General features: G+C 48.6%; 1 protein-coding gene across 1 annotated transcript; it reads right to left on the bottom strand.

The window, feature by feature from the left end:
* Positions 1 to 26,983: 26,983 nt before the first annotated feature.
* CDH5 (cadherin 5) lies at positions 26,984 to 66,175 on the bottom strand. The gene is made up of 12 exons (XM_068992243.1): positions 66,051 to 66,175; positions 53,801 to 54,027; positions 46,520 to 46,808; positions 44,633 to 44,749; positions 43,603 to 43,767; positions 42,613 to 42,800; positions 41,106 to 41,356; positions 37,024 to 37,166; positions 35,371 to 35,495; positions 34,904 to 35,012; positions 32,537 to 32,782; positions 26,984 to 30,459 (listed from the first exon to the last, which is right to left on the bottom strand). The coding sequence occupies exons 2-12, from the start codon at positions 54,002 to 54,004 to the stop codon at positions 29,945 to 29,947; spliced, it is 2,352 nt and encodes a 783-aa protein (XP_068848344.1). The 5' UTR covers positions 54,005 to 54,027; positions 66,051 to 66,175; the 3' UTR covers positions 26,984 to 29,944.
* Positions 66,176 to 70,922: the final 4,747 nt, after the last annotated feature.

Below are 70,922 nucleotides of genomic sequence, written 5' to 3'. Positions count from 1 at the left end.
TCCCACTTTGCTGATGAGGAGACTGAGACCCTCTGAAATGAAGTGGTTTTCCAGAGATGCACACCTGGTTAAGCCATGCCAGGTAAGATGATGAGACACTTTGAAATAGGCAGAAAAGATTACCAGATGTCCTTCTCATTGACTGTTGGGTGTTAACCTGTCACATGTTTATCTGTTTCTGTAGGAGTTTGTAGCTTTCATGGTCTCTGAGCTGTTTTGTTATTTTGGAAATCGTAGAAAACTGATTGTGATGAAAACTATTGTGGTCCCTGTGATGCAAGTGAATTTCTTTAGGTGAGGCCAGTTGGTATCTTGTTGGGAGTGGGTGGGCCAAAAGCTGTAGTTGTGGCTGCACTTTGGATTTGACTTTAAATTGTGTATAATGTCTTACTGGTTCCCTCATTAGTTAATGAGTTAAATCATTGACGTGTATTCATGAGTTAAACAAAATCTTTGACATCTGTCCATCCATCTAAGCTTCCTGTCATTGATCCACCTCCCACACATGCACTTATTTTTCCTCAAGTCCATTTATCCATCCCTTTGTTCTTACAGACTCCATTTATTTACCCATCTGTTCATCTGTTTACCCCATTTGCACCCATCCATCCATACTTACTGTTGCCTCCTCCAGGCCCAACATGTTGAAACAAAATAATATAGGAAACCAGTTCCCTGCTCTTAAGGAGCCTACAGTCCATCAGGAGAGGCAGGGCAGTGGTCGCAGAACAATATATTTTCTGTGCCAAATGTGCCCAGAGAAAGGGCATTTAACCCAATGTGAGGAAGTTAGAAATGCCTGCACTGTGCTCTTTGAATTGAGCTTAAAGTTTAATTAAGATTTTGCAAGATGGACAGGATTGGTTGATGTTCCAGGAGAGAGAGTAGCTTGCGTGTACAATGGTGGTATAGCTGTCAAGAGACCAAGGTAATTTCAGAAACACAGGTAATTTGGAATATTGGGAGCGCAGTTGAGTGTGAATGACTCATGTACTGTTTGAGAAGATTGGAATGCAGGTCTGGAGTGTTTCCCACACCAAGAATTGTTTCTCCAACTCTCCGCACATCAAGTGGTTATCCAACAACTTGGTTCAGTTCTTCAACTCCCCAGAGTTAGCACAGATCCCACAGCTTAAAGGCACAGGACAGCAAGACTGCTCCCCACATTAGTTATCAGTTGCAAAACTACCCTTTGATTATAAAGAGAAAGTTCCCATGATCCTTTCCTTGGGTTCAGTAGTTTGCTAGAATGGCTTGAAGAACTCAGGGAAACACTTTACTTAGGTTTATCAGTTTCTTACAGAATATACAACTCAGGAACAGCCAGAGGGGAGAGATGTATAGGGAAAGGTGTGAAGGTGTGCAGTGGTGTGTGAAACCTCTGTAACCTCTCTGGGGGCACCACCTCCCTGCACCTCTATGTGTTTGCCCACCAGGAAGTTCATTAAGTCTCATTGTTATTCAGCTGAATCTCCAACCCCCATCCACTCCATCCCCTTCCTATAGGACAGTGAGTAGGGCTGGAAGTTCCATCCCTGTAATCACTTGGTATTTCTGGTGACCCTAACCATCCTGAGCTGTGTTAGGGCCCTACTCGAAGTCACCCTACTATCAAAAACTCAGGTGTGATCGAAGGGCTTGGTATGATTAATAAAAGACACTCCTATCACTTAGGAAATTTCAAGAGTCTTAGGGGTTCTATATAAAAACCAAGTATTATAACAAAAGATGCTCATATCACCCTTCACATTCAAGAAATTATGTGGTTTTCACTTGCTCTGTGCCAGGAAGCCAGGATAGAGACCAAATATATTTCTCATTATACTGCAGCAGGTCGTAAAGGCCTTGGATGACAGACTAATGCCTTGAATAACAGGCTGAGGTCCTTGGGGGGCATGTAAGAGCTATATGGAGGGAGTGACATTGTCAGGTATGTGTTTTAAAAAGATCTCTCTGGCTGCCTTGTAGAAGATGGGGTTGGGTATGTGTGTGCTTAGGAGATCAGATGGTCCAGTCTGTGTAGAATGAGGACTTTGCCCATGATGGGCTCTTGATCCAGCCCTAGAGGTTGGCCTAACCACCATGTTTGGCCTGGCCCCAAACCTGATTCTCATTCCACTTACTCTGCCAAGGCTGAAGTCAAGGTAGCCAGGATGAGGCTTGTGGCATGAGGAAGATTTAGATGTTCTGCATTTTCGAGGGTGGCATGCAGAACCCCCCACCAGGGTCTTCAGTCTTATTGTGGTCCATCTCCAGCTTTAGAGGTGCCATGGACTTTTGTGAATTGCTCACTGGCTGATCTGTCAAGGTTACTAGGATCTCAGTTCCATGCCTCACTTTTTTGCCTCTACAATTTACATCCACAAAACCTATTAACTTCCCATCAGTCACACCATGATGTTTCCTCTGGTCCCATGAAATCTCCATCCCACCAGGCTTGCTAGTGACACCTGACAGTGTTTAGCCCAAGTAGAGCTACTACTGGGAGTCAGACATGGCCCTAGCCCTCAAAAACTTGCCAGTGGGATGAAAGACTGATCTGGGGGTCCCGTTGATTTGGGCCGAGAAACACCGGCATATGGAATGGGAAACAGCTCAGGCTGCAGAATTGGGTGGACTTGCGTTTGTATCTTTACCATTCACTGGATTGTGCCCTTAGGGAAGTCACTTCATTTCCTCTGAGCTTCCATTTCTTCATATGTAGTAAGGGAAAAATAATATTTACTTTATCTTAGTCTGGATTTTTTTAGGTAGCAACTAATACAACTGATGAGAACCAACTTGAGTCTTTTTAAGCCAGAAAGGAAATTTGCTAGAACCCAAGTCTGGGCTTTTTGAGTGGAGTGGAGTGGAGACCAGAGAAGCCGATGGGAACCTTGGTGAGACTTTGCCTCTTTGTGTCTGCATCTGTCTGCTCACTGCCCTAATTTTTCTCACCTTGCAGACCCTCTTTCTCCATTATTCCATATAAAAAATCCACACCACAGCTTAGGAGTGAGTTCACAGCAGCTCATTTTAACTGCAAGCAGATCTGACTGACCCTCTTTCAGACATAAGTCCAAACACCCAAGAGATAATCTGATTGGCTGAGTTGTATTAGGTGTTCACATCTGATCCAGTCAGCTGTGATGGGGTTGGGGAGGGAGCATGTGGCACAGATGTGGCAGCTGGTGGCCATATGCATAAGCAGGGGGGAGTTCTTTGTTTATTGAGGGACAGTTGATTTACAATGTTATTAATGTATTAGTTCCAGGTGTACAGCATAGTGATTCAAAATTTTTAGTTTATACTTCTTTTGAAGTTATTACAAAAATCGACTATATTGCCTTTGCTGTATAAGATATCCTCATAGTTTACTTATTTTATACATAGTAGTTTGTTCCTGTTAATCTTCTACCTGAATATTGTTCCTTCTCCCTTCGCCTGTCCTCACTAGTCACCATTAGTTTGTCCTCAATTACCTGTGAGTCTGTTTAAGTTTTATTACATGCTTCTATTTCTTTTTATTTTTAAGATTTCACAAATGAATGATAACATGCAGTATTTTTCTTTCTCTGACTTACTTTACTAAACACAAGATCATCCAGGTTGAGCCATGCTGTTACAAATGGCAGAATTTTCTTCTTTTTATGGTCGAGTAATATTCCATTGTGTATATGAAGCACGTCTTCTCCATCCATTCAACTGTTGATGGACACTGAGGTTGCTTCTGTATCTTGACTATAGTAAATAGTGCTTCTGTGAACATTGGGATGCATGTACCTTTTGGAGTTAATGTTTTTGTTTGCTTCAGATATATATCCAGGAGTGGAATTGCTGGATCATATAGGAGTTTTATTTTTAGTTCTTAAAGTACCCTCCATACTGTTTTCAGTAGTGGCTTCATCAGTTTACAGTCCCACCAAGAGTGAACTAAGATTCCCTTTTCTCCACATCCTCACCAACGTTTGTTATTCGTGGTCTTTTTGGTGATGGCCATTCTGACAGGTGTGAGGGAATATCTCCTTGTGGTTTTGATTTGCGTTTCTCTGATAACTAACAATGTTGAGCATCCAAAAATGGTGACTGTTAGCACATCTATCCCACTCCAGTATTCTTGCCTGGAGAATCCCAGGGACAGAGGAGCCTGGTGGGCTGCCGTCTATGGGATCGCACAGAGTCGCACACGACTGATGTGGCATAGCAGCAGCAGCAGCACATATGGATGTCTTCTTTGGAAAAGTGTCTACTCAAGTCTTCTGTGCATTTTTAATTGTTTTTTATATTGAATTGTATGAGTTGCATATATATTCTGAATATTAAGCCTGTATTGGTCATATCATTTGACCAGTGTTTTCTCCCATCAAATATTTCCTTCCTTTCCATTGGTTGACTTTTTATTTTGTTGAGGTTTCCTGTGTTATGCAAAAGCTTTTAAGTTTAATTAGATTCCATTTGTTTATTTTTTTTCTTTTATTTCTTTTGCCTTAGGACTCAGCTCCAAAGATTTTTGCTGTAATTTATGTCAAAGAGTGTTCTGCCTATGATTTCTTCTATGAGTCTTATGGTTGCCGGCCTTACATTTAGGCCTTTAATATATTTTGGATTTATTTTTGTAGACAGTATGAGACAATATTTTCGTTCTCTCACATGTAGCTTTCCAGTGTCCCCAGCACAGGTACTGAAGACACTGTGTTTTCTCCATTGTGTATTTTTGCCTCCTTTGTTGTAGATTAATTGACCATAAGTGTGGGGGTTTATTTCTGGGGTCTCTATTTTGATCCATTACTCTATGTGTCTGTTTCTTAGGTCTGTACCATACTGTTTTGATTATCATATAGTCTGAAGTCAGGAAATGTGATACCTCCAGCTCTGTTCTTCATTCTCAAGATGATTTTGGCTATTCTGTATCTTTTGTGTTTCTATATAAATTTTAAGATTATTTGTTCTACTTCTGTGAAAAATGCCTTTGATATTTTGGTAGAGATTGCACTGAGTCTGTAAATTGCCTTGGGTAATATGGCCATTTTAACTATGTTCTTCCAGTCCCTGAAGATGGATTCCCATCCTTCCGTCTGTATAGTCTTCAGTTTCTATCCTCAGTGTCTTTTGGTTTCTGAGTATATATCCTTTGGGACTTCCCAGGTGGTTCAGTGGTAGAGAATCCACCTACCAAGTAGGAGACACAGGTTCAATCTCTGGGTTGGGAAGATCCCCTGGAGGAGAAAACGGCAATTCACTCCAGCATTATTGCCTGGGGAATCCCATGGACAAGAGGGGTCCGGCAGGCTACAGTCTGCGGGGTCTCGGGAGTTGGATGTGATGGAGCACACGTGAGACATGAGTCGTTTACCTTTTTAGTTGTATTTATTCCTAGGAATTTTATTTTTTCTCATGAGCTCCTGTGTTGGATGCGTATGTATTTACAATTGTTATATCTTTTTCTCAGATTGATCCTCGGATCACTATGTAATGTCCTTCTTTATCTCTTGTTACAGTCTTTGTTTTAAAGTCTATTTTGTCTGATTCAAGTATTGCTACCCTGGCTTTCTTTTGACTTCCATGTGCATAGAATACCTTTTCCATTCCCTCACTTTTAGTCTGTGTCTTAAGATCTGAAGTGATTCTCTTATAAGCACATATATATGGGTCTTGTTTTTGTATTCATTCAGCCAATCTGTGTCTTTTGATTACAGCATTTAGCCCATTTACATTTAAAGAAGTCGTTGATAGGTAATCTTCTTAAATTGCCATTTTGTTCACTGTTTTGGGCTTGTTTCTGTAGGTTCTTTTTTGTTCCTTTTGTCTTCTCTTGTTCTCTCCCTTGTGAATTGCTGACTATCTTTAGTGTTATGTTTGGATTCCTTTGGCTTCCTTAGTGGCTCAGTTGATAAAGAATCTGCCTGCAATGCAGGAGACCCAGGGTAGGGAAGATCCCCTGGAGAAGGAAATGACAACCCCCTCCAGTGCTCTTGCCTGGAGAATTCATGGACAGAGTAGTGGGGCAGGCTACAATATATGGGATCCCAATGAGTCGGATACAACTGAGCGAGACTTTCTTTTCTTTCTTTGGATTCCTTTCTCTCTCTCTCTCTCTCTTTTTTTGGTGTGTGTATTTCTTTTTTTTTTTTTTTCCCCCTCCCACCTCCCTCCCCATAACATCTCCCTGGGTCATTTCTTATAGATTTTTGGTTTGTGGTTACCATGAGTTCTATCTATCTATCTACCTACAATTGTTTTAAGATGCTGATCTTAAATGCAATTTCAAATGCATTTTAACATGCCTGAATTTTTAAACTCTCCTCCCCTCATGACTGTTTTTGACATTGTATTTTGCATCTTTTTGTGTTGTGTATCCCTTAACTGGTTATTGTAGGAACAGATGATTTTGCTGTTTTTGCCTTTTAACCTCACTAGCTTTGTACATGATTGATTTACTACCTTTACTGTATATTTGCCTTTACTGATGAGCTTTTTCCTTTTATAATTTTCATGTTTCTGGTTGTGGCCTTTTCTTTTTCAGTTAGAAATCCCTTTAACATTTCTTGTAAAGCTGGTTTGGTGGTGGTAAACTCCTTCAGCTTTTGCCTGTATGTAAAACTTTATATCTCTCCATCAAATCTGAATGAAAGCCTTGCTGGGTCCCGTATTCTAGGTAGTATGTTTCTCCCTTTTATCACTCTAAATATATCATGCCACTCCCTTGTGACCTTTTAATATTTTCTCTTTTAAAAAAATTGTTACCACTTTAATTACAGTGTGTCTTGGTGTGGTCTTCTTTGGGCTGATTCTGTTTGGGACACTGTGCTTCCTAAATCTGGATGTCTGTTTCCTTTCCTTGGTTAGGGAAGTTTTCAGGTATTATGTCTTCAGATATGTTCTCTTCCCCGTTCTTTCTCTCTTCTTTTTCAGGCTCTTATAATATGAGTGTTAGTGTGCTTGATGTTGTCCCAGAGGTCTCTTAAACTGTCCTCATCTTTTTTGTTTTTTTCTCCTGTTCAGCTTCAGTGATTTCCATTTTCGTCCAGCTCACTGATTCATTCCTCTGTATAATTTAATCTACTGTTGATACCATCTAGTGTATTTTTCATTTCAATTATTATATTCTTCATCTCTCTTTAGTTCTTCTTTATATGTTTTCTAACTCTTTGTTAAAAACTTCTAGCTTCTCACTCTGTTTGTTGTTCATTCTTTTCCTGAGTTCTCTGATCATCTTAATGATCATTACCTTGAACTCTTTATTGGATAGATGGCCTGTCTCTACCTCACTTGATTCTTCTCCTGAGGTTTTATTGTTCCTTCATTTGGAACTTGTTCCTCTGTCACCTCACATTGCCTAAGTTGATGTTTTTATTTCTTTGTGTCTGGTAGTTGGCTATGCTTCCTGACGTTGGTGAAGTGGCCTTTTGTACAAGACATCCTGTGCGTCCCAGTAGCACACTGCCCTCTGGTCACAGAGCTGATACTCTAGGTGTGGGGCCTGCTGTTGTGGCAGGTTGATAGCTGTGGGTGGTCTGGTTGGCGCGGTTGGTCCCCAGTCTAGTTGTCGACCAAGAGCCTGCCTGAAGCAGGGGGTGATTTTCAGAGAGAGTGGGGACTTGTGAGGTGGGCAGCACCCCCAAAGTTGTCTCCTAGATTATCTTAGGTATGTTGAGGAGACTAAATATGATAATGAATGTAGGCAGTTGGCACAGTTCCTGGCATATACTTTGGGCTCTATGAATGGTATCTGCTATTATTCATTCATTGCCTTATTTAATAAGGACTCTTTAAGGGTGTGGTTTCTTAGATCTATGCTAGGTGCTTAGGACAAAGCTGTAAGGTCCTGTTGAGGTTTTTGTCAGGATTGAAAGAAATGATACATGCAAAATATTTAGTGTAGTTCCTAACTCACAATAATGTTTCAGTAAATGTTGTCTATAAGTATTGAGTCTAATTGAAAAGGAGTGAGAAAAATTCTTACATTTTTTTCTATATGTCTTTTGATCACTTGGCTACAGGACTGAGCCATGTTTGGTTACAAAAAATAGATTTTATTGATCAAAGTAATGTCAGCTGCCAGACTGATAGTTTTCAGATGTTGTTTTTAAGTCAGAATTAAAAGTTTAGGAATAACTGGCAAATGAAATAACACTGGCATCTTCTGAACGCAGGCACTTAAATCATTAAGAGTTAGCTAAGTTAAAAATACCCATGTGCAATGTGTGATTGTCTTTATTTTCCTGACCAAGAATGGACAGATCTGCCCATCTGCAGGAGACTTAAGTTGTGGTATAGCCACACGACAGAATTCTGCAATGAAGATGAACATACTTCAACCGCAAGCTATGTATGGGCAACTCACAAACACGGGGTTGAGTGAAGGAAGCCAGACACTGAATGATTCTATTTATATGAGTTCCAAAACAGGAAAAGCACATCTATGGTATTATAAGTCTGGGCAGTGTTTGCTTTCAAAAAGGCATTGGCTGGGAGGGGGCTCCAGGCATGTTGGTAATGTTTCTCGAGCTGAGTGCTGGGAACACAGGTATATTTTGTAAAATTTTACCAGACAGCACACTTGTGTGCATTGTAATGTATGCTTGATATAGTTTGATAAAAAAGTTTTGAAAACTGATTGAGTGCCCCTTCGTTCTGTACCTGCACAGCCCAGGCAGGAGAGGCAGGCTCCCTACTTGGTGACTGAGAAGGAGCTAGATTTCCAGGCAGGGGGATAAAGGGAAAGGAAGTCATATTTATTCTGTCTGTGGAGAACATTGTTTTGAGGCTCAGTAACAAAAATAGTTTCACATCTTCTGAACAATAATTTTCTCTTTTTGTTTATTTTAAAATATCTCTTGAATATTATAAATGTTGCAACAGGGGGCGCTTTCCTCTGCAGTGGCTGCTCATGAAAGTTTTGGGGTCAGCCTCTGGCAAGGGCAGGAATTGTATCTTTAGATGTCATCCTGAGTTTTTTATTTCCTGTCTTTATTTTTCCCTTCCTAGTTCACTCATTTGTTTAAAAAAATTGTAATGCGTGTGTTTCCTTTGTCCAGATTCACTCACTTATTTTTTAGAAGTTGAAGTGTGTGTTTCCTTTACCCCTAGTCACTCATTTGTTAGAGAAAACATGATAGTATGTGTGTGTCTTTTTCTTTTTTTTTAATTCAGTTGTGCTGTGTATCATGTGGGTTCTTAGTTCCACAACCAGGGATTGAACCTGAGGTCCCTGCATTTAAAGTGTAGAGTCTTAACCACTGGATCACCAGGGAAGTCCCAGTATATGTGTGCCTTTTAGTAGCTTTGATGCTTTTTGGAGAAAAATGGTGTACAAATAAACAAACCAGTGCAGAAAACATGGATAGCAACCTTATGTGTGTTGAGCATCTCCACCACTTATTTCAGAGGATGTTACAGGGGAAAAGTGTGGTTTGGAGGGGCTGACTTGGCACATAGGAGGTGCCCAGTACACTGGTGAGGCATTGGCCAGCGGGGCAAGGATGAAACACAGAGGACCACATGGGGCCTCTGCTTTCTCCAACTGCCAGAAAGCAGAGAGAAGTTCACTCTGGTCTGGTTCAGGAGCTCTGGACTTGGAGCCAGAAAATCTGGGTTCCATTCACCCTCTTTTTCATGGGCTGTGAGTCCTGTGACAAATCCCTTGTCCTTTAAGAAACTTTGTCCAGCAGAAGGTCTCCATCAGGCACTGCCTGGGCCCTGGGTCTCCTGTCCAGACTGTGGTCCCTCCCCTGGGACAGCAACCAAATATGAAGGGGACTCTTCTTTTTTTTAAAGTTAAAATATAGTTGACTTTATGGGCTTCCCTAGTTGGTATGTGGTAAAGAATCTATTGCCAATCAGAGAGACCTGGGTTCAATCCCTGGGTCAGGAAGAACCCCTGGAGAAGGAAATGGCAACCCACTCCAGTATTCTTACCTGGGAAATCCTATGGACAGGGGGCATGGCGGGCTACAGTCTATGGTGTTGTAAAGAGTTGAACACAACTTAGTGACTGAAAAAACAACATTGTTGATTTACAGTGTTGTGTTAATTACTGCTGTGCAGAAGAGTGATTCAATTATACCTATATATATACATTTTTTAAATATTCTTTTCCATTATGGTTTATCATAGGCTATTGAGTATAGTTCTCAGTGCCATACAGTAGGACCATGTTGTTTATCCATTCTGTATATAAAAGCTTACATCTGCTAACCCCAACCCCCCTCCCCACCCCTCCCCCAAGCCCACTCCCCCTTGGCAACCAGCAGTCTGTTCTCTGTGTCTCACAAATAGCTTCATTTGTGTCATATTTTGGATTTCACATGCAAGTGATCATATGGTATTTGTCTTTCTTGAGTTACTTCACTTAGTATGATAATCTCTGCATCCATGTTGCTGCAAAGGGCATTGTTTCATTCTTTTATATCAGTCAGTTCAGTCATTCAGTTGTGTCTGACTCTTTGTGACCCCATGGACTGCAGCACACCAGGCTTCCCTGTCCATCACCAACCCCTGGAGCTTTCTCAAATTCATGTCCGTTGAGTCAGTGATGCCATCCAACCATCTCATCTTCTGTCGTCCCCTTTACCTCTCACCTTCAATCCTTCCCAGCATCAGAGCCTTTTCCAGTGAGTCAGCTCTTCACATCAGGGTGGCCAAAGTATTGGAGCTTCAGCTTCAGCGTCAGTCCTTCCAATGAATATTCAGGACTGATCTCCTTTAGGGTGCACTGGTTGGATCTCCTTGGAGTCCAAGGGACTGAGTAGTATTCCACTGGAGGTATATGCACCACATCTTCTTTATTCATCTGTTGATGGACATTTCTGTTGTTCCCATGTCTTGGCTGTTGTGAATAGTGCTGCTGTGAACATAGGGGTGCGTGCATTTTTTTGAATTAGAGTTTTGTCCGGATATATGCCCAGGAGTGGGATTGCTGGCTCATATGGTAATTCTATATTTAGTTTTCAGAGGAGCCTCCATAGTGTTTTCCACAGTGGTTGCACCAGCTTACATCCCCACCAACAGTGTATGAGGGTTCCGAAGAGGACTCTTAACCCTGCCTCCTCTTTCTGTCTTGGCTCTCTCCACCAGAGTTCCTGCGGACGCTTGGTAACTTGGGAACGTTCAGTGCCACCTCTTCACATTCATAGGACTCAGAAGAACAGGCAGTCATGGAACCCAGCAAGACGGCTGGGGGTGCTTCAGTGCGCCTGCGCCTGTGCCTGCGCCTACTCCCCTTAAGCAGGCTCAGCAGCTCAGGAGCCAAGGGAGCTGGCAACCCAGGCAGGCAGACAGACTGGCCCCCTCTCTTGCCCTTTCATTTGAGGAGTCTGTCTGCTCTTTGTTTTGAGCCGACCAGGGTGGACTTGAAATGCTGCTAGGAGAACTCATCTCCCAGGAGTATGCTAAGCATGTCCCCCAGATGCAGTACAGAAAGATTTACACCCCCAGCCTGGAGTAGCTGAGCCTTTGCCCTTGGGGGAGGCAGGGCAGAGGTCCTGGAGAGTCTTGTGAGTTTGACCCTCTGGGGAATAAGCTGTTTCTTAGCTTCTCTGTTTGGACTATATTGCCTTGTTCCTTTTAACAACATCATGAGAAATGCTGGGCTGGATGAAGCACAAACTGGAATCAAGATTGCTGGGAGAAATATCAGTAACCTCAGATATGCAGATGTTACCACCCTTATGGCTGAAAGTTACCACCGTTATGGCTAAACAGCCTCTTGATGAGAGTGAAAGAGGAGAGTGAAAAAGTTGGCTTAAAGCTCAACATTCAGAAAACTAAGATCATGGCATCTGGTCCCATCACTTCATGGCAAATAGATATGGAAACAGTGGCAGACTTTATTTTTCTGGGCTCCCAAATCACTACAGATGGTGACTGCAGCCATGAAATTAAAAGATGCTTGCTTCTTGGCAGGAAAGTTATGACCAACCTAGACAGCATATTAAAAAGCCGAGACATTACTTTGCCAACAAATGTCCATCTAGTCAAGGCTATGGTTTTTCCAGTGGTCATGTATGGATGTGAGAGGTGGACTATAAAGAAAGCTGAGTGCTGAAGAATTGATGTTTTTGAACTGTGGTGTTGGAGAAGACTCTTGAGAGTCCCTTGGACTACAAGGATATCCAACCAGTCCATTCTAAAGGAGATCAGTCCTGGGTGTTCATTGGAAGGACTGATGCTGAAGCTGAAACGCCAATACTTTGGCCACCTGATGTGAAGAGCTGACTCATTTGAAAAGACCCTGATGCTGGGAAAGATTGAAGGTGGGAGAAGAAGGGAATGACAAAGGATGAGATGGTTGGATGGCATCACTACCTCAGTGGACATGAGTTTGGGTGAACTCTGGGAGTTGGTCATGGACAGGGAGGCCTGGTTTGCTACAGTCCATGGGGTCGGAAAGAGTTGGACACAAGTGAGCGACTGAACTGAACTGAACAATGTGCCACAAGCATTGTATAAGCAGGGCACATGCTGCCCTCAATATAAGCTTTTTTAAACTCAGTCTGGAAGAAAGGACACCCCTCACTGCAGCGTTGGCACTTCCTTAGATCAAGCCACACCCTACCTTAAGCCCTTCAGTAGTTTCCCATTGCTGTAGGGCCAGGTCTACATTAGAAAGGACAGTCAAGATCCTTTCTGATCTGGTCCCTGCCTGCCTCTCTAGGTTCTACTTCAGTCACTTTCCCCTTCACCCCATGGGCTCCACCCATCTCCAACATCTGAAAGCCCCCTTTGCAGCGGCTTCTCTGGCTTTATTTTCCCTCAGGTTGAATTAATATCTCCTTCATCTGGGGCCCCACAACACACTTCACATTTCAAAGTGATAAAATTGCGTAAGATTTTCTTTTGTGTTTGTACATACATGCCACCCTGTTTATGAGCCTTTGGAGGGGAAGAGCAAGAGTTACTCAGTACTGTGTCCCCAGCTCAGGATCCGGCCTGGGGCTCCATAAGCCTTTGCTGCACCTGTGGAGTTGGAGCATAAAGATGCCTGCCACTGTGCTGGAACAGGGGACTGCCTCTGGAGCATCCCGTCTGCTCGCGTGTTGTTCTAATCCTTTTCCCTCCCTGTCGCTTCTCAGGGTATCTCTTCTAGCTTTCCTCCTCCTTCCATTTGATAGTTATAAGCTTCACAGAAGAGCTGCAGCTTTCTTGAGAGAACAGTACCCTTGATTGCTAAATTAATATGCTATATTCACAAACCAGGTTTGGTGAGAATGACTGCATTCTTACCAGGACATTGCTAACTGCATAGCAGTCCTTTAGAAGTCAAACAAAGTGTACTCTTTTTTATTTAAAAAATTATTTTAGAGTTACAGAAGAATTGCAAACATAAGAGTTCATGTACATCCTTCACCCAGATTCCCCTAGTGATAACGAGTTATACAGCCATAGTACGATGATCAAAACCAGGAAAGTAACGTGGGTACAATATTTCATTGTGTCCTATGTGACATTCTCTAGTTCTCACCTAATGTTCCTTTTCTGTTTCAATATCTGCTTCAGGAGCCCAACTTGCTTGTAGTTGTGTCTCCTCAGACTCTTCCGGTCTATAACAATTCCTGATTTCTTTCCTTGCTTTTATGAACTTGACATCTCTGAGGAGTACCGATCAGTTACACAGAAGCATTTTCTTTGCTTCTGGTTGGTTTCCAGGTGATTGAAGTTCCTGGAGGTGTGTGGTCAGGATGAGTTCTGGATAAGTGCTTCTTTTTCCTTTCCCTATCATTCTGCTTGATTCCCTTGGGATTCTCTGGAGCAGGAGTCAGGGGAAGAAGCCATTCTGTGGAGGTGACCAGTGCTTCTTGACCTTGGGTGGTTACCACCACAGTCAGTTCCCAGTCACATCTGCAGTCAGTTATACAGGTAACCATGCACACTGACCTCGGGGTGGCACAGACTCCTCCTTGCTCCTCCTCCTTCTCCGCACGTCTCCCCTCGCCCAGTCGTCCTTGTTGATAAGAGGTGAGAGGAGGAGGCTTCAGGACTGGCACACCTGTGCACACACTTTCCTGGAGTCACGCTCTCTGGGACACCTTTGCCAAGTCTGCTCAGGGACTGGCTGGTGTATAAGGTAAGGGGGACCATGTGCTGAGCCTTATAGCCCCCCTGCTACTCACCAGTGATGGGCTGTGTGGCCCATGAAGTTAGGGACAAGGGCAGAGGCCTGGGAGAGATGGCAGCGGTGGTACCAAAGTGTCAGTCAGCTCAGCCCCAGCACAATCACAGCACTTTCAGTCAATCCTGGGCTTTTTGAGGAATGATGGAAGAACATCCTAGAATCCAGTCACTTAGTTTATCCACTCAAATTTTCATCTACCCATTTATTTGAACAGAGTAAGGCCTGGTTCGTTTTTGTTGTTATTTTGGTTATTGCTGTCATTAAGTATGAGGACCTAGGGATGAATACAACTCAAGCCCTGCCCTCAGAGTGCTGGAGGGGGTGAGGAAGAAGGGAGGCAAGCCCACAGAAGACCTCAGCACCATGTGACAAGGGCTCCGTTGAAGGGGTATATTAAGTTTGTGGGAACAAGGGAGAGGGAGTGACTTGTGACAAGGATGTGAGGTGGATGGGGCAGGTGATGCTAAAGGATTTAGAAGAGTTAGGCTGACAAACAGGGAAGGAACTCATGTTCCATCTAGGGGAACAGCCCGTGCAAGGGCCTGGAGTGCAGAAAGCCTGTGGCTAGTGAAGAAATGGAAAACTCCCCACACCTTCACGCCTTCATTCATTCATCTACCCATTTGTTCTGGGCCGGCTTTTCTGGGAACGGGGCCACCGAGGGGAGGCAGATCTGGCCTGGCCTAAGGGTCTCACAGCCAGGGTGGGGAGCTGTACAGTTATTATGAGCGCACAAATACACATAGTGCTTTAGGGAGGAGAGAGGGATGGTAGGGAAGCCTTCTTGGAGGAGGATATCTTTGAGGTTTGATTGGAGAAGGGGTTGAGCAATAAAGCAGCAGAGATGGTCACTCTTTGTAGAGAGAGTATCATGTGCCAAGGCTCAGGGGTCATCTGTTTATTAATTCATTTATTATATTTATTCATTCAACAAATATGTATTGAATACCAGCTATGTGTCTGTACTACGCATAGAGATTTCAAAGTGAACAATTATGGACCTTACATGGAGAGTTTTAGTTACTTTAGGCTAAATCACGCTTTGGTGACAACCCCCTAATCTCAGTGGTTTACAACAGCTAAGGTTTACTTATTAATTTTTGTTTGCTTGTTTATTTTTGGCAGCACTGAGTTTTCTTTCCTGCTCTTGGGCTTTCTCTAGTTGTGGTAAGTGAGGGCTGCTCTTGGTTGTGGTGAGCAGGCTTCTCATTGAAGTGGCTTCTATTATTGTGTAGCACTGGCTCTAGGCATGGGCTTCAATAGTTGTGCACAGGCTGAGTTGCTCCATGGCTTGTGGGATTTTCCCAGACTAGGGATCGAACCCCTGTCCCCTGCATTGGCAGGGGGAATCTTAACCATTGGACCACCAGGGAAGTCCGTTAAGGTGTATTTTTCACTTAAGTTATGTGTTCATTGCTGGTGGCCAAAGAGGAGAGATGGTAGAACCATGAACTGCTCCAAAGAGGCAAATGTCTCTTCCACTCTCATTTGGGAAAGTGCATCACCTGGCCAAGTTTGACATCAGAGGGTTAGGGATGGGTAAACCTCCCACAGAGAAGGGCAGTGCATATTTTGACCAATAAGGCAACCTACCGTATGGTCTGAGGAAAGGTAGCTTAATATGACTGGAATGTCCAATATGAGCCCAACTAAGAAAATAAATTTTAAGGAGAAGCCAGATCATGCACGGCCTTGAGTACCAGGCTGAAGGGTTTGGACTTTTATGTCTGGCAGTGGAGAGCCATGGCAGGTTTGAAAAATTCTGAGGACTGTTCAGCAAAGAAGTGTAAGATCTCATCTGCACTTTAGAAAAATCATTTCAGTATTAGCAGGAGAGTGGCTGGCAGGGGGTTAGGCTAGAGATAGGAAGAACAATTGGGAAATATGGGGGGTACCATAGTACAGAGAATGAAGTGGGTTCCAACTAAGGTTGGAACAGGAGAGAAGAGGAGGAGAGGGCTTCAAGAGATGCCCGGACTAGAATCGAGGGAGGTATTGTTCAACAGATAGTTCAGAGAGAAAGAAGGAGCGAGTATGTGTTCCAGGGGCGCCTTGTGCACCAGTGAAGTAACCAATAAATTAATTGCTTATAGAGTGAGACCCTGATCAAATATTTCTCCATTAACATTTTTTTATAATTGAAAAAATTTAATGCTTACTTTTTTGGAGTATATGTTCTATGATTTTGACAAATGCATAGACTTGTATAACCACTACCACAGTTAAGATAATGAAAAGTCTTTCCTGGGGATCTTCTGTTTGTTAAGCCATTCTTCCCCTATAGCTCCTGGAAACCCTGGTCTGTTTTCGGCTGGTATAGTTTTGCCTTTTTCAGAATGTTGTATAAATGGAACCATGTGGTATGTAGCTGGAGAAGGGCATGGCAAGAATACTGGAGTGGGTTGCCATGGACAGAGGAGCCTGGTGGGCTACAGCCCACGGAGTTGCAAGGAATCCCACAGGACTGAGTCACACACACACACACACACACACACACACACACACACACACACACCGTAGCCTTTTAAGTCTACCTCCTTTTACTTAGCATAGTGCACTTGAGATTCATTCAAGTTTTTGCATGTATCAGTGTTTCCTTTTTATTGCTAAGTAGTATTTAATTGTATGGCTGTACCACATGTGTGTTTTTTAAAAAAATGCCCCAGATCACTTTTCATTATTCTCCACACTCTGCGAAATGTCGGCTTTTTATGTGCTACCCCAGGCAGGGCATTTCTGTTTCTTGCTGAACACCTTGTGTCTCTAGGTCTCCCTGTGCTCAGTCAGGAAAAGCCTTTTCTGGTTGGTTTCCTAGGCTCAAAGGTAGAGTTTTGCTTGCTTTCTTTGATGTGAGGACTCATTTCCTGCTTAGAGTCCCGTGTGAAAACAACCCCCCACCTTGCACAGCTTCCTGTGTAACACAATCGAACATCCCACCAGCAACTGTTACTCAGGAGCATCAGAGGTTAACTGCACTTCCTACACCTTATGCTACAAAAGCATATTGCAAAGTCCTGTGAAGTCTCTGAGAGTTGGTGGACACTCAACTTTCCCAGACATATCCAGATTGCCTTTGGATGGACTGCGGAAATTGGTCTCAGCCTATTCTCTTATGTCTTTGAGTAATGTAGTATAAGAGTGATGTAAGATTTTCTACGCATTTCAGAATCCTGTGGGGTCACTTGGCTAGAAAACCATGTTTTCTTCATCCCACAGATTATAATAGTTCAGATCCAGAAAGTTGCTGGAAATTTGGGGTTAAACAGCTGCAAAGGCTCCAAAGATGCAGCTCCAAAGATGCAGGTCCCACAGGACAAAGTTCAAAGGAATGATTGTGAAGTCACTCAGTCGTGTCTGACTCTTTGCGACCCCATGCACTGTAGCCTACCAGGATCCTCCGTCCATGGGATTTTCCAGGCAAGAATACTGGAGTGGGTTGCCGAAAGGAATGGTTAAAAACAGCAACAACCATTTTTCTGAGTTCAGAAGCAATTACTTTAAAAAGCTATCCATTGCATTAGTAGATAGTAAACTAAAAAACTTTTTTTTAAGATTAAACTTTAAATGATATGTGGGGACAAACTTTGCTTATCAAATTTACCATTTTTCAATGAGAAGAAACTGTTTACAAGTTACCATTAAAATAACATTCTTTTCTATTTATAAACATAATGCATGCTAGTTAAAGAAAGTTAGAAAACACAGAATTGAGAAAAATTATTCATAATTTCCAAACCTGGATATGGATATCTGCAAGTAAAAATGTTGAGATCTGACTGTTAATAATGCACTGGGTTCAGCCTTTTGGTTTGACCTGAATTTAGCTCAAGATGACCAGGTCACATGATTTACTGGCTGCCAGTATTGTTTTATGGATCTGCCATAATTTACCTTATTAGTCTTTTATTGTTGGGCATTTCTGTTGTTTCCTATTTTTTACTTTATATATACACTAAATTAACACTTTGGCAGATATACCCTGTGCTTGTCTCTTAGTCTGTGTCCTTAGAAGGGGAATTGTTGGGTGGTCTGGGGTTTTGGTTGTAAAGATCAGAGATTCAGCCTGTCATTTTGAGGACAATAGAATTTATGGTAAGGATTCTTAACCTGGGAGATGCCTGGAACCAGGATGCTCAAGGATGGCTGCTCTTTCTGGCCTAAGAATCAATGCTCCAGGATTGACTTGGCGAAAGTGGGGTGCAGCAGAGCTGCAGGGCTGAGTGTGGAGGGAGAGGCTCCTGGTGCATGAAGGGTGGGGTGCACATCCAGGGCCAGCTGCTTCCGCTAGTTGAGATTCTCCATGTCATCAGAGCTACTGGAGGTCACAGGTAACCCATCTACTCGAGAAGGTGGGGAACCAAGTACTTGCCTTTCTTTTCCCATTAGAGACTTGCATGAGGGGAGATGCAGAGCATGTTGTGGGGCTGGACCCTGTAGCCCCCTGTCTGATCTAGGTTCTGTCAAGGTCCAGGCCCCTCAGAACCAGAGGTGTATGTTAGGATACCCAGGTGTTCCATCTCAGGGATGCTGGAGAGTCCTGAGCATGTTTTGAGGCCCTGCGCCCCCTAGTGGTCACTTTCTCCATTACTAGCACAGTGGGCAAGGATGAAGTTTCCTGCAGCCTCTAAGCCCCCAGATCCAGGGAAATCTCTTGCAGAGCATACTTTTCTGGGAGTCAAAGGCATGTGCTACTCCCAACTCTCTCTTAACTTGCTGTTTGACTCTGGCTACTTTTTATTTCACAGAGCCTTCAGGTCGGCCAGAGGGGAGAGCTTAGGGCCTTCCCAGAAAGATAGAGTTCCGGAAAGATCCTTTCCTGGGTCTCATTTGCATGCATGCATGCTCAGTCATGTCCGACTCTTTGCGACGTCATGGACTGTAGCCCGCCAGGCTCCACTGTTCATGGAATTCTCCAAGCAAGAATATGGGAGTGGGTTGCCATTCCCTTCTCCAGGGTCTCACTTTAGCCATCTGTGAAATGAGGAAAGTGATGCTGGCCTCATTTGACTTGAGGAAGGGCTCAGAACCTCTTTAGCTTCTGCCCACTTTGGCCTGGTGGGGCCCCCAGAGTTGGCTGGAGCGGGTGTGTGCCGTGTGGTAGGCAGATTCCAGGGAGCACTGGGTTTGTGCCCTTTCATGGCATCCACTAAAGGCTGCTAATTGAGAGATGAGCTCTCTGGTTTCATGAGCATCACTCCTGCCACCTCAGGGTAAACAGGAATCAGAGAGAATGTGGCCAGGGTGGCATCGTGCTCAGAGCCAGGCCCCTCTGGAAGGCTGGAGGGATAGGGACTCCCTGATTTGGGAGTGCCTGGGAGACTTGTCAAACTTTATTTTTTGGGGCTCCCAAATCACTGCAGATGGTGACTGCAGCCATGAAATTAAAAGACGCTTACTCCTTAGAAGGAAAGTTATGACCAACCTAGATGGCATATTGAAAAGCAGAGACATTACTTTGCCAACAAAGGTCTGTCTAGTCAAGGCTATGGTTTTTCCAGTGGTCATGTATGGATGTGAGAGTTGGACTGTGAAGAAAGCTGAGCTCCGAAGAATTGATGCTTTTGAACTGTGGTGTTGGAGAAGACTCTTGAGAGTCCCTTGGACTGCAAGGAGATCCAACCAGTCCATTCTAAAGGAGATCAGCCCTGGGTGTTCTTTGGAAGGAATGATGCTAAAGCTGAAACTCCAATACTTTGGCCACCTGATGCGAAGAGTTGATTCATTGGAAAAGACTCTGATGCTGGGAGGGATTGGGGGCAGGAGGAAAAGGGGATGATAGAGGATGAGATGGCTGGATGGCATCACTGATTTGATGGACATGAGTTTGAGTGAACTCCAGGAGTTGGTGATGGACAGGGAGGCCTGGCGTGCTGTGATTCATGGGGTCGCAAAGAGTCAGACACGACTGAGCGACTGAACTGAAGTGAACTGAACTGAACTGGGAGACTTCTTAGAGCAGAAAGTAGTACACAGATCTCATGGGCTTCAGGGGTTGGACAACTGTGAGTTCAGAGGGCAGACACTTCAATCAGGAAAATAGAGCTCAAAAACCAATCTGAGCGGGTGACATCAGCAGGAATGGCAGAATAAGGAAATCCTCTTTTCCATAAAAGCAATGAGAACACTGGAAAAAATGATCAAAATCAACCTTTTCAGAATTTTGGAAATTACCCAAAGGCTTGAAACAATCCAAGGAGTATTCATCGAAAACAAATAGCTAAGGGAATTCCCTGGCAGTCCAGTGGTTAGGAGTGGTTAGGACTCAGCACTTTCACTGCCAAGGGCCAAGAACTGGTCAGTGAGCCAAGATCCCACAAGCTGCTTGGCATGGCAAGCAAGAACAAACATCAACAACGAAACAAAAAAGAAACGACAAAAATGACAACATGGCTAAATTGTGGTAAGAAGAGTTAACTTTGCAGTGTTTTAACTTGCCTTAGTCCCATCCACTTCTCTCTAGCCCAGTAGTCACCTTGAAACCCAATAGCTCCACAGTAGTAGTGAAAATCAGCTGCCTGGCAACTACTGGAAGGAGCAGAACAGAATATAAACTCCTCCAAAGCTCAGTTCCTAGATACCTGGTGTCTTTTGATCTATCTGGTGCTTCCTTAGGTGAGCTCCCTTGAAAGGTTGTGTTTATTTGACCCAACTTGAAGCTTGCTTAATGCAAACAAGCGTTTCTTTCTTTTTTTTTTTTCCGCTGAGAACATTTGTTGAAAATGTTCAGCAAGAGTCTTTTAACATCACAGTTACCTTAGGCAGTGATAACAGGCAGGGCAAACAAGAAGCCAACCAAAAATTTTAAAGGAAAGCTTAAAGAATAAGCTGTCCACAGAGGGCTTTGAAAAACTGGCATATTCCTAGGAATCTAAAAGGCTACTCATATGTGTAGGGCTGTGCACATTCTCAGGGAAGACCTGGAAAGGCCCTAAGCTCTCACCTCTGGCTCATCTTGAAACTCTGTGCAACAGAAAGTAAAGGCTAAGATAGACTTGTAAACTGTCTTCCTGAGCATTGAAGGAGTTCCCTAACACACACAAAGAACCCCTTGGCAAATGCTGAGAGACTTCTTCCTTTCAGGCGTTTAAGGGACTCTGTCCAGTCACTAACTGACTAGTACCAAAGAGAGTAGCACGTGGACCGTGACTGCAGCCATGAAATTAAAAGACACTTGCCCCTTGGAAGGAAAGCGATGACAAACCTAGATAACATGTTAAAAAGCAGAGACATCACTTTGCTGACAAGGTCCATATTGTCAAAGCTGTGGTTTTTCCAGTAGTCATATACGGATGTGAAAGTTGGACCATAAAGAAGGCTGAGTGCCAAAGAATTGATGCTTTTGAATTTTGGTGCTGGAGAAGACTCTTGAGAGTCCCTTAGACTTCAAGGAGATCCAACCAGTCATACCTAAAGGAGATCAATCCTGAATATTCAAGGGCTATTGCTGAAGCTGAAGCTCCAATACTTTGGCCACTTCATGTGAAAAGCCAACTCATTGGAAAAGACTCTGATGACTGGAGAGATTGAAGGCATAAGAAGTGGGCAGTAGAAGATGAGATGGTTAGATGGCATCACCAACTGAATGGACATGAATTTCAGCAGACTGGGTAGTAGTGGACAACAGGGAAGCCTGGTGTGCTGCAGTCCATGGGGTCACAAAGAATTAGACATGACTTACCAACTGAACAACAACAGTCAAAGGAGACTTCAGTAGCTACACACAGCAAATGAAAGTCAATAAACAAACTGTAGCACCAAGAAAACCTAGCAACAACAAACTCTGGTTTCCACAGTTGCCATATTGTATTAAATATCTAATTTTCTACAAAAATTATGACACATGCCAAGAAATAAGAAAAATTGGCCCAGTGACAGAAAAACAAGCAATCAACAAGAAACTATCCCTAAAGAAACCCAAATGTTGGTCTTATTAGACAAATACTTTAAGCCAGTTATTTAAAATATTTCCAAAGAACTAAATGAAACCATGTCTAAAGAATGAAAGAGAAATATGAGACCCATGTGTCATCAAATAGGGGATGTCAATAAAGAGGCTTTAAAAAGAACCAAGTAGAAAGTCTGGAGTTGAAAGTACAGTAAGTGAAATAAAAATTCACTTGACGAGCTCAAGAGCAAATGTGAGCTGGCTGAAGAAAGGGTCAGCCAACTTGAAGATAGGTAAAATGAGACACACTGAAATATAACTCACAGAAAACTAGTCAATCTAATCACACTAGGACCACAGCCTTGTCTAACTCAATGAAACCAAGCCATGCCCGCAGGGCAACCCAAGACGGGCGGGTCATGGTGGAGAGGTCTGACAGAGCATGGTCCACTGGAGAAGGGAATGGCAAGCCACTTCAGTATTCTTGCCTTGAGAACCCCATGAACAGTATGAAAAGGCAAAATGATAGGATACCGAAAGAGGAACTCCCCAGGTCATTAGGTGCCCAATATGCTACTGGAGATCAGTGGAGAAATAACTCCAGAAAGAATGAAGGGATGGAGCCAAAGCAAAAACAATACCCAGTTGTGGATGTGACGGGTGATAGAAGCAAGATCCGATGCTGTAAAGAGCAATATTGCATAGGAACCTGGAATGTCAGGTCCATGAATCAAGGCAAATTGGAAGTGGTCAAACAAGAGATGGCAAGGGTGAACGTCGACATTCTAGGAATCAGCGAACTAAAATGGACTGGAATGGGTGAATTTAACTCAGATGACCATTATATCTACTACTGCGGGCGGGAATCCCTCAGAAGAAATGGAGTAGCCATCATGGTCAACAAAAGAGTCTGCACTGCAGTACTTGGATGCAATCTCAAAAACGACAGAATGATCTCTGTTTGTCTCCAAGGCAAACCATTCAATATCACAGTTATCCAAGTCTATGCCCCAACCAGTGACACTGAAGAAGCTGAAGTTGAACGGTTTTATGAAGACCTACAAGATCTTTTAGAACTAACACCCAAAAAAGATGTCCTTTTCATTTTAGGGGACTGGAATGCAAAAGTAGAAAGTCAAGAAACACCTGGAGTAACAGGCAAATTTGGCCTTGGAATGCGGAATGAAGCAGGGCAAAGACTAATAGAGTTTTGCCAAGAAAATGCACTGGTCATAGCAAACACCCTCTTCCAACAACACAAGAGAAGGCTCTACACATGGACATCACCAGATGGTCAACACCGAAATCAGATTGATTATATTCTATGCAGCCAAAGATGGAGACGCTCTATACAGTCAACAAAAACAAGACCAGGAGCTGACTGTGGCTCAGATCATGAACTCCTTATTGCCAAATTCAGACTCAAATTGAAGAAAGTAGGGAAAACCGCTAGACCATTCAGGTATGACCTAAATCAAATCCCTTATGATTATACAGTGGAAGTGAGAAATAGATTTAAGGGCCTAGATCTGATAGATAGAGTGCCTGATGAACTATGGACTGAGGTTCGTGACATTGTACAGGAGACAGGGATCAAGACCATCCCCATGGAAAAGAAATGCATAAAAGCAAAATGGTTGTCGGGGGAGGCCTTACAAACAGCTGTGAAAAGAAGAAAGGCGAAAAGCAGAGGAGAAAAGGAAAGATATAAGCATCTGAATGCAGAGTTCCAAAGAATAGCAAGAAGAGATAAGAAAGCCTTCTTCAGCGATCAATGCAAAGAAATAGAGGAAAACAACAGAATGGGAAAGACTAGAGATCTCAAGAAAATTAGAGATACCAAGGGAACATTTCATGCAAATATGGGCTCGATAAAGGACAGAAATGGTATGGACCTAACAGAAGCAGAAGATATTAAGAAGAGGTGGCAAGAATACACAGAAGAACTGTACAAAAAGGATCTTCACGACCCAGATAATCATGATGATGTGATCACTAATCTAGAGCCAGACATCTTGGAAAGTGAAGTCAAGTCGGCCTTAGAAAGCATCACTACGAACAAAGCTAGTGGAGGTGATGGAATTCCAGTTGAGCTATTTCAAATCCTGAAAGATGATCCTGTGAAAGTGCTGTACTCAATATGCCAGCAAATTTGGAAAACTCAGCAGTGGCCACAGGACTGGAAAAGGTCAGTTTTCATTCCAATTCCAAAGAAAGGCAATGCCAAAGAATGCTCAAACTACCACACAATTGCACTCATCTCACATGCTAGTAAAGTAATGCTCAAAATTCTCCAAGCCAGGCTTCAGCAATATGTGAACCGTGAACTCCCTGATGTTCAAGCTGGTTTTAGAAAAGGCAGAGGAACCAGAGATCAAATTGCCAACATCCGCTGGATCATGGAAAAAGCAAGAGAGTTCCAGAAAAACATCTATTTCTGCTTTATTGACTATGCCAAAGCCTTTGACTGTGTGGATCACAATAAACTGTGGAAAATTCTGAAAGAGATGGGAATACCAGACCACCTAATCTGCCTCTTGAGAAATCTGTATGCAGGTCAGGAAGCAACAGTTAGAACTGGACATGGAACAACAGACTGGTTCCAAATAGGAAAAGGAGTACATCAAGGCTGTATATTGTCACCCTGCTTATTTAACTTCTATGCAGAGTACATCATGAGAAACGCTGGACTGGAAGAAACACAAGCTAGAATCAAGATTGCCGGGAGAAATATCAATAACCTCAGATATGCAGATGACACCACCCTTATGGCAGAAAGTGAAGAGGAGCTAAAAAGCCTCTTGATGAAAGTGAAAGAGGAGAATTAAAAAGTTGGCTTAAAGCTCAACATTCAGAAAACGAAGATCATGGCATCCGGTCCCATCACTTCATGGGAAATAGATGGGGAAACAGTGGAAACAGTGTCAGACTTTATTTTTTGGGCTCCAAAATCACTGCAGATGGTGATTGCAGCCATGAAATTAAAAGATGCTTACTCCTTGGAAGAAAAGTTATGACCAATCTAGATAGTATATTCAAAAGCAAAGACATTACTTTGCCGACTAAGGTCCATCTAGTCAAGGCTATGGTTTTTCCAGTGGTCATGTATGGATGTGAGAGTTGGACTGTGAAGAAGGCTGAGTGCCGAAGAATTGATGCTTTTGAACTGTGGTGTTGGAGAAGACTCTTGAGAGTCCCTTGGACTGCAAGGAGATCCAACTAGTCCATTCTGAAGGAGATCAGCCCTGGGATTTCTTTGGAAGGAATGATGCTAAAGCTGAAACTCCAACACTTTGGCCACCTGATGCGAAGAGTTAACTCATTGGAAAAGACTCTGATGCTTGGAGGGATTTGGGGCAGGAGGAGAAGGGGACGACAGAGGATGAGATGGCTGGATGGCATCATGGACTCAATGGACATGAGTCTGAGTGAACTCCGGGAGATGGTGATGGACAGGGAGGCCTGGCGTGCTGTGATTCATGGGGTTGCAAAGAGTTGGACACGACTGAGCGACTGAACTGAACTGAACTGAACTGAACTGAAAATGAGATAATCTAGTCTGCGAAACAGAAAGAAAAAAGAAGTGAATAGAAATCTAGATATCCGTGGGAAATTAGCAGGTATATTAACAAATGCATAATGGGAGTCCCAGAGGAGAGGAGGGCTTCCCTAATAGCTCAGATGGTAAAGCATCCACCTGCAATGCAGGAGACCTGGGTTCGACACCTGGGTCGGGAAATCCGCTAGAGAAGGAAATGGCAACCCACTCCAGTATTCTTGCCTGGAGAATTCCATGGACAGAGGAGTCTGGCGGGCTGCAATCCATGGCGTCTCAAAGAGTTGGATACAACTGAGCGACTAACACACACAGAGGAGAGGAGAGAGTGAGATAGAATATTTGAAAAAATCATGGCCCCAAACTTCTCAAATTTGATAAAAATATTAATATATACATTCAAGAAGTTCAGTGGATTCCAAGTAAGATCAACTCTAGAACCTATCCTAGGCACATCATAAAAAGACTATTGAAGATCACAGACTGAGGGATTATTGATAGCCCAAGAGAGAAATAATTTATCACATAAAATTTTCCTCAATAAGATTAACAGTCAACTTCTCACCAGAAGCCAGCGAGGTCAGAAGGCCATGGGATGAAATTCAAAGGGCTGAAAGAAAAGGTGTATCAACTATTAATTCTGTATCTAGCAAAACTACCCTGCAAAAAAAGTAAATGCGAAATGAAGTCTTCCCAGATAAAATGGAGAGATTCCTCACTAGAAGACTCTCCCTACAGAAAATACTAAAGGGCTCATTCAGGCTGAAGTGATAAACAGTAGACAGTAACTTGAATTCACATGAAGAGATAAAGATCAGTGATAAAAGTCACTATATAGGTAGATACAAAAGACAGTATATATGTAGCTTGTAATTCTTTTTTCCCCTCCTATATGATTTAAGAGACAACTACAGAAAGCAATAAATGCACAGCTGTGTTGGCATACGATGCATAACTGTAATACGTGCAACAGTGACGCCACAGAGGAGGTGGGGAGGAAGCGGAGATAGTAGGGGCAAGGCTTTGTACACAACTTAAATCGAGTTGGTACAAATTTTACCTGGATTATTCTAAGTTAAGAGTTAAGATTTTAAGTATAATCATTAGGAGAACCACTAAGAAAACAACAAAAAATACAGCGAAGGAAATCGCAGGCGAATTAAAATAGGACGGTAAGAGATGTCTGATTAACATAAAAGAGGCAATAATGGGGTAACAGGAACAAAAAAGACAAGACATAGAAAACAAATAGGAAAATGGCAGACATAAATCCCGCCTTACTAGTCATCACATTAAATGTAAAGGGATTAAATACTTCAATAGCACAGACTGGTAGGGATGGATAAACTGCCATGATCCAACTATGTTTTGTTCACAGAAGACACACTTTATATTAAAAGACAACATTTCAGAGACTGGTAGGATGGATAAACTGCCACGATCCAACTATGTTTTATTCACAGAAGATACTTTATATTAAAAGACACAAATAGGTTGAAAAGGAAAGGATAGGAAAGATATACCATGTAAACAGTAACCAAAAGACAGCTGCAGTGACTGTACTAATATCAGACAAATCAGATTTTAAAATAAAAATTGTGACTACATACAAAGAGGTACATTTTATAATGCTAAAAGGGTCAGCCCATCAAGAAGAAGATATAACAGTTATAAGCCTATGTGCCTCTAACAACAGAGAGCCAAAATACATGAAGCAAAAACTGACAGAATTGAAGGGAGACATATACAATTCAACAGTACTAGTTGGAGATTTTAGCACTAAACTTTCAATAAAATCTAAATACTAGCGAGAAAGAAAATCAGTGCGGAAACAAAAGACTTGAACAGCCCTAACATACCACTATAGAACACTCCATCACAACAGTAGCATACACACCCCTCTCCAGAGCACGCGGAACATTCTCCAGGATAAACTATATGTTAGGGTATAAAACTAGTATAAATTTACTAGTTTTAAATCATAAACTTTACAAGGATTTAAATCATAAAAATTCTCTGACCACAGTGGAATGAAATTAGAAATCAATAATGGAAGGACATTGGAAAATTCCCTAATATTTGGAAATTAAACAATACATTTCAAATAACCGATGGATCAAGAAATCACAAGGGAAATTAGAGCAAAATTGGAATTAAGACATATTGACCCCCTGAGAGCTCCAAGAAGTAGTGTTTATCCAGAGCACAGATTGCAAAATGCCATCCCTGAGAGATACACTGCCCAGAAAACGCTGCTGGCAGGGGTAAAGGAGCCAGGGGCCTTGCTGAAGTGAGTTTCATCTCTCACCTCCACAATTCAAGTCCTGAGTCTGTCAGGGAGGCCTCCTCTTCTCATTTTTGATTGCTTCCTATTCTCATCTTTGATTTCCAGGCAGGACGTCAATGTTGGGGTTCACACACCCGGGTGAAGTGCCAGCTGCTCAGTCAGTGTTGTTAGCCAGCTAATTAGAGATTGATTTCCTCCCTCGCTGCTGATTTATCTCGCCCACCTGGTCCATTTGCCACTTGGAAAAGGTGCGGCAGCTCAGCTGCCAGAGGCCCTGCCTGCTGTGTAGAGTCAGGGTGGGACTGGGGGGCATGTGCAGGCTGAGGGAAGGCACGGGCCTCTGGGAGGAGACCAGGATGGACGAGGTGTCCCTTGTTATTCTCTGCTGCAGTCACTGTCCTACAGTGTGTCTGAAGTCCTGACCGCAAGTGTCACCTTGCACTCTGGGTTCCTCTGATGGTGGTGGTGGTGCTGGTGGTGGCATGTATGTGCTTCTATTTCTCATGAGCTCACTTAGCTCTAGAAAGAGACGTATTTCAAGATTTTTCTTTATTTAGTTATTTAAAAAAATACAGCATGTTCCATGCACCAGTGTAGCCTGTATATATGTATATATATAGTCATTAGTAGAGCAATTACTACAATGATAGGAAACAGACGGTTAACAGGAATTTCTTGATCCAACTAAAATACCCGAAATAAAATTGTTAGCCTAAATAGTAACCTGCTAATTATGCAAATACCCTTATTCTTATGTCTGTGAGAGCTAGAAATGTGTTAAGTATTATTAGTATAAAAAATATAAAAAACCTAGTTATTAGTTAAAGATTAAAAGTCAGTGTTATCTACAATCCCCTGAATTGAGGGGCCTTGCCCACAGCAGGAGCCTTGGTCCATGACAGAGGGTGAATTGGAGAATTTGCCTCCTTTTTTCTCTCCCCTCTCCTGTTGAGTGATGCCCTTTCCCCAAGACGTGTCTGCAGTGGAAAGTTCCATATGTGGCTGAAAGTGGAAGAGACACAGGTGACCACAGGGCTTGAGCAGGGGCCTTGCCTTCTGCAGGGAGGGGGCCCTGCTGGGGTTCCCTGAGATGTGGCAGCAGTGAGGCGTGAAGGCAAACGACACGGCTCTGTTGTGCAGTCATGGGTCACACCTGAAGTGCCACCATGCCAAGAGGTCAAGAGTAGATGGAAAGAAAGAAAAAAAGAGCATGACCGAGTGACCAGGAGAGGTGGGGAGGGGTCTTTTGCTCTGGGAACACCTGCCCAGCTTCCCAGGCAAAACTGGAGGGGTGTCATGTCTCAAATTGGGGTCACAGTGACCCCCAGCCCCTTCCGGAGGGAGTGGGTGTGAAGGTGGCCCTCACCCTATGATATGGTGTCACACTTGCTCCCCACTGCTCCTCCAGGGAGAATTCACAGTTGCTTCAGAGTTCAACAAGCCACTTCCCTGACCTTGGCTGGACTTTCAATACACAGTACAGCATAGTTGCAGGCATGGCGGGCCAGCGAGTTCACCTCGGGACCCAAGGCTGGGAGATGTCCAGGGGCCTTTCCTCTCTTGACAGGCCTGGGGAGAGGCTGAGGAATGCAGGGGCACTTGGGAGCGTGTGAGGAGGGTGAGGTGGGACAAGCTTGATGGGTGGTCCCAGTTTCTGGTAGGACAGGGCCACAGAGAGTCTTGCCCCACGGTAATGCTGCCCAGCCTTTTGCCTCCAGGCTGACAGGCACCAGGGCCTCCCTGGCCTCCCCAAGGGGTTCAGGGACCTCAAGGGAAGACTCCCACCCCAACTCCTGCAGCAACTGAGCATAAACGGCTTTGAAGAGCCAGAGAGAATCTTTGAGTTGGACCCGTGATTCCAGGTGACAGAGTTATATGGATGTCTCAACCCAGACAGCATACCAGCCTTGATTTCCCAGCATTTGGGGAGTAGCCATGGCTGAAATATGTTCCTGGACGTTTCAGGAACTTGGCTTTTGCCAACCAAGGTGGTGAAGTCTCTGTGACCTGCGAGGAAGGGCTGTTAGGCTGGGACAGTGCTACAGTTGGAGGCCTCAGTGCCTTGTGTCCAGCTAGCCTGAGCTGCAAGTGGTCTGGCTCCCAGGCCCAGAGGCCCGTGCCCCCCTAATACACCAGCTCCTCCTGGGGGTCTGAGCCATACAGCTCGGCCAGCATCTTGAACCTGGGTCCCCAGTCATTGAGAAAGTCATAATCAATGTCCGAGTCCGATGAATCCGTGCCCAGGGAGCTGAGGGACTCGGCAATGGACTCGGCGCCCTCGTAGCCGTAGATGTGCAGCGTGTCATAGGGCGGGCCGCCGCCGTCGTGGTCCGCCTCGTCCTTCTTCACCCCGATCATTGCGGCCATCTCCCCGGGCGCGTGCGCCCCGGGCGCTTGCCGGGGTGGCTTCTGCACCTGAGCGTAGAGGGACGGCCGCGCGTCCAGCGCTGGGCGTGGGGGCTTGGCCCCTCCGTGGCGCACTGAGTTGAGCACTGACACGTCGTAGCTGGTGGTGTCCATCTCGCCACCGCCCTCCTCATCGTAGGTGACCAGCTGCTCGTGGATCTCTGGCACGCTTTTGCCGTGGGCGCGGGCCTGCTTCTGGAGCCGCCTCCGCAGAATGATGAGGAGGGTGATCACTGCGGTCAGTGAGCCAGAGCTGGTCAGGCGGGGCGGAGGCTTATGCCCTCCCTTCCACCTCCCCCAGGCCCACCTGCTCCCTCCCCGCCTCCCTGGGCATCCCTGGGCGAGCCCAGCTCCTGGTGGCACGTGGGCCAACACAGAAGCTTTGGTTCCATCTGGTCTCATGGTGGGTCCACCCTCAGCACCCTCACTCCCAGCCCAGAGTCATGTCCATCCCAACCCCACCCCAGGGCATGATCCTTGTTGGTGTCACTGGCCACAGTAGGGTTGGGAGGAGAGGAACGCAGTAGACATTCTCTCAAGTTCATTTTCTCCTGCCACTCTCCTTCCCATCTAACTGCGTCCTCAATTCCTCCCACCTCATAGCTCTGTGATGAATTCTCTGTCATCTGCAAAGGCCAGGAGGCCATAGGTTGGGGCAGAAGAGGGGAAAAGATGGAGTTGGAATTTGGGGTGCAAAGATTCTGAGCCATGATGACGATGGTGGGTCGTGACGGTGCTGGTGGACGTGGCTCCCGTTGCAGTAGCAGCAGCCACTCTTGAGCACACCTACTGTGTACATTCTGGCATAGTTGTGGCACGTTTTCATGTTCTTTAACTCAGTTCAGTTCAGTCGCTCAGTCGTGTCCGACTCTGTGACCCCATGAACCGCAGCACACCAGGCCTCCCTGGCCATCACCAACTCCCGGAGTCCACCCAAACCCATGTCCATCGAGTCGATGGTGCCATCCAACCATCTCATCCAGTATTATTATCCCATTTTACGTAAGTAGACTGATCTCAGAGAAGCTGAGTCCCTTGCCCAGAGTCCCATGATCAGGCAGTGGTGTGATGTTGGCCCTGCCCAGAGCTCTGAGGGGTGTGACTGCATAAGGATTGCCAGCCCTAGGAGGGGTGGCCCACGTGGGGCAGAGAGCTCCTGGAAGCAGGCCCAGAACTTCCCTAGACTCTGTCCTTCTAGCCTGGAGTTACTTAACCGACTGTTAATAGGCAAGCCAGGGTGGCCCTCTGAGTCTGCTTCCTTGTCTGTAAAATGGAAGTGATGACTCCTCTGCCGTTTACAGCTGATAAGGTGCGAGGTTAAGTGCAATTCTATGAGTGGTGGGGATGCCAGTATCATCACTGTTACAGATTTGTATTGAGAGGGGAATCTCAGTCTGGACTCCTGGCCACAGCAGGGGGCCTCTGCCAGGGGGCCTCTCAGGGGAGCCACTGGCAGAAAAGGCCTGGAGCCTCACTGTGTCCCCGGTCCTGTCACTGTAGTGCGCAGGGTGGCCTCTGACCACCCATGGGCTTCCTCTGGACGGCTGGCTCCTGCCCCATGTAAAGAGCAGGAGGAGCCCCGGCCATCTGCTGGTGGGCGATGGTGGATGAACATGACTGAGCGCTGCCGCCCAGTCCCCGGGGAGGAGAAGCTCCAGTGGCCCGTGGTGGCAACTTGTGTGACAACTTGCCCTTCACCAACTGCCTCCTTTCCCTGTCAAAACTCCCACTCTTCCTTCTGGGCCTTCCTGGGACCACTTCTCAAATAAATCATGTGTACCCCAATCCTTTTCCCAGGGTCTACTTCCTGGAGACCCTACACTGAGGCTAGGTCTAAAATGCCTGTAAAATTTCTGAGGCCCAAACAAGGGGGAAAAATAAGAAAAAGAGAGATCAAGGCTGGAGGAATCCTGAAAAAAGAAAGAAAGCGCCCCCTGGTGATAATTTAAACAAGAAAATTTATACTTTCCATTTCTCTCCGAAAGAGAGACTGGATCCTCTTTTTTTCAAAAGAGATTTTATATAAATAAGTGCCTGGAACAGTGCCTGGCACACAGTTAGTGCTCAAAATATGTCGGTTGAATGAATGAATGTTAAATAAAGTATTTTAAACTGGGGAAGGGGTCTTGAGCTGCGCCTCCTCCTCCCCTGTCATCCACTTCCACCCTTTGGCACCCAGGGAGGTGGACCTTACCCCAGCACGGGGCCGCACTTTGGGCTGAAAGCAGCGGGGCTGGGCCTGGATCGCCGGCCGCCTCCTCCTCCCCTGCAGTCCCCTTGCCATCCCCTCCCATCCTTCTGGGCACTGACCTGTGATGGTGAGGATGCAGAGGAAGATGGCCACCAGCGCCTGGATGCTGATGCCCACCTGGGCAGCCACCTCCTCGCACAGGGTGAACTCGCCATGCTCGTTGCACTTGCACACGGTCACGTGCAGCATGCTGGTGCCCGTGAGGCTTGGCCTCCCGTTGTCCGAGATGAGCACGGGCAGGTGGTGGACCTTGGCGCGCTCCCGGTCAAAATACCCGTACTTGACTATGATGTTGGCCGTGTTATCTGGAAACACCAAGTCCTCGGAGTCAGGCGCTGCTGTCTGGAGTGCCCATTCTCTCGTCACCACCAACAGTGGGGCCCGCCTCCTCCAGGAAGCCCTCGTAACTGTACCAGCTCATATGCTGCCTGGGCCATGTGTCTGCCCTTTATACCCCTGCCTCGTCTTTTAGCCGTTGTGGGCAGGTCTGTTCCTCCAGAGAGGGGATGTTTTGGGCAGCTGCTTCGATTTGGCCTCTAAGAAGGATTTGGCCAGTACTTAAAATCATTGCTTTTTTGTTTGTATGGGTAACTGAAATACCTGACCCCTAACCCTACTTCAGTAACAGGGAACTCTCAGTTAATTAATGCATTGTTTCATGCTTTTATGAACAATCGGGGGAAAACAAAATTTAAAAAGTCTCTTAGCATCAGGCTAACTTCTAAGGCTGTTTTTGCTGTCCCTGAAAATGCATTAGAAATTAAGAACAATGCACAGGTCCCCTGGGGCACTGAGGGAATGATTACAGTGTAATTGAGGATTCCCTGGGCAGGTTGGAACTGGGACTGTGCTTTGGTCCAAATATTGGCTCTCCCTCTCAGCTCCAATCAGTCCATGTACAGAATTCCCCAGGGAGATTTTTGAACATGTTGCTTTTCAGACCCCACCCCTACCCACCTCCCCTCTACTCCTCCTTCCTTTTTTTTCCCCCTCTTCTTTCCTGAATTTCTGTTTCAGTGGCTCTGGGCAGAGGCCAGAAAAATGTGTCTTTTACTGGCTTCTGGGAGGTTGTGATGGTCAAAGTTGCAGGGACTCCCTACTCCAGGTTTTATGTAGCTACATGGGCGGGGTTGGCACACTCAGGAAGCCAAAAGCAAAGGAGGCTGTCTTATAGATTTTAAATGGAAACCAATTACATTTCATTATTAAGTAGCCATATCTATTGTAATAGAAAATAATAACAGTATGGCCACTGAGACTGTATGAGAGAAATGAGAGATTTCTCGCTATACTCATTTAATATTGTAGCAGGACATTCATGTTATAAGTGAGTCTGAGGCCAACGAGCTTATCTCCTGATCACATATTGGGGGGGTCTTTGGGGTGACACTTAAGCTTTTTACTCCATTGCTGACCTCCTGTGAGGTAGGTTTGAAGCGGGCACTGGGGATGGTTGTGACAGGTATTTTCCCCACATTATTTACTACCGAAGACAGCGGAGTGTTGAATGGTGTGGCACTGACTGTCAGCATGTCCTGGCCACCATCCCCATCCCTCAAGGAGGAGTGTGTGGCTGGCCCCCTGGGTCTCCCCCTCACTCTCAGGAATCCCAGTCCCTGACCTTCCTCAGAGGTGGCAGTGGCTGTGTCTATGGTGGGAGCCTCACCAATCACCATGTTGCCGGTTAGGGATGGGCAGGGATTCCTCCCCATTCTGGAGAAAGGATTGCTCTCTTTAGACCCAAGGGAGATTTTCTAGGTTTTTTTTTTTTTTTTTTTCTGAGGAAGGTGCAGAGACCATGGAAGCCTGTCTGTTTTTGGCTGGAATCCAGCCAACTCAGCCTCATCACTCCAGGGAGCACATACTCATCAGAAGCTCTGATTGGCCACTGCTGACATCACAGGACTCTGGGATGTGACTGGTGGACCAGATCCCGTCCTGAGGACACCTGGTGTTAAGTGATCATTGTGGCCAAATCAAAACACTGTATTCTTGGCATTTTGGTTTCAAATGTCCCATTTTGGCTTTTTGGGAGCAACCTCAAAGTTCCATGTCATAGAGTAATTTGCAGTTGTATTGACCACAGAGGTCCCATGGGAAGGAGTCCCTTAGTTTGTGAACCAGGCTCTCTACACCCCATGTCTATTCTGTGCCTATTCAGTGACCTGGGCATCTTAAGGGAAAAGCAAGGCCATGTGGAGTTGGCAGTGTGGCCAGGGTGGCTCTGACGATTGCATGGATCAATAAGGTATGTGGTGGGAATTGTATACAATATCTTGGAACTTGATAGCCCCAGGGAGGGCACCTGATTCATTGGCTTAGTCCTTGACCCTGGCATCTCAAGACTCAAATAACTCCATCCCTGACCGCCACCTCCCCCCAACCCCGCCCACTCCAAGAGCCAGGCTGACTGCTTCAAGGCGCACCGTGATTATCAATGAGGGTGAAGTTGCTGTCCTCAGTGCTCAGGGAGAACTTGAACTTCACATCTCGTGGTGTTATATCCTTGTCTGTTGCTGAGATTTGCACGACCAGCTAGAGGGTGGAAGATGGGGGATGGTCAGTGGTGGTGTTGAGCTGGCTGGGGTTTCAGTGATGGTGAGGGACTTTGGATTTAGATCTGACTGTGGCTGCCTCTCACCTGTAACACTAATCTCAATGGTCTCCAAAAAGTCACTCTTTCTACCACCCGCCTCCCCACCAATCTGCTCACTACACATTGTCTCTGAGCCTCAGTTTCACTATCTGCAGGGGGAATGTCATCTTTCCTCAAGGCTGTTGTACAGGTTACATTAAGCTCATGAAGCGCCAGCTGACTGTGAGCGGGAGGTGCTGCCCCTTTGGTCTGACCCAGGCAGGCGCTGCCTCGCCCTCCCGCCTGAGCCAGACTCACCTTGCCCTGGGGTGCATTCTCACACACTTTGGGCTCATAGGGCTTGGCGAACTCTGGGGCGTTGTCATTCTCATCCATAACTTCAACGTAGACCTGCACGATGGATTCTTTGCCTGTGGGAGTCCCTGCAGGAGAAAGGCCTTGTCACTACAGTGGACTTAGCAGACGTCAGCCCTGAGATGAGAAGGGGTATTGGTGGGAGTCCTGGAGGGGTGCTCTTTTTTCTGGAAGAGGGGGCTGTGGACATTTAGAAGGAAGGCCAGGGATGGTGTTCTGGATGAAAGGAGCAGAAGAGGAAGCGGGGTAAAGCCTCATGCATAAGGATATTTGCTAGAGAATTACTTGTAAGAATCAAAAAGAGAAACAACGTAAATGTATTTTTAAAGGTTTTAATTAAATCAATTAAGTAATTATTAAGTCAATGCAGTAATTTAAGTAATCAAACCAATTTAAATAAATTAACTATGGAATAATTGAAAAGGTAAACAGTCTGTGTGAAATTGCTTTAATAAACCGGGCCAGTTTAAAAGAATGGACCATGTGGCTGTTTGCAATGCCCATGTAAATTACATTTTAAAAGTTGCAATCTCTTTAATAAAGACATTTTAGTACCATGAGAAAATAATTCTGGAATAAGGTTAAGTAAAAATTCAGGGTATTATGATTTCACTTGTATAAAATGACAGATAGAAAAAAGACCAGAGGAAACACACTAGAGTGCTAACGGTAATTATTGCTGTATGGTGGGGTTATGGCGGGGGGATACTTTGCTTCTTCTTTTTTGTATTTTAAAATGCACAGTAAGCTATTACTATAAGATTTAAAAATTGTACGAGTGATGGGGAAGAAAGGGGCAAAGATTGATCTGGAAAACACTCAGAAATCTATTGAAGTTGGCCTGGCTGCCATGTGGGGGACATGCTGCCTGCAGGAGGCAGGGACCCTCCTGGGTAGCTACCAGTGGGACTTTGGCCAAGTCACCCTTTTCCTGGGCCCCATTGGTCTCTGGGAAGGGTGGGGAATGTTGATCCTTCTCTTGGAGAGCAGTTGTGTTTTTCTCATATAGTATAAGAATGCAAAGCTCCAACACCTGCCTTTCCCTCTGGCAACAGTTACCCTACTTTCTGGAGACTCTAACAATCTTAGAGTTGGCAAGTGCTTCAGATTTTGAATTCAGCCCACTAACTGGCACATAAACAGTCTCCAAAGCAGCCTTTGCCAAATGTCCGTGATAATAAAAATCACACGGCACTTGTTCAGTGCACATTCCCTGCTGTTTCTGACTCTCTGGACCAGGACCTCCAGAGAGGCATCTGAGAAGCTCTGTGTTTAAGAGGTGACTCATGTGATGCCCATCACAGGGACATATGGCAGCCTGTTTTGGAACAGTGCTTCTTAAACTGTAGTGTGCATGAGATTCTGACTCAGTCTGGGGTTGGGGCCTGCTGTTTTGCCTTCTAACACAGTCTCTGGTGACGTGGATACAGCTGGCCCATCTACACTTGGGGATGGAGGCACTGTAGCATCCCAGCCAAGTGGTGCATCAGCAGTGCTTCTAGTACCTCTGGAGGCCTCAAATGACAGCCTATGCCAATTTTAAAAGAATGAGGAAAAGAGAAGAGCCCAGGTCCTCTGGCAAAAGGGGCCACTCACCACTAGAATCCACCTCTTTTGCCTCCACTGTCAGGTTGTACCAAGGGTACACTTCTCTGTCCAGTTCTTTGTCGTTGTAAATATCCCCTTTCTTGGTTATTCCGAAGAACTGGCCCTTGTCACTGGTCCTGCGGATGGAGTACCTGTCCAGGGGAAAGAGTTTCCAGGGATTTCATGGCTTTCCATTGTTCTTTGTGGAGTCCAGACTGCCCAGAGGACAGACAGATCCTTTAGGATCTGTCCCTTGCATCATCCGCCACCCTTCTCTCCCTGCTCGTTGCACCCGACCATGCAGGGAGAGGCAGAGTGGTGAGATAATCTCTTTGATCTGGGCACTGTTGTGATCACTGGGATGAGGGTGGACCCTGAGACTCCATCAGCAGTATCTTCAGAGTCGAGGCAGGTGGCACTGTAGCCAGCTTTACTTCAGCCTGAATTGGATTTTGTGATTAATGAAAAGGTAGTTGAGTAAGAGCCAGGAAGAAATAAAAAAAGGAACCAGAAGAGGTAAGAAGTGATAGAAAGGAAATTAAATTTGTGAAGTAAAAATTGAAAAGTTCTTAAGAAAAAAGGCATGAAAAGAAGAGATGAAAAAAATCCATAATGTTCCAGATACATTTTTTCTAATACCAAGGAGAATTGATGCTTTTGAACTGTGGTGTTGGAGAAGACTCTTGAGAGTCCCTTGGACTGCAAGGAGATCCAACCAGTCCATTCTGAAGGAGATCAGCCCTGGGATTTATTTGGAGGGAATGATGCTGAAGTTGAAACTCCAGTACTTTGGCCACCTCATGCGAAGAGTTGACTCATTGGAAAAGACTCTGATGCTGGGAGGGATTGTGGGCAGGAGGAGAAGGGGAGGACAGAGGATGAGATGGCTGGATGGCATCACTGACTCCATGGACGTGAGTCCGAGTGAACTCCGGGAGTTGGTGATGGACAGGGAGACCTGGCATGCTGCGATTCATGGGGTCGCAAAGAGTCAGACACGACTGAGCGACTGAACTGAACTCAACTGAATACCAAAGAAAACTCCAGAACAAAGAGAACAGAAGAAATAACAAACGATGTAATAAAAGAAACCATCTTGATCTGAAGAAAGACCCAAGTTTATATATTAAAAGAGGTCATTGATATCAGGCATAGTGGAAAAAAGATAAATATTTAGCTATATTCTGATGATACATTGGAATTTCGGGGGTATGTAAAGAAATGAAGAGAGTCCACACAGGAAAAATACATTCTTATAAAGAAAGAGAAATCAGACTTAACCCTAGACATTCACACAATGTTAAGTGCTAGAACACATTGATAATATTTTTGATCTGTAAATATGAAAGAACTCAGGAAGTATATCACCCACAAGATAGGTCCTGAAAAACTTTTTGTGAAAACTCACTTCATCTAAGAAATGTCTCAAAACAAAGTAAAAAATCTGGCTTGGGAGGAATTAAATGGAAATTGTTGATTTCTTTATCATATATAGGAAAGCAGTGGAGGTGGTGGTGGTGTGTGTATATGAGAGAGAGATTTATAAGTAGAAAATATTGGTCCAGGAAACCAGGTTAAGTTTTACAGACAGAAATAAATGTCACTGGCAGAAGTAAAAATGCATATATTCCATCCAGATACATAGGAGAATAAATATGAAAAAGATAGACTTACAACAAAGATGGGGAAGAGAAAAAAGTCATTAGTTTTGAGAGATAGCCAGTGTAAAACAGGCTAAAAGAAATAAGATCAAACTCATCTGGAAATAGCAACCCACTCCAGTATTCTTGCCTGGAGAATCCCAGGGATGGGGGAGCCTGGTGGGCTGCTGTCTATGGAGTCGCACAGAGTCGGACATGACTGAAGTGACTTAGCAGCAGCAGCAGCATCATTTATGATGAAAAATGTAAATAGATTAAACATGACATCTCTCAGTTTTGATTGAAAAGCAAAGCCATCTGCATTCCAGTTTCAGGAGACAGCTTAAATGCCGAATGACCTAGAAATATTAAAAGTAAAGATTGGGCTTGATGGCTCAGTGGTAGAGAATCTGCCTGCCAATGTAAGAGACATGGGTTTGATCCCTGGTCTGGGAAGACCCCACATGCTGCAAAACAGCTAAGCCCATGTGCCACAGCCCTGAGCCTGTGCTCTAGGGCCTGGGAACTGTGACTGCTGACCCCTCAAGCTCTAGAGCTGGTGCTCTGCACGCAGCCAGGGAAACCACTGCACTGAGAGGCCCACACACAGCAGCCAGAGAGAAGCCCCTGCGTGCCGCAACTAGAGAAAAGCCTGTGTGGCAGCGAGCATGCAGCACAGCCAGATAAATAATAAAATTACCTGTGAAAAGAGCAAAGGTCGGAACATTTCAGGCGAACATCAGTGACATGAAAGTGGGACTGACCAGCCCTGCATCAGGCAACATGGAGTGGAGGACAGAATATTTAAGCAGGACAAACCGGGTAATGCCATAAGGATGAAAGAGACAAGTCATAATGAAGGTAAAAGAATTATAAACCGTTGTTAACGGAATAGAAAAATTTTAAATACATAAAGCAAAAGCTTAGATATCACAGAGGAAAGTGGACAAAAGGACAGTTGTGTTATACCACAGAACGCGATAAAACCAAAAAATGCCCTACCACTTATAAATGAAAAAAAAGTCTCTTAAATAAACCACTGGATCAGTGAAGAAATAAAAATGATGATTACAGGCTATTTAAAATAGAATGGCTATGAAAACAGTCATCCCCAAACTTATGAGATGTGGTCAAAAAGGAGGGACACATTTGTCCTTAATAGAGCGTTAACTCTCCCCAAACTAATATGCAAACACAGTTCTCATTAGAATGCTAATGCTTTTTATAAAACTCAAGAGTTTTATGGTTCACAAGAAAGAATGGATGTTTGAGAATGCATTAAAGTTATATAAAGTGAAAAAATACTTGGGGGAGGGACTTGCCTTATACATACCAAGTTTTAGTATAAAGCTGCTACAATAAAACAGAATGGCTTTGCTACAGAACAAAGGATTCAAAAATAGATTCAGGGATATACAGGAACTCAGTCTGTAACAAAGGTAGAAAATGATGACTTATTTGATTAATGCTGCTGGCACAGTTGGGTACCAGCTCTGGAATAAAACGAGACTGCGTGAACTTCATACTCTCAAATGTTATGTGGCCCTGGAAAGCATGGGCTGGAAGTATATCTTTTGTCACAGAGGGTAGAGGTGCCTAGTTGAGATGGAGGAACAAGTAGTGATGAAATGGTCATGACTGTTGTTTAGTTGCTAATTCACATCCAACTCTTGGCACTATGGACTATAGCCCACCAAACTCCTCTGTCCATGGGATTCCCCAGGCAAGAATACTGGAGTGGGCTGCTGTTTCCTTCTCCAGGGGATCTTCCCAACCCAGGGATTGAACTTCTGTCTCCTGCATTAGGAGACGGATTCTTTACCCCTGAGAAACTAGGGAAGCTAAAATGGGCATACTATGATCCACAAAAAATTTAAAGCCATCAGATCCCTGAAACAAATGACAAATCCACCATAAATGTCTGTAGGTGTTTGTGTGGTCATGAAGAAAGGCGTGGTAGGATCACAGCACACCATGAACGTGCGTTGTCTGGAAGTCAGGGTTACTGACGCTTTCTTTGTAGGTCTTTGTGTTGTTTCAGTGTGTGAAATAAACTTTTCCCTTTTGTGGTTTTGGAAAGACACATGAATTAAACATATTTAGTGAAGGGATTTCACATATGTCAAGTTGGTTGTGCTGTTGACCATCAGATCTCCCTAGATGGGACCTGTGGGAACCTGTACCTCCCCTTCAAGCTACAGCAGACAGTGGGCAGCTGTAATGGCCAGGACCATGCTAGATGGGTACCTGGGCAGGACAAGATTATACCTGGCCACGTGGGTTAGTGGAAGAGCTCGGGCTTCTTGTCCTGCCCGTGCCCAAGCCCAGTGTCCATGCTGGGAGCAGCCAGTTTCCCCCTTGGCATCCTGGGCTCAGCCCAGCTGATGTAAGAGCCTCAGTGCCAGGGTGTGGCCGTGATCATCCCTGTCCTCACGACCTCCACCCCCTTACCTGATGTCCCGCTGAGCAGCGTCAGGGTCCTTGGCCAGCACCGAGCCAATCAGAGGCTTCTTCTGGTTCTCCTGCAGCTGGAAGTGGTAGAAAGGCTGCTGGAAGATGGGGGGCTCGTCCACGTCTGTGATGTTGATAATGACACGGGCGATGTTCTTGGGGGAGGTGCTGCCCAGGTAGCGGAGGTCAATGGTGGGGTCTGTGGCCTCGATGGTGAAGCTGTATTGCGGGATGCGTTCATAGTCCAGGGGCTGTGGGAGGAAAGTGTGGTGAGCTCCTGCTCTGAACCAGGCCCTGCACGGTAGTGCTGGGACGACACCTGTTGCGCAGATGAGGGGCCTGTGGCCTGGCTGTCTTCAGCTTCGTCCTGACCTTAGCTCTATTCTGAGAACTGGAGACACCAAGCAGATCAGCCATACTCTTGCTATAAGGGGAGCACAGACTAGTGGTTCTTCCCACAGCTCCTCAAAGCCGTGCCTTTTCTGTGTGCCTTTGCTCAAGTCTCTTGCCTGCTTGCCACACTCCTCCTCACCCCATCAAGGAACCTGTCCAAACGTAACCAGATGTGCTCTCTGAGCCTGTTCCTGCCCTCCTGACAACAGTTTTGTTCCTGCCTGGGTCCCCTTTGGTGCGTGTGTGTGTCCTCCCTACTGGCCGAGAGCCTTGGTACCCTGGGGGCTGTTCGACTCCCCTGGGTATATCCAGTTCCCAGCCCAGGGCTGGATCAGAGAAGGACTCCAGAGAGGTCTGCTGGAGGAGTGGTCTGGCTCAGGTACACGGGTTTGAGTGTCCCCTCTGAGGAGGAGATCCCTGGCCTGGGCCCCCTAGTCCTCGGCATGGCCATTCTGGAGGCAGTTTGTGCCCCTGGCAGACCTTCTCTCTGCTTCTAGATTCAGCTGGTTTGACTGCTCTCTCTGCAGCAGCCACTGCCAGTGGGCACCCCATCCCCATGGTGTTCACTGTGTCCTTACACACTGACAGCTTTTGGCTGCAAGCACCTGTACTCTACCAGGGCTCTCCTCGCCAGCGCCCAGGGCAGATCAGAAAGTGCCAGGAAGTGAGCCCCCAGGAGCCCTCAGGCAGCCCACAACTGCTGCGACTCAGAAGCATGTTCCACATAGTTGTCTAGATGTCCCCAGTGGGACCGTTTCCCACTCACCCACAGTGATCACCTGCTCACTAAGGAGCCTGTCTTAACTCTCCTCCCTTTTACATCTCACTGCTCCTGGGGGCTTCCTGAGATCACCCCCCAAATGAGCTGTATACACCTAAGTCCTTGCCTCAGGGTCTGGTTCTGGGGTAGCCCAGCCCAAGGGACTGACCCTTCTCTCGTGGCTCCATGTCCCAGCTCCAGGGTCACAGGATCCACGAGCACATGGCCTGCTCCACACTGGCCCAAAAGTGGACCTTTGGTGGCCTCTGACCCAGGAGCAGCCCCTGGCTGAGTCCTGAGCATGCCAGGAGCCCCCAGCCCCCCATCTGATGCCACTGCTGCAGGCCTGCGAACCTTTATGGGCTTGATGATGCCCTCGTTGTGGGTGGGGTCCGTCTCGATGGTGAAGGTGTCCCTGTACTCGCCCTGCACGAAGCTGTACTTGGTCTTCCGGTTTTGGGGCTCATCTGGGTCCTCAACAAACAGAGAGCCCAGGGGGCTGCCCACACGGATGTCTTCTGGCACAGAAAATGTGTACCTGGCTGATGCAGAAGGGGCGCCCCAAAGGGCATGGGGTTAATGAGATAGACAAGGTAATTGTCGCATATACTATCCCAGTATGTTCTGATACAAGCAACAGGCACAATAAAGTAGCAGCAGCAGTAGTAGTAATTCCTCTGGAATTTTGGGTCTCAAGGCACAGAGGTTCCACTCATCTGTCCTTTCATCCCTTCATCCATCTGACAAGTAGTTATCAAGGACCCCTGTATGTGAGGCACTTTGCTGGGGGATCTGTCAACTGCCAAGAGAGAGAAGCCCTGCCTTTGAGGAGCTTTCACCATATATAGTGAAAGGGTACACTGGCCTGTCCTTGCAGTGGCTGAGCCTCTGAGTGACATCAGCCTTGGAGGTGCAGGTGATGAGCCTATCTGACCTTCCTCCCCAGCCCACCCAGCGCGTGTGAAGAGCTCCTGTTGAACATTTTCCTGTGGGGAGAATCAGTCTGTGGGTGGGTCAGGGCCCAGCCCTGGCCCTGGCGCTCTGCTGAACCCTGGCTCCCCAGCTCGTGGGTTTTCCCGAGCTCATGGAAACTGGGTGAAACTGGTCCTGTCTGGTAGTGGGACTCTGGGCATGTGGGACACAACAGAGAGTGTGATCTGCTGCTGGCCCAAGAGGGCGCCCTGGCAGGCCAGGTGTGCAGCCTTGGGAGTGTGTGCAGAGATGGGGAGCACCGGGAAGCCATCTCTGATGTAGGCTCACTCTGGGGTGGAGGGAGAGGTGGATGGATGCCAGGCTCCTCCCTGAGAGCACCGCCCCCACCAGGGCCCAGGGAGAGGGGCTCACTCTGGGTGAAGATGGGGAAGTTGTCGTTGACGTCCTGCAGAGTGATGAACACGGTGGCTGTGCCTGACTCCCCCCGGCGGCCCTGGGCGTCTTCTGCTTCCACCACAACCTCGTACTTATCCTGCGTCTCTCGGTCCAGGTGTTTGTTCATGGTGACAATGAGTCCTGCAAAATGTGTCCTGTCAGGAACCATGTTACCTGAGGAACTTTTAAAAAATATGGATGCCCACACGCTACCCAGAGAGCCGTGACTTCAGAGCTCCTGGGTGACGTCCCTGTGCAGCCAGGGCCAAGAGTCAGGGGAGATCCACCACCCATCTCCACGCCCTGCACTGTCAGGCCAAAGCCACACAAACACTTTTGTCCACTGTGGGCCGAGAAAGAGCCTGAGGCCACATCTAGGCTCAGAGTAAGCAAAGTGCTGTGATGGGTTATGCTTCAGTGCAGCATAGGTTGTGTATTCGCCATTGTTCTGAATGGTGGCATGCCCCAGGCCTGACCACTTGGACTTTTGTCTTTCTCCAAAGACAGTCCTTACAGTTTTTTTAGGTCACCTGTGATGGCTAATGACAACGAGCCACATGCTCTTTATACGTCATCTAATGCAGACTTCACAGCTCCTGTATGGGGTGCATGCATATAACATTCCCCATTTTCACCATGAGGACTCGCCAGTGCTCAGAGGTTGGTTGATTTGCCCAAGGTCTTTAGAAGTGGTGAGCAGCAGAGATGGGGTTGGAAACCAGATCTGTGTGGTTCCATAGCCAGAGCTGCTAACCAGCCTCCTCGTCTGCCTCTCGTGTCCCTGCTTGGGTGGATTTTTGCCCCCTGGACTTGAGTTCACATCCTGGACACCTGTCTGCCTCCTCCTGCCCTCACCAGCCCCCTTGTCTTGACGGGTGGTACTGACCACCTCCACAGGACAGTGCAAGTCAGTGTTTGGTGACACCTGTCAGACTGGGCTTCCCTCTGTGCCTACACCTCCACCCGCTCCAAGCCAGTGCTGCCCAGGGGGGTTAGTCACACGGACCAGGGCCACGGATGTCGAAACTGTCTTTTCCCTTTGTGAGCTGGTACACAACAGAAGCGTGGTCTGCCACTGTGGGGTCATCTGCGTCCACTGCTGTTACCTGGATGACCGAGGTCCCTGCCGGGAGAGAATCCAGGGTTACTGCCTTGTGACCACCAGCCCCTCACCCCATTCCCAGATGAGGGCAGATGGGGCTCAGGCTGTCCCCTGAACCCCCTCTCCCGGCTCCTGTTTTCTGAGGAGCCTGCCTGGCGCTGAAGTGCTGACATTGGCGGAGGCCCAGCCAGTCAAACATGAAGGGTGAAGAGAGCAGTGGTTTTCTTTTATGGGGGAAATGAGGGGAGGGGTGAGTGTCTGCAGTCATGGAGAGAAACAGAGGGAGAGCTGCTTTATTTTTGCTCCTGGAAGCATGAGAACAAGAGAATAGGAAGGGTCCCAAAAGACTGGGTGTCGCATGTCTTTCCCCTTGAACTCCAGGCTCCCCAGGCTTAACAAGAAGGTCTGGTCTTGAGCCCTAACCAGAGAGCCTGGACGAAGGGGTGGGGATGGGAGCTCTTTTCTCGCATCCCCTGGAGGCTGGGAGTAGAATTGAGGAAGAAATAGTCTCCTCTGGGGGCCTAGGGTCCAGGCTGGTGACAGACCTGGGGATGAGGTGTGTCCCTCTCCACCGCTTCCCCCGCAACTCCTGAATGGACCCTAAAGGTAACCCCTTATCTTGGTGGCAGAGTTGGCCTCCTTCATGTGTGAAGTTGATGTTCTCGGCATGCCAGCCCTGCGAGTCAGAGCAGTGGGTGGGGTTGGCTTCAAAGAGTAACAAGGTGTGTGTGTGGGTATGTGTGGTGTGTGTGTGTGTGTGTGTGTGTGGGTATGTGTGGTGTGTGTGTGTGTGTGAGGTGTGTGTGTGTGTGGGGTGGGGTGTGTGGGGTGGGGTGTGTGTGTATGGTATGTGTGTGGTGTGTGTGTGGTGTGTTTGTGGTGTGTGTGTGTGCGGTGTGTGTGTGTGTGTGTGTGGTGTGTGTGGTGTGTGTGTGGGGGTGTGTGGTATGTGTGTGTGTGATGTGTGTGTGTGTGTGTGTGTGTGGTATGGGATGTGTGTGTGTGTGGTGTCCGTGTGTGTATGGTGTGTGTGTGTGTGGTGTCTGTGTGGTGTGTGTGTGTGTGTGTGGTGTGTGTGTGTGTGTGGTGTGGTGTGTGTGTGTGATGTGTGTGTGTGATGTGTGTGTGTGGTGTGTGTGTGTGTGTGTGTGTGTGGTGTGTGTGGTGTGGTATGTGTGTGTGATATGTGTGTATGTGTGGTGTGTGTGTGTGGGGGTATGGGATGTGTGTGTGTGTGTGTGGTGTCTGTGTGTGTGTGTGTGGTGTGTGTGTGTGTGTGGGGTATGGGGTGTGTGTGTGTGGTGTGGTGTGTGTGTGTGTGGTGTGGTATGTGTGTGATATGTGTGTATGTGTGGTGTGTGTGTGTGGGGGTATGGGATGTGTGTGTGTGTGGTGTCTGTGTGTGTATGGTGTGTGTGTGTGTGTGGTGTGTGGTGTGGTATGTGTGTGTGATGTGTGTGTGCGTGTGTGTGGTGTCTGTATGTGTATGGTGTGTGGTGTGTGGTGTGTGGTGTGTGTGTGTGTGTGTGTGTGTGTGTGTGTGTGTGTGTGGTATGTGTGGTGTGTGTGTGTGTGAGAGAGACCATCAGGGCTCTGTCTGGGACCAGGTCAGAGTTTAGTCTTTAGGGACCAGAGTTCCTTTCAAGTCCCGGCAAGTGGCACTGCATGCCTCCCCATCGCTGCTTGGACCTCACTGAATCCTGCTCCAGGCAGTGCAGCTGCTGATGGGGGAGGTGCCTCTGGATCAGGGGTGTGTGAGGGGAGAGGGAGAGGGACAGACCAAGCACATACCTATCCCTGACATCTCGGGCACGGAGGCGTTGAACACCCGGTGGGTGAACACAGGCCAGTTATCGTTGACGTCGTGAACTTTGATGGTGAAGCTGGAAGGAGACTCCAGGTTCCTCTTGGTGTCCTTGTCCACCACGAGGGCAGTGAGGTGGTACTCGGAGATTTTCTCCCTGTCCAGCCTCTCTAAGGCGTACACATCGCCTGTGTTCTTGTCGACCCGGAAGACCTTGCCGGCAGACTCTCCTCTGAGCTGGTACTCGGTGTTCTTGCGGTCCACACTCGATTTAATCTGTAGGAGGCGAGGCACCGTGAGCTGGAGACGGCAAGTGCTGGCTGTGTGCCTGTGTGAGTCTATGGGACTGTTGAAAATCACTTCTATAAGCATACAGTTAAATGAATTGTATTAAAAATGAAGGTGATGACCTCAAAACTTATTGCTTCCTAATAATTTTACCACATTTCACTATGTTCTTGAGTTTTTATGTTGGTCCTGTCTAATCATGGAAATCCTGGCTAACGGTGTGTTGGTGCACATCTCTCTCCCGCTCTGCCTTTAAGCTGGTAGCTTGAAACAGATACGGGGAAAGTATTTACCCCAAGGAAATTGGCAAAGGCTATAAACAGGGCTTTTCCCTTCAAAAGCTAGTTGTCAACTGTTTATCAGCACATCACTGGGCCCCAGCCATTTAGATTTGGAGCGATACATAAGATGTTCTCTTCTTGAAAAAAAAAAAGTTCTCCTCTTGGATATTTTCAATATTTAGTCCTGCAGAAAAGAACTCCAGCAAGCTTTGTTTAACTCAGGATTTCCCGTACTCATTAGACCACTGAATCCTTTTCCTTTGTAACACGTGTTGTTAGTGTCCTTAGGAATAAGGTTTGGCAAATAACATGTGTAAAGGAATTTGCTCAGGCTGTCAATAAATGCTAGTTGTTACTCATGCTAGAGCCATATGTTAAAGGATATTAGAAGGTTAGAATTGCTGAACATTTCATTTATAGAATCTTAGAAACAGAAATTCTTAGGAGCATAAACAAATGATATATGTTGAGTGCTTCTCTAATGGATGGTTAGGATGTTCAAAAAACAAAGTTCAGTTTAATAAAAGAAAACAAAATCATCAACTCCCTACGAAGTGCCAGCCTGGGAACATAGAGATAGTGCAGACTGTGCTCTTGCTCTCAGAGCCTGATTTGAAGCTGCAGAGGAGATTTTGAGGATGGGCAGCATTTAAGAGTCAGTTGGAATGAGAGCCTTGAGTGAAGGTGTTACATCAGAAAGGCTGGTGGAGGACCGGAGAGAGAGAGGGGTCTCAGAACAGAAGAGGTGGCATGAAAATGGGCCTGGTCAAGTCCCATGACGTCTGGAAAGCATCCTTAGGCTTAGCAACGATGCAGTCATCAGAGCCCTTGGGGAGAGCAGCATTAGGGTGGTGGACTGAGAAGCTGGATGACAAGGCTTTTAGAGAAGAGTCTCAGAGTGAGGAAGGGGGAACTGGGAGTGAGGCTCCTCCCCTTTGGGGGCTGGAGAGACGGAGAAGTGAGGCTGTAGCTAGAGGTGGTGAAACATCTTAGAGCACAGTGTGCAGGGGGCAAGTGGTTCGTGGGGAGGCCCCAAACCCAGCAGCCAGGACATGTGATGAGTGGATGGACTAGAGGCAGGAAGTGGTACGCCTGCTCTGGAGCCTGTGGCCTGGGCAAGGGACAGTGGGGATCAAGGAGGAGGGACAGTGTGGGCCCTGTGAGTTACTCCAGGTTAGGACAGGATGGTCGTTCCACACCTGGCTGCGTGGGTGCATTAGGACCCAGGTAGGGAGAGGTAGCCAGGGGAGCAGGAATCTGCTTGGATAGTCATTGAAATTCTAAGATTGTGGCAATGGAAAAAATGTTGGCTGCCATATTAGTAAACAAGGGATGTTACAGCCATCAAGCCATCATATTACAGCACCCCCGCCCCACCTCCTAGCAGATGGTGCACCCGAGGAGACTCAGGATGAGAAAGCACAGGATACTGACCCCAGAGAGCTGAGCTGTGCATCAAAGGAATGATTTCAGTGAACCCTGACCTTGGCATCTTCTCATACACAGAAAAAGGGCTAAGTTCTGTGAGATGTCTGTTTTTCTTTAATTAACGGTAATCTTTTGAAGTTCCAACTACCTGATCTTTGTTGCAAAACCTCCTGTATATCCTGGCTCCCCACCTTGCCTCTTTGCAGAAGTCCCTTAGAGGGACGTGAGAGTCCTGTCTCCCAGGCTTGAATTCCTCAGAATGTCTACCAAATAAAACAGGACTCTCAACTTTTAGATTGTGCTTTTTTTTTTTTTTTCAGTTGACAGTTGTATCTGACTCATACTTAAACAACTTTGGTAAAAATTTCTCAATATTATCAAATCAATAGCGTTAAAAAAGATATCCTGTGAAGGTAAGTTTCTGTTTTCCTTCCCTCCAACTTCTCTTAGGTAGACTTTATATATTAGAACAGTTCTAGATTTATAGAAAAACTGAGATGATAGTACAGAGGGTTCCCATCCCTCCTGCTCCCAGTTTCCCTGTTGTTAACAAACTACATTAGTATGGTCTGTTTGTTGTAATTAATGGACCAGTGTTTATATATTAACTAAAGCCTGTAGTTTGTGCAGATTTCCTTAGCTTTTACCTAGTGTGCTTTTCTGTTTTACGATCCCACCTAGGATACCACATTACATCTATTAATGGTTGTTATGTTTCTTTAAATTCCTCTAGGCTGGGATAGTTTCTCAGACTGTCCTTTTTTTTTTTTAATTGAAGCATAGTTAATTTACAATATTGTGTTAGTTTCAAGTGTACAGCAAAGTGATTCAATTGTACATACATACATGTTCTTTTTCAGATTATTTCAGATTATTTTCAAACCATTGTAGGTTTTTTACAAGAGGTTGAGTATGGTTCCCTGTTGCTATCCAGTAGGTCTCTGTTGTTTACCTGTTTTATGTATATTGGTGTGTAGATATTAATTCCAAACTCCTAAGTAATCTCCCCCACACCTACCCCACTTTCTTCTTTGGTAACAAAAGCTTGTTTTCTCTATGATACTCTCCTTGTTTTTGATGACCTTGAGAGTTCTGAGGACTGCTGCTCGGGTGTTTTGTCAGATGCCCCCCTACTAGAGTCTGTTTTGCTCATGATTAAACAGACTGAGGTTATAGGTTTTAGGGGGGTCCTCCCCTTTTTAAAATTATCCCTATGTTTGGATGTAACATCTCAATGCCAAAAGCTATGCTGACCCATATTTGTGGATTCAGAAGGCTGCTCAGGTCTCATTCCCATTGTCCAGCAAACAGCTCTGTAAACAAAGGCTCTGTGGCTCTGATCTTGACAAACAGGGACTTCCTTCCTTCAGATGACGTCTTTGGAGTGAGGAGGTGAGCCATGGAGCCCTGTCCTTGCCTTTTCCAGGCAGCCTTGCTGCTTCTCAGAGTGGGGATTGCACGGGGCTCCCTCCCCACCCCCTGCCCCATGCCAGGTGCCAAGTGCGTGCTGGTGGCAAGTGACTAGCAGGCCTGACGCTCTTCCTGCTGGGCAAAGACTCTCAGGCGAGCTGTTCAGAGTGTGTTAGGGCTGCTCGTAGCCCCGCTTTCTGCTGACTGTTCCTGACTCAGCTCAGTGGTATTCCTTGGGGGCAGCCATTCTCTTTGGAAGTTGATTCATGGCCAGTCATCCCACTGCAGAGGAGTAGGTGGTCTGATGACATTTTCCTCTAGTGTGGGGAGTCAGGAGCCCTACGCTTTCCTGGGGCTCTTCTGGTTTCCCTGTGTGACCCTGCGGCAAGCTTCTGCCCCTCTGAAGGCAGACTGAAAGATCTAAAATTCCCAGCCATTCTTTGTGGCCAGAGGAGGCCTGGGCCCAGGGAGCTGGCCTTGGGCAGGGCTGCGAGTGGAGATTCCCCAGCTGGCCCCCACTGCCACCTTCAGTGGCGTTTCTGGTACCAGGGCCAGACTGAACCCTCCCCCATTTAAGGGTCCTTTCTGGCCTGTTTCTCTATAATCACGGGGAGCCCCCATCTGCCATGTGTGGGGCTCTTTGTCTAATACATGCTGCCCTTCTAGACCAGGGTGGGCAAACTGGTCCTGTGAAGGGCCAGATAGTAAAAATTTTTGACTTTGTGGGTCATATGGTCTTTGGACAGTTACTCAAATCTGCCATTGTAGCATGAAGGCAACCACACCTTCACTTTCAAAACCGCGTGGTGGGGCAGTTCTCTCAGCCCCTATTTATGCATGTATTTGTTTAATTGAAATATAGCTGATTTACAATGTTGTGTTAGTTTCTAGTGTACAGCAGTGACACACACACGTATATATGTATACACACACACACACACACTTTTTGAAATTCTTTTCCATTATAGGTTATTACAAACTACTCAATATAGTTCCTTGGGCTGTACAGTAGGACGTTTTTGTTTGTCTGTTTCATATATGATAGCTTCTATCTGCTCACCCCAAACTCCTAATTTATTCCTCCCCTTTCCCCTTTGGTAATCATAAGTTTGTTTCTATGTAATCATAAGTTTGTTTCTGTTTTGTAATTAAGTTCATTTATATCATGTTTTTAGATTTAACATATGAGATATCATATGCTATTTGTCTTACTCTGTCTGACTTCACTTAGTATGCTGACCTCTGGGTCTACCCATGTTGCTGCAGATGGCAGTGTTTCATTCTTTGTATGGCATACACACACACACACACACACCTATATATATATGCATATCTCCACATCTTTATCCATCCGTTGATGGACAGTTAGGTTGCTTCCATGTCTTGGCTATTGTAAACAGTGCTGCTGTGAACTTTGGGTTGGATGTATCTTTTTGAAATAGAGTTGTCATATTTTATGGATATATGCCCAAAAGTGGGATTGTTGGCTCATACAGTAACTCTGTTTTGAGCTTTTCAGGGAACCTCCATGCTGTTCTCCATACTGGTTGCACCATTTTACGTTCCCAGCAACAGTATAGGAAGGTTCACTTTTCCCCACACCATCTCCAGCATTTATTGTTTGTAGACTTTTTGCTGATGACCATTCTGACTGGTGTGAGGTGGTACCTCATTGTAGTATTGATTTGTATTTCTCTAATAATTAGCGATGTTGAGTATCTTTTCATGTGCCTGTTGGCTATCTGTATGTCTACTTTGGAGACGTGTCTACTTAGGTCATCTGCCTGTTTTTTGATTGGCTTTTTTGGTTTTATATTGTGTTATATGAGCTGCGTATGTATTTGGGAAATTAAGCCCCTGTCTGTCGCATCTTTTGCAGATATTTTCTCCCAGTCTATATGTTGTCTTTTTGTTTATTTGTGGTTGCCTTTGCTATGCAAAAGCTTGTAAGTTTGATTAGGTCCCTTTTGTTTATTTTTGCTTTTATTTCTTTTGCCTTGGGAGACTGACCTAAGAAAACATTTGTGTGATTTGTGTCAGAGAATGTTTTGCCTATGTTCTCTTCTCTGAGTTTTATGGTATCATGTCTTATATTTAAGTCTGTAATAAGTCATTTTGAGTGTGGTGTGAAGGAGTGTCCTAACTTCATTGGTTGACATGTGGTCAACCCCTGTTTTAGATCACAAGCTCCGCGATAGTGGGGACCACGTCTGTCTTTGCCCCCAGTTATCTTCTAGAGCCCAGTCTGTGCTTGGGACCACCCCTCCTCTCACCAGGGCATTGATCTTTCTTTAGCTGACCCTGTTTAGCTTCTAGGAATTTGACATGGCGAGATTTTAAAGCACTTGAATGGAGTTTTTCTCCTCAATGAAAACTCTTGGAAAGCCTAACCCATCTCCCTGTGGTCATGTGTGAAATTCCACCACTAGAGCCTCTCCTTTCAATAGAGTGGTTTTGACATCAGCAGTCCTTTGACACAGGAAGATCATTCATTAGTCACTCAGTGTAGCTCCAAACCCTAGGAAGGTGACTGAGGATGGACGTGTTTGCAAAGGGATGAAATGAGGGTTAGAGTCATAGACACTGCCCTGGAGGGCAGGCTTGGGTCAGGCACCTTGTTATGGCTGTCTTAGAATCTGGTTGAGTGGGTGGTCTGAGAGAAAGGGGTTTTTGAGGAAGTCCAAAGGCCTTGACTAGAGATGGCAAACTGTGGCCTGGATGATGAACTTTGTTACCAGCACAATTCTGTAGACATCTGCTCAGGACCTGAAGACCTCTCAGATGGGCAGATTTAAAGCAGCCTTCACTTCATGGGAAATAGATGGGGAAACAGTGGAAACAGTGTCAGACTCTATTTTGGGGGGCTCCAAAATCACTGCAGATGGTGACTGCAGCCATGAAATTAAAAGACGCTTACTCCTTGGAAGGAAAGTTATGACCAAGCTAGACAGCATATTCAAAAGCAGAGACATTACTTTGCCAACAAAGGTCCATCTAGTCAAGGCTATGGTTTTTCCAGTGCTCATGTATGGATGTGAGAGTTGGACTGTGAAGAAAGCTGAGCGCCGAAGAATTGATGCTTTTGAACTGGGGTTTTGGAGAAGACTTTTGAGAGTCCCTTGGACTGCAAGGAGATCCAACCAGTCCATTCTAAAGGAGATCAGCCCTGGGTGTTCTTTGGAAGGAATGATGCTAAAGCTGAAACTCCAATACTTTGGCCACCTCATGCGAAGAGTTGACTCATTGGAAAAGACCCTGATGCTGGGAGGGATTGAGGGCAGGAAGAGAAGGGGACGACTGAGGATGAGATGGCTGGATGGCATCACCGACTCGATGGACACGAGTTTGAGTGAACTCTGGGAGTTGGTGATGGACAGGGAGGCCTGGCGTGCTGCCATTCATGGGGTCGCAAAGAGTTGGACACGACTGAGCGACTAAACTGAACTGAACTGACTGGTTCCACCCTAAGTCCTGAACCCTCAGACTATACTGGCCTCCTTAACTGTGCATGGGGTGGTCCTTCTGCCAGTGATTCAGCCCACAGACCAAAGTCTGGGAGAAAAATGCACCCTTGTACGCAGCATTACTTCCACCACCACCATCACCTCCAAGATCGTCATTATCGCCCCCACCACCTTCCCCTTCCCAGTCACCACCACCACCACTTTCTCCTTGTCTGCTTTCTCCTAGTCACCGCCACCGCCACCTCCTCTGTCTCTCCCACTATGACCATCACCCTCACAGCCATCATCTCTAACCCTACAGCCACCCCACCACCCCCATCAGAGTCTTGCCCATCACCACCAACGCTGCGGGCCGCCTGCCGCTGAGCCCTCTCTTGCTCCGGGTCCTGAGGCTTACCTTGCCCACGTAATGGGGCAGCGAGTCATTTCTCTCTTCGTCAATGTGCATCTGATTCCAGATCCAGTCTCTCTTCTGGCGCCGGTGAGCCGGCAGCGAGCCGAGGGCGTTGGGTCGGCCAGGGTTGGCGGCCGCTGCAGCTGCTGCCAGCAGGCCCAGGTAGCAGGTGCCCCCTGCAGCCAGCAGCATCACAAGTGCCTGCATCTTCCCAGGAGGGAGGCCCAGCTCTGAGGGAAGAGGGGACACACCATCAGGCCTCTTGCGGTGCGAGCATCTCCCAGGGAGCTCTGACCCATTTAACCCTTCGTCCTCCACTCTCTGCTCAGCCCAGCAGAACCAGGGCCTGTTCCTGCCCCCACAAAGCTCCAAGTCCAAGAGGGGATGAAGGACGTGGAAACAACTCCTTCTTAAGGTGTGCATGTGCTGGCGGGGAAGCAAGCAAGCGTGACGGGGAGCCCAAAGGAGAGCTGTAGGAGAGATTTGCTGGAGGAGAGGGTGATGCTGACGTGAGCGAGAGCTCCCGGAGCCTTGTGCAGGGGATGCCCAGCTTATCCTCGCTTTACATGTGGGAAACCTGAGGCACAGACATGAGATGTTCACGCTGGAGCAAATGGTGGGCCTGAGGCTAGAGCACCGTTGTCTGACCTCAACAGCCGACACTTATCAATAACTGTCGTAAAAAAAGTAAAAATGTCACCAGAATAATAAATATCAACTTTATATGTGTTATCTCACTTAATCCTCCCAATAACCCTGGAGGTGGGTGTGTGTAGCCCTCACTTTATAGATGAGCTGAGGAAAAGAGAGGTTTAGTAACATTTCCCAGCTCACCCAGACTCTAAGCTGCAGAGTTAAACTCAAACTGAATTGGCCTGGCCCCAGAGTTTCTGCTTTTTCTTTCTGCCCTCTCTTGTCCTAGCACCTGCTGTGGGATGGGATTTAAAGGCTTGTCTGAGCAAATATGCCCCCTGGCTGGCCTAAGAACCCCTGTAGCAGCGCTACTTTGATGCTGTCTTCAGAAGGCTCAGAAGGCTGTTAAGAAAGCTGGATGTCTTAACCCAGAGGGTCAGGCCCTCACCAGACCCCGAGCTCACAGTTGGTGATCAGCTTAGGAGCTGTCACGAGAGCAGGGGTGGGGTGGGGTGGGAGTGTTGAGAGGCTGGGCTCACAGGACCAGCTTCATAGTTTGTGGGGTCCAGTACATAGTGGAAACATGGGGTCCTTTTTACAAAAGTTATAAAGAATCGAGGGACGGAGACAGAAGAATATGAAACCCAGCACGAGGTCCTTTTAAGCACAAGATCCCATTGAAAGCAACCCTTGGGGTGTGGGATTACCCTGGTGGGGAATCTGGGGTCACGCAGAGAGAGGGCCTGGCTTCACCCTGAGTTCCAGAAGGAAGGGGGATTTTCTCACTGCCCCACAGGGGGTGTCACTGTGCCCTCTCAGCCCTGACCCCTCAGCCTATACCCATGCTGGGCCCCGTGTCACTGACCTGTGGCTCCTGGGAGGGTTCAGAGGAAGAGGGGTGCTGTGTGGGAGAACCAGGGCTCCCATCTGGAGAGAAGGAGGGGCCCACTGGGTGCTGGGTGGAAGGCTGCCACCCTGGCCGTCCCCCGCCTTGGCTGGAGGGAGGGGCACAGCACAGGAAGTTTCTAAACTCTAGTAACATTTTCTCTGAGACGGTGGCGCCAGGCTGTCCTCAGTGAGGGCTGAGGGTGTCTGTAGACTGGCTCCTGGGCCTGCTGATCTTAGCACCCAGCATCCCTGTGGCCCCTGCTGCCGGCCCAGGAGGAAGAGGGCTTGCAGGGTTGGGGTAGGGCAGTGCCTGGAGAGCAAGTGCCGTGTGCCTGGGAAGGCTTTCGGGTCCATTTCCTCAGTCCTAAATGAGGCGGTTGAACCGAAAGAGACCCGATGCCCTTCGAGGTGGGCTGTGAAAAGGGCAGCTGCTCCGGGCAGGAGGAAGGCAGTGAACAAAGGGACGAGGAGCTGAGAGTCCTGCCAGGAAGCCGTCCTAACTCAGAGGCAGCGCAGCTGTGACCCCTGGCCAGCCTCACGGGGTTCAGGCCCGGGAGGTCATTTCCTTCTTTGCCTGGAAATGACCTGCGTGTCTTGCTGCTTTCTGTATCCCTCAAGTGAGAAGTGACTCACGAATGAAAAAGTAGGAAAGGGTGGGGGAAGGGATAGTTAGGGAGTGTGGGATTGACATGTACACATTGCTATGTTTAAAATGGACTACCGGGCTCTCCTGGTGGCTCAGTGGTAAAGAATCAGCCTGCCAAGGCAGGAGACATGGGTTCAATCCCTGATCTGGGAGGATCCCACATGTGGCAGAGCAACTAAGCCCATGTGCCACAACTGCTGAGCCTGCGCTCCAGAGCCCAGGAAGCAGAACCGCTGAAGCCCGCGCCCCAGAGCCCGTGTTCAGCAACAGGAGAAGCCGCCGCAGTGAGAAGCCTGTGCACTGCAGTGGAGAAAAACCTGGGCAGTGACAAAGACCCAGCACAGCCTAATAAATACATAACATCAAAAATAAATCAGATGGGTTACCAACAAGGCCCTGCTGTGCAGCACAGGGAACTCTGTTCAATGCTGTGTGGCAGCCTGGATGGGAGGGGAGTTTGGGGGAAAATGAATACATGTATACGTGTGGCTGAGTCGCTCTGCTGTCCACTTGAAACTATCACAACATTGTTAACCAGCCATACTCCAATATAAAATAAAAAGTTTTTTAAAAAAATAAAAAAGTGAAGCAAACAAGTGAAACTGAGAAAGGGGAAGAGAGAATTCTCAGGCACCTGGGCAGGACTAACTCCTGAGGCCAAGCCCTGAGCGAACGTGAATGGAGCCTCTACTGTGTGTTTGGTGTTAGTTGCAGCAGTGAGCAGGACAGACAGGATGTGTCCTTGGGGAGTGCGCGCTGTCGGGGGAACCCTAGGAAAATAAGGACATGAGGAAAAGCGTCGGCTGCTGATCAGAGGCCCTCAGGGAATTATGCTGAGGGTCACAGCAGAGGGCGAGAGGGCAGCTGGCTGAGACTCCCAAGGCCAGGGAAGGCCTCTCAAAAGAGATGACTACTGGAGTGTCAGCCCTTGGAATACCAGGGGAAGGGAGGGAATCCCTGGCAGAAGGACCAGCAAGTGCAAAGGCCCCGAGGTAGAAGAAAACGGTTCATTTGTCTGAAGAAACAAAAGAGAAGGCCTTTGGGTCAGAGAGAAATGAGCAGTCTGTGGGGCTTCAGAGAGGGGACCAGGTCAGGGTGGTAGGCTGAATGGTGGCTCCTCAAAGATGTCCATGTCCCCCTCCCTAGCCGCCTTCCATGGCCGAGGACTTGTAGCAGATAGGGTCAAGTTAAGGGTCTTGAGATAGGGAGGTTATCCTGGATTATGTGGATAGACCCAGTACAATCACAGCGTCCTTAAGAAGATGGAGGCAGGAAGATCAGAACGAGAAAAAAGGAGATGTGATGATGGAAACAGAGCTTGAAGAGATACGGGGCCGCAGGCCAAGGCGTGCGGAATCGAGGCCGGCCCCCCAGTCTTTGGCCTGAGCAGTTGCAGGTCAGGGCTTTTGCTGAGATTTGGAGGATGGGTGGGTGGTGGCGCCACCAGGTCTGTGTGGGCTGTGTCAGGTTGGAGTTGCTATGAGACGTCTCTGTGGCCGTGGCCGGGAGCTGCCAGAGACCTGATCTGAAGTGGGAGAGATGTCGGGGCTGGAGCAGCTGCAGACGGTCGTGTCGTGTGGCTGGTGCTCAGACTGGGAGGCTGGAACGTGAAGGAGACCAGGGAGGAGAAGTGGCCCAGGACAGCCCCACAGGTCTTCCCTCTTTTCTCTGTCTGGTGCGCTTCTCATCCGGAATTTTGAGCCCAGACTCCTCTGGGGAGCCATCTCTGGTCTCCACCTTGCACCTCCCGCATCTGTGGGCATCTTCCATTACATCATCGCCTGGGGTTGGTCCCAGGGCTGGGGCCCAGTTCCCACTGCTGGGCTCAAATCACAGCTTCCTTCCCTTCCTGGCGAAGAGCTTTCCCTGTGCCCATCCTTCCTGCTCCCCAAGGCCCAGTCACACATGGCACATGGCTCTCTCCTCTGTGGGGTGACGTGGAGCAGGGTGATGGTTGTGACTGCAGGCTCTGTGGTTCAGAGAACGTCAGTTGCGCTGCTTTGTCATTGCGTGACCGTACACATGACACTTCACCTCTCTGAGCCTCAGTCTCATTATCTGTACAATGGGAACACTAGTGTCTGCCTCTCAGGGTTGTTTTCAGGCCTGATTTTTTTAAAAACAGTAGGTAAGAATGAAACTAAATGTATATGAATCCTTGCTGATGCTCTGTTCTGCTCCACTGAGTAGTCAGCTTACCACTTTTGTTTCTTATTACTCAGCCGTTTGGCTGGGGGCATGTTCCCACCCTGCTGGATCCACTCCCCCTGTCCCTCCCCTGACCTCTGCTCTGTGTCAAGGGGACTGACCCTGGGCTTTCTGGCTTGAGCTTCAGATATCTGGCCAGTAGGGTCTGCAGCGGGCATCTTGAGGATAGGAGGAGAGAAGTCAGGAACTTCTTCCCCACTGCTCTCTGCTCTGGTCCCTATTTCCTCCTGTGGCTGCATCTCTCCATCCTGCTGGCCTCTGTTAACTCCCATCAGTCCCTCACTGGGTTCTGGAAAAACCCTCCCCTCTTCTTAGTCCCCTTGGTCCTGGATGGCCTGCTTCCTGCTTCTACAGGCCTCAACATCCCATTTGTTCCCATGATTAAGCTCACAGCTCTATCTTTCCTTCATAAAATCTCTTCTTTGGAATGCCAGGGGTAACTGATGTATTCAGCTGGGACTCCATCTGATACAGTGAAGAGGATGCGGCTTTCTCTTTGTTGAAGCCTCTTGGATAGGGCAGTGGTCCTGGGGCTGCCAGCAGGCAACAGCCAAACAAACAAATAACCACATTGGCCTTCAGTACAGCAGAGGCCGCTAGTCACAGGCTACGGCCGCGTGGCTCACAGGAGACATCATCCTCTTGGTGGCTTTGGCTGACCCCCAGCCCCGGAATGTCCTCTGAATGTGCAGAAAAGCCCCTTGGATCCTATCGTGTGTCTAGAAGAGGGATCGCTCTCTGCTGTGAGCCCTGGAGAGAAATCCCTTGGCACCCAGGACTGGTGCTTGCTCCTGTAGAGTCACCTCATGTCACTGGAGTGTCCCTTGCTGGGCTCTGCATGCTCAGCTGTCTGAGCAGTGAGTGAGGGGCCAGGACTCTGGAGGTGGGGCCTTTGGGAGAGGAGGACCACGTGCCCCATCTCACTCCCCTGCTGGACCCTGGTGTGCTTGCGCAGGTCTGCCCTTTTTGCCGGGGACATCATTCCTGAATGCCTCCTCAGTGGCATGCTGAAACTTCGTCTCACTTAAACCCTGCAAACTGTGAGACAGTTGTCAGTAATCCCGTTTTGCAGGTAAGCTCAGAGAGGTAGAGGGAGTCCTCCTGGGTCACACAGCAGCAAGTGGTGGAGCCAAGATATGAACTTAGGCTACCTTTCACCCCAAGTAGTGTTTTTCCCTCATGGCACTCTGTCTCTATCATGTAATCATCATCATCATCATAGTAGTAATAACAATAGTGATAAGAAGAAGAGGCTGTTCTCCATGCTGGCTTTCATAGATTCTGTCTCATGTAGTCTTCACACTATCCCCAGCATGCAGGAATTATCACCCCCACTTCACAGAGGCAGAAAGTGAGGCTCAGATAACAACTTGTAAGTCATACATCTGGAACCCTCATGCAGATCTGTCTTTTTTTCTAAATCCTGGGCTTCTCTTACACCCAGTCTCAGAGGGCCCTGAGGGACTTTTCCTTCTAAAAAGCCCCTGTATTTCTGTCTTTTGTGTTTTCGGTTAGAAATTTACCTAAATGGGTTCCTGAGGGGAAGGGTTTGTCAAGAAATTGTTCCTCCTCGTCCTACAGTTGGAGAGGAAGTCAGCCGGCAGGATTTGTTGGACCCACAGCTGGAAACACAATTGCCCTTGGCTGTACCTCTGGAGGTGCGGTCAGCGCACAGCTGGGGTCAGGCTTATTTTAGCCCTTTCCTTTCCTGTAAGCAGAAGCCATGTCTCTTGATGTTTCTCACAAGTTTTTGGAGAGATCAGGCTGCTGCTGGCTGGGTTTGGGTACCACAGATATGCAGAGGGACTGAGGAGTTTGGAAGTGATGTCTGTACTGAGAAATGCCTACCAAGCAGCCAGGGAGCTTGCCTGACAACAGCCTTGGGGATGGGGGATTTGCTCGGCTACTCAGAGGTGCCTGCTGGGCACCCAGGGGCCAGGGGCCGGCCTCTCCCTGTTAATCCAGGATCTGTGATGATGCTTCATCCCTGGAGCTCTGACAGAGGCTTTAGGGGCAGCTTCCAATGGACTGATGGCCTCTGTGCCCTCGGTCAGTCTGGGAAGGTCCAGGGGGCCCCCTGGTAGCGGGTATATGGAGCCCAGGAGAAGGGGTAGGGGAACCCTGGAGCATGTGGGGCCAGCTGGGCTCAGGCATGTGCGGGTGGGAGGTTACGGCCTTGGAGAATTCCCAGGTCTGGGTGTGTGTCCACAGTGTGTGGGGCCACTGAGCTCAGAACCTGGATGCCTTGGCCTGAGGACAGAGGTGTGGCTCTGAGGGCTGAGCCGCGTTGGTGCAGGTTGGGCTCAGGGGTGGCGGGGTGGCGGGGTGCCTCTGCCCCTCTCCAGTTCCCTGTCTGGGTCTTGAGGGTGCTTGGTGAGCCTCCAAGAGTAGCCCCAGCCTGGAGGACAGTGACGCCCCTCAGGCTTAGTCACAGTCTCCAGCCTTTGCCCTTGATGTTCTCTTGCCTCTGCCTGGGTGTGGGTCACATGTCACCACCTCTCTGAAGCCCTCTGTAGAGCCCAGGGGTTATACAGTCATTCAGCAAACGTTTCTCAAGCATCTGCTACATGCCAGGCACTGACCTACACGTGGACAGCAAACACAGGCTGCACCCTCATGTAGAGACACTGACCATGTGATGAGAAACCCAGTTTCAGGTTGTGGTGTGTGGTGTGACACAGGAGGAGAGGGGGCTGCAAGAGGGCGGAGGTGGGCGCCCCTGACTCCTCGGAGGGTCTCAGCCCAGGAGAGACCCCGCCTCTCTCTGACCTGCTGTGGGACAGCAGGCAGAACTCCTTTCCGTCCCTTTCTCTTTGTGGCCTCCATCTGTCACTAGGGTTTGGCTTTGGAGGGGCTGTGAGGTCTGCTCAGCTCTGTGCTCTTTACAAGGGGGGATATAGGAGGAGATGGGGCGGGCAGAGGCTGTGCTTTATGTAGCTGAATGGACCCTAGGAAGCCTGGACCAGCTGGGAGCTGCTCAGCAGATAGCCTGGCCAAGGCCTGGGCTCGTTCTGCCCTGACCTGTTCAAGCCTTAGGTTTCAGGGGTTGGGTCTGGGTTTAGGGGGTTATTGAGCAGACTGCAGGGCCCTTGGGTGTGGGCTAGAGAAAGACTCCAGGTCAAGGATAACACACACGACATCCTCAGGCCACACGGACACAGATATGTGCTGCCTACGCAAGCACACACTTGTGTCCCCCGAAGAGTCTTCTCTCTGCAGGGCTGGCCCTTCTCCTGTCCTCACACCTGCTGTGAGCTGGGACAAGACCTGACAGCAGAGCCCAGCCGCAGGCAAAGCCTCAGAGGGTGCACTGGACACTCCACCCTAGCCCAGCCTCCTGCAGGCTATGGGCTCCTGCCCAGGGACCCTGGGTCAAGGGTGAGGGGCTGGGAGGTGAGAGGAGAGGCCCAGAGCTTGCAGGGTGGGGCGCTGGAGCCCCTGCTCCCTGTGTGGCCCTGGACCACCCTCCCCACTGCCCTCTCACCACCTCAAGCCTCAGTCTAGGGCGGAGCCAGTGATCCCTAAACTCATTCAGGGATTCCCAAATTGTCTCCTTGAGCCCCAGCATTTACAGCTGGGCCTTGGCAGTCACCCACACTGGGAGGATGAAGGGTGAGGCCCTGGGAGCCACAGGGATGGGAAGTGTTGGGGGTGGGGCTGGGCAGCTGTGAGCTGGCCCCTTGGGGCTTCATCCTGAACTGGGGCTCTGTTCAGCCCCATGACCGGCTCCTGAGGGTACCAGACCTGATCCCCTCCCATCGGGATTCTGCCAACAGCCGCCTGTCTCAGCTCCCCTCTGAGCTGCCCACGCTGCTGCCCTGCTGACTGCTCCTCCCTGGCTCCCCACCGCCTACAGGATGAGGCCCTGCTCCTGAGCATCCCTGCCCACCCTCTGGCTCTCCTCTCCTTCCCCTCCCGCCCCTCCCAGCCAAGAGGAGGACTGGATGTTTCTGCAGTACACAGTGCTCTTCCTCTCTTTAACAGGCTTTTTGCCCAGGCTGTTCCCTCTGCCCGGAATGCCTTTCCTTGCTGTGGCCCCAGGGTGAACGCTCTGCTTCTTTTCAAGCCCCAGTCCGTGTCCTCCACGACATCTTCTGACGGACTCCCGAGTGTCTCTGATCAGGCAGGGCCTGGGCCAGTGTCCCCTTCATCCCAGCATCCAGCTGTGTGAACTCGAGGCCCAGAGGACCTTGAGGAGCCAGTGTCCCCATCACTGACTGTAAGCCCGCCTTGGTCTCCTTCTCTCCTCCCTCACAGAATTTCAAACAAATCTGCGCATCTGCAGACAACACCTTGGGTGCTCAGAGCAGGTACAATAGTTGAAACAACTCAGAGAAGCTCCTCCCTGTCCCCCAATAGCATCTCTGATAGCCCACCACTTTGTCAGACACACAGCCCTTTGAGGACAATCAGATTATCCTTCTGATGGGTTCTGATGACCATATACCCGTGTGCAGGGCACCTCTGAAGGCAGGACTGACAAAACAGAAGTTCTGGGTTGCCACTCAGCCTTTTTCATACTGATGGCAGACATCGGTGATAAATCACAATGTTCATTCCTGCTGAACTCGAACTCAGCTCCTGAATCCTCAGTACAATCTTTGAGCTGCTGCTGCTAAGTCGCTTCAGTCATGTCCGACTCTGTGCGACCCCATAGACGGCAGCCCACCAGGCTCCTCCGTCCCTGGGTTTCTCCAGGCAAAAACACTGGAGTGGGTTGCCATTTCCTTCTCCAATGCATGAAAGTGAAAAGTGAAAGGGAAGTTGCTCAGTCGTGTCCGACTCTTCGTGACCCGATGGACTGCAGCCTAGCTGGTTCCTCCGCCCATGGGATTTTCCAGGCAAGAGTACTGGAATGGGGTGCCACAGACTACCAATTCATCAGGACTAGTTTGTGATTTGAAACAAATGCATGCTAGGGTCTCTTGGCCACCCCGATATATCCTAAAGGGGCAGCTCCAAGCTTCAAGGAGAGAAAACCCACCCTTGGGAGAGCCTTTTCCCGCCTCCTCTGGGATTTCTGACTTTGCCTGGGGCTCTGAGGCAGTCAGTGGGGGCAACAAGCATTACACACTTGCCTCTTTGCTCCTGGGTTCTGTAGCCTTAGGCCCACTCCTTGTCTTCTCTGAACTCTAGCCTCCTCATCTCTGATGGAGAGTTGATGAGATCACGGGTGCCGAGCTCAGCACACAGTAGGTGCTTAGTGTGTGGGTGTCCCAACTCTCACCTTACCCACTCAGCCTGGCCTGGCAGCTGTGGGTGTGACCTCATATCCTGGCTTTGCCCTGGGCATTCACGCCTGACCTCATTTCCTGGTTCTGCCCTGGGCTCATCTGCTGCTCCTTTCTGTTTGCCTGTGCAAGGGAATCTCATTCGCCGCCTTCCTGGCCCAGCGCTGTGGGCCCTACTGTCCCCTCCTCCCAGTGTCGGCACCTGCCAGAATCTGACCTTTATGCTGTGGTGCTTGGCCTAGTGGTCCTCATGTGAGCTTAGGGACCATGCAGCCCTAGAGAAATGAGAAGACCGAAGCTCAGAGAGCACAGCCAAGACCTTCCAGCACCTTCTGGGGCTCCTGCTCTTCCTCCAGGAACTCTTCTGTGATTTCTCCACCCAACATCAGCTTGGAGCTGGATTAGGATGGGCTTGCCAGTATCTCTCCAGCAAGAAGCCGGTTACTCAGGGCAGCACTTGTCTCCTAGAACATTCTCCTTCCAGGATCGCTGGGCTCCTGGCTCAGTCTGGTGCCTGATTCTGTGGTTTGAACTGTCCGGTTCAATCCCCACCCCGGCTTCTCCCCCTCCAGGCTTCCCTATGGAGTGTGGCAGGGCAATGGGGTCAGAAGGGGCTGGCCTCATTCATATCCTGCTTTCACTTCACAGTAATCGTGTGACCTTGGACTGGCTGCTCAGTTTCTCTCAGCCTCTGTGGTTCTGTCTCTCAACTGGCAATTCTTTTAGTAGCTTCACAGACACCACGGAGGTGCAGAGAGGTGATGGAAGTAGCAGGGATGGATTCCATCGTCAAGGGGGCTCAAAGGTTTTTTTTCCCTGAGCTAGTGGCCATTGTGTCCATTGTGTGTCCTCGGGGTAGCAGCAGAGCTGTGAGTCATCCAGCTTTGGGAGAAGAAAAGCATGGCCCCTCCGGCTTCCTGCCCCCGTGTCCGGCCCTTGTTCAGCAGTACAATCGCTCAGGTCCAGACTGTGGGGCGGGCAGCTTAACCCCTGCCAGGCCAGTGGGCGCCTCGCCTACCCCCTCACCACAATTAGTGGGGTAATTAGCGGGGTCAGCCAGAATTAGCGGGGCTGCCTGGGGGCACAGCAGCTCCTGGTTCCCTTGATTTCCTGCTGCCCTCCAGGCTGGGACCCACACGTGGCTGGACTCAGGTCAGTCGGGAGGGTCCTACTGCTCTCCAATGCCTGAAGGTGAACCAGGGCTCTCAGTCCTGGTACTTACCCCTGGTCCTCAGCATCATTTGCCCTCCCAACCACTCCCTGCTCTAAAACCTTCTGGCCACATTGGCTTGTCCAGGTCCATCAAGCTGCCCAGGCTCCCTGCCTCCCCTGGAATGCCCTTCATCTCCTGTTAGGATCCTATCTGCCCCCAACCCATGACAGAAACATCCATGGGGTGGGGGGTGGGGAAAAGACATAGCGCTTGGTGCGGAGTCGCTGCCCAGAGTGTCCGCTGGAAGACGAGCTGACGCATCCCTCACCTGCTGGGGACTGACCAACCCCAGGGGTCATAACCTTAATGACATTCTAGCCACGGTCAGTTCCAGGTGGCAGGTAAATTCAGCTGTGATTTCTCAAAGCTCCTCTCCTACAATTCATTCCCAGTGCCAGTGGATGTATCACCTCCCTTGACTCATGAAAAGACCCTTTCTTCCAGCTTATAGATGAGGAGGCTGGCACATGAGAAGCTGTGTGGTTTTGGGAAGAACCTGGGCTTTGGGGTACGAGATCTTACTTCATATCTCAGTTGCCTTGACTGAGAAATGGAGAAGGGCTGTGTCTAACTCATCAGCTTGCTCATCAGTAATGGGCTCCAGTGCCTCAGAGCCTTCTGTGGCCCTCATCTCCAGCCCTTACAATGAATTCTCCTGAAAGAACCACCATCTCCATTGTTCCAACACGCAAACTGAGTTTGGGAGATGCTGAGTAACTTAACCAAAATCACAGAAGCGTATGGTCGAGCTGGGACTTGTACCCAGGAAGACGGTCTCCAAGCCAGGCTCTCACCCTAGACCACCTGCCTTCAAGTCTTTTGGGAGAACTTCTCTAAAATATGAGGGCTTCCAGGTCTCTTGGCAACCGATATACGGGTGCCTGGGTGTTCCTGGGTGTTGGGGGCAGAATCCACAGCTCCCGCGGTCTGGGGAGGGAGGAGACAGGATTCCACAGGCAGGGCCTCAAGTACCCAGAGCCAGCCTCAGCGTGCCTGCACTGAAAATGGGGGCAGGGGCTGGCCAGGAGGGAGCCGAGGCCCTGAGCTCCCCTTTCAGGGCTCCTCACCCACTCCTAGCACAGAGCCTTCAGGAGAGGGGATGTCAGCCTGGATAAGCCCTCTCTCAACGGGAGTAGGGGCGCCGCCTGGGCACCAGCCTGTTGCCCCTGGTGTGCCGGCAGACTCAGGTGGAATCCTGTCCTCTGAGCATCGGAGCTCGGCACCCACGGATGCCTCTGGGCCCTCAAGTCTGGGAGTCTACCCGTGGGAGAGCCGAGCTTCCCCTCCCCGAGAACATCCGTCTGTGCCCACCACCAGGCACCCCTTCCCCGCCCCGCTCTTGACCAGCAGACGCAGGCCACCTCAGGAGCGGCTCTTCCTGGGGGAGTCGCTGATGACCATTCTACAGGGGGGAGGCCGAGGCCCCTCACTCACCGTGTCCGTGGGCTCACAGTGTGTCTGTTCCGTCTGGCTGGCTGGCTGGGGCTGAGGGCACCGTGGAGCGCTGTGGAGCTCAGCCGACAGCCTCTGGAGGGGAGCCCCACCCAGCGGCGAGGGAGGCCTGGACGCCGCCCCTGCAGGTTTTCCAACTGGCCCCAGCCCATGTCCCCCCCGCCACTCCCCGCCCCCATCAGGATGGTTTCCTGTTATTGTTCATTTGTGAGGGCCGAGCTGGCTGCAGGGAGGCAAACCCCGCAATGGGCCTGCCCAGGCGGGCTGCCCCCACGGAGGCCTAGTTTCAGATTTGGCCTCGGATATGTAACTCGGACCCCAACCGTAGGCCTCATCCCTGGGGCTTTGAGCCCAGCACCTGCCAAGGGCCTTCATTCATGCTCCTTGTAACCCCAAGGGCTGGTGCCATCCCCTGCCTTTTATAGCTCAGGACACAGACCAGATTTTCCCAGGTGACCCCATGACATGTTGGGGGAGGGCCGACTGCAAAGGTGCTGGGGAGGCCTGGGGGGAGCCCCAGAGGTGGGGCCGTGGGGTGGCGGGAGAAAGGAGACAGACCGCAACCCTTGTCTGTGTGCACTGGATGGGCTTCTTCTGGTGAGGGTGGACCTGGCTTCCAGCTGTCTCCACTTTTGAGCTGACCATGGGCCAGTCATGCACCTCCACCCCAGCCTCAGTTTTCTCTGCTGTAAAATGGGGATAATCAGAAATTCAGCCTCACATGGCTGTTGAGTCCAAGATAATGTGGAAGACAAGGGACGCTGAAAGCAGGACCAGGGACTATTAGAACCAGGAAGCTAGGGGCAGGAGGTGCTCAGATTCTGCCAGTCATGAGAGTCATAGGGGGAGATTTTACCAACTGCAGAGACTGGGGCCCTACGCCAGTGCAGCTCACTGCGGAATTTCCCGGGGCAGGTAGTGGGAATCTGTGAATACTTGCCCCTATTTTTCCATGGATGGATGAATGGCTGGGAAGTCCCGCACGGTATCCCTTATACAGCTGGACAAACATGAGACCTCAGAGGGAGAGAGCTTTGCCCAGGGGCACTAAGTCAGCGGCCACTGGTGTGGAGATAGGGGAGGGGGAGATAAAGATTTCTCTGTTCCAGGCCTGTTTGAGATAGCTTTTAGACCCGCAAGTGCCCAGGTCAGATTGGCAGTTGGAGAGAGAGGTGAGTAGTTGGATACAGGTGGACGCAGTCCGCCCTGAAGAGAGGTCTGGAAGCCCTGAGCTTATTATGGCTGGCACTGGAGCCCGAGGTGGTGGACGAGCTTACAGGGAGGGAGGCTGTGGCCTCTGAGATCTGTAGGTTCATTAGGAGAGAGCCCAGGGAAGGAGGAGGGAAGCCAAGAGGTGTGTCCGAAGCCAGGAGGGAAGAAGGATGGTGTCGGCTGGGTCAGCCTGGGAAAGGTGAGGCCTGAGACTTGACCACTGGACATTTGAGGTCACTGATGTATGTGACCAGAGCAGGCCCAGGGAAAGGAGTAGGCATGATGGACCGAGGGGACTGGTGTGGGGGACCAGGAAGTGGGGACGTGTGGTCACCGCTCCTTCCCCGAGACTTGCAGTGAATGGCACGGAGAGATGAGGGGCTTTTAGGTTTGGTTTTAAAGCTCTGCTGGCCTGTTTGTGCGCTGAGGGGACTTCAGCAGCAGGGAAAGGAAGGCAGACGTTGATGGAGAGAGGCTGGTCCAAGGCGGGCCTCTGTGCGAGGATGAAGCCCATTCGCTCCCTGTTTGTGGGATCACAGACAAAGGCTCTGCACTTCCTTTTCCAACAGGGTTCACTCTGCCTTCTCCTGCCGGGGGTGGGGTGGCCATAGAGGAGCCAGGGCTCCGCCCCTGGTGCCCCAGCCCGTGCCTGCTGCCTGCCCTCGTGGTCGACGTGCCCGTGAGGTCAGGCCAGGTCCTGGCGTCCACTTCCTGCTGGGTCTCAGACTCGACCCTGGGGGCAGATGGAGACGGTGTCTGTCCTGACTCCACCCACCAGGACCCCTTGTACTCTCAGTCCATGGGGATGTTGACTCTGCCCTGAAGCCCACTGTTCCTGCTGTCTGTAAACAAGGGAAGGGCTGACCAGGCATATGCCCCCAGGGCGGGCCTGGGGCCTCCACGCAGAGGTGGTCCAGGCCACGGGAGGGGGGCTGGTGCCTCTGAGGATCTTCTGCCTGATTTCTGCCACTGCCAAACCCCAATTCCAATCCCTTCTGGAGGCAGAGGAGGTGACGGGAGGGCACAGGCCAGGAAGGTACCATCAGGAGCAAAGGAGGCAGCCAGTCGACCTGCAGGAAACAAGATGGTCTGCGAGGCCTGATTAGTATCTGGGGAGGGAAGCAACAATGGAGGTGGTACGGCTGGGCTGGGGACACCCCCCGCCCCCCGCCTCTGCCAGGACAAATGCTGACCAGGGAGGTGGCCCCGTGACATCCTGCTGTGAGAGGTTCAGGCTTGGGGGCACACAGACCCGCTTCAGATCCTGAGCAGGCCCCTTGCTGGCTGTGTGACCTGGGCCAGCAGACTTGCCTCTCTGAATCTCTTTCCTTACCTGTGATCTGAGTTACCGGTTCAGACTTTGCAGGGCTGTCTGAGCAGCAGATGAGACAATGAAAATAAATGATGGTAATAGCACACATTCGTTGAACAGATATTTCTCCGAGTGTGGCCACCTGTCTCAGAATCAGTGGAAAAGCATGTACCGAAAATGCACCTGCTTCTGGGCCCCACCCCAGGGCAGTGGAGGCAGAATGGCTGCCGATGGAACCCCGAGACCTACGCGTTTGTGGCTTCCAGGCCCTGGGTTTGCACGCTCACACTGGAGGGCCATGCCCTAGGAGCTCTCCCTCCGTAGAGTTCCCTCTTCATCCTCAGGACAACTGCGAGGATTGCAGCGGTGGAGGGGGGGCAGGGGCTGGGGAGGGGGCAGGTGGGGGGCTTCTATTGTTATTCCCACTACACAGATGGAGAAACAGAGCCTGGGAACCGAGTACTCCCAGGATCACAGAGCCCGTTAGTGGCACATGGGAAATTCCCAGCCAAGCCTGTCTTTCCAGAGGCTGTCTCCTCGCCCACCAAGCTTTCCTGCCCGTCTGGATCTGGTGCACTAAAGGGGCTTATCAAGAGGCAATCCTGTTCATTCTTCCCCACAGGGTGGGAGACCCAAGGAAGGGACAGGGAAGCCAGACCGCTGGGCCTTTGCCCATGCTCAGATCTGCTCATTGGACTGCCTCCTCACCTGCCTGCCTATGGACAACCCCCCCTGCCACATCCAACCCCCTGCTCCGTCTGGAGCTGTCTCCTCTGCCCTCTCCTCCCTCCTCTGCCTCCTCTGGGCTCCTGAGACCTTTTACATGGCGCGCCTTCACCGCCTGCTGCCCCGCCCATCTGCCCCTCCCGCCTCCCTGCCCTGTGATGGTGTCTCCTGTGCCTGTCAGTTCCTGGTGGGCGCCCAGCACAAGGTGAGCACTTTGCTCACATGGAGCTGAAACCGTGGACTCGTGGAAGGGCAGTCAGCCCGCTGCGGATCAGACCTGTGACTTCTTCAGGGCCTTTGGGAGTGCGTGGTGGCCCCGGACCAGTAGGCAAAGCCCTGAGTGAGCGTGTGAGCACAGTGCGCGTAATCACAGAGCACGAGGGAGGGATGAAGTTAGCATGCTCTTGGGAGAAAGTTCCTGGGATGTATGCCAAGATTCTGTCTGTAGCTTGATTTGTCTGCTGAAATATTTTTCAATCCCTTCCTTTTTTCTCTAGATAATTGCTTGAAATCTGTGGCTGATGAAGAGTGTGGGGACCCGAGGCTCAGACTTTCTCTGGGCTGAGGGGGCAGTCAGAGGGGACAGTTGAGTTCATGGGGCTCCCAGGCTGCCCGATGGGGCGGGGTGGAGTGGACGGGAGGGGGCTGTGTTAACCAGAATGGAGCGCAGGGTGCAATGTGAGCCGCCTGCTGAGAGGTCTGGATGAAAGGAGAGCATTATGGCCTTTGGTGCCCTGGCTGTGGAAAGGGGAGTGAACACAACCTTCACAGAAACAAAGGGTCAGCATAGGGTAGGCTGCAGGGGCTCAGGATCAGGGGAGGGGTCTCACCCGCAGCTGTGGCTCCACAAGGACCAGGGAGAGCCACTTCCAGCAGGGACGGGGCTAGGCTGCCCTTGGTGCTCAGAGCAGAGTTCAGGGTGGGCACAGAGCTGGGTCATTGAATGAAAGAATGCATGGACGAGTGTGGGCATGAGTCCTTGGCGTGGAGGCAGACACGGGCGTGGGGCCCGTGTACCTGGGGTCCACGGTACCTTCTAGCACGTAGGGCACAGTCAGCCAGGCGGCCTCTCAGCCTGCTGGGTGCCCAGCTCTGTGCCAGCTGCAGGTGAGGACCTCGGAAGTGGAAGAGACGGTCCCTGGATAGACGCTGAGACTGGGTGGCCTGGGTTACAGCCAGCAACCCAGTACATGTCTTCCCTGTCCCAGGCTCTGTGCCTTATTTTTAATACTTGGGGTGACCTTGAAAGGTCATGTGACTCTGTCCCTCTGACAGTGCTGAGTACTAACCCAGTGTGCTGCCCACCAGAAGCCAGGGCTCCCGTGAGTGTGCTGAGCTCCACTGGACACCCCAGGGCAGCTCAGGCTGGGCTGCTGCAGCCGCCTGCCTGCCTCCCTCCAGGCCTTCCCCTGTGCTGTCCTTGCTCCCAGGGTGCTCTTCCTGCCTACCTCCGCCAGCCCAATCCTCCTGCACTCCCAGCTCCAGCGCACCACCCCTCCACCCAGCCCTTCCAGATTCCCATTCTGGAAAGCATCTTTCCATGTGGAAGCTCCCATCCCGCCTGCACCCCATTCATTCAGTTCCAAAGCCTGCCAGGCTCCTCC

Source organism: Capricornis sumatraensis, chromosome 20, assembly GCF_032405125.1.
Source record: "Capricornis sumatraensis isolate serow.1 chromosome 20, serow.2, whole genome shotgun sequence".
Lineage (NCBI taxonomy): Eukaryota > Metazoa > Chordata > Mammalia > Artiodactyla > Bovidae > Capricornis > Capricornis sumatraensis.
This window is presented reverse-complemented; position numbering and strand designations above follow the sequence as displayed.

Coding starts and splice junctions, on each gene's coding strand:
- CDH5 (XM_068992243.1), bottom strand. CDS start 54,004: ATGCAGGCACTTGTGATGCTGCTGGCTGCAGGGGGCACCTGCTACCTG. Junction 35,013..35,370: donor AGAATGCACCCCAGGGCAAG/GTGAGTCTGGCT, acceptor TCCACCCTCTAG/CTGGTCGTGCAAATCTCAGC. Junction 30,460..32,536: donor CTGCATCCTCACCATCACAG/GTCAGTGCCCAG, acceptor CACTGACCGCAG/TGATCACCCTCCTCATCATT.